This window comes from Martes martes (genome assembly GCF_963455335.1).
Source record: "Martes martes genome assembly, chromosome: 9".
Lineage (NCBI taxonomy): Eukaryota > Metazoa > Chordata > Mammalia > Carnivora > Mustelidae > Martes > Martes martes.
The window spans coordinates 46,531,771-46,603,370 of record NC_137896.1 but is presented as its reverse complement, the minus strand read 5'-3'; the positions used below and the strand labels follow the sequence as shown (position 1 = coordinate 46,603,370).

Genomic DNA, 71,600 nt, shown 5'->3' with positions numbered 1-71,600 from the left:
GCGTGAAGAGCATGGGGCAGTGTTTTTGCTCAGAGAGAAAAGCCATGTGTAGAGAGCTGTCTCGAGTGCACCAGTGTCTATGCAATAGGCACGGAGAGAAATTGTTCTGCATCCACGTGTGTAAGTGGGACAGCAGGAACCTCCACCCAGCTGAGGAGGGGATGCCTCTAAATTCTGAAACACCTCCTAATTAATCCCTCGAGGCAAACACGCTTCAAGGGGTAGGGCAGGTGTGATTATGCACCTCATGGTCATAGGTTCTATGTAGCATGTCCTCCCAAGGCCAAACCTCCTGCCACATGTTATGCAAGTGTGTGACGCTACTCCGTAAGTGACCAAATGGAGCTTCTGGCTTCGGGCTTACAGGATAGGGTTGGACAGAGAATGAATCTGTAAGCATCATGGACCTGCGTTTCTATTAACAGGGAAGCCGCCTTGCTGGCGGGCACTGGAGAGCACAGTCTGGCCTCCCACGGATGCCCCAGGGCTCTGCGTGGCCCCTTTCCTTCACTTGACGTAGGTTTCCATGCATTTGGAAATCTTTCATCAGACAGGATTTGAACAGGATTTGGAGACTGAGCCACGCAGTGGCAGCCAGGACTTTATCCCATTCAAGCTAATGTGTACTTGCCAAGAAAGAGAAGGATTAGTCTACAGATGTCACAACCGCCACATCACCCAGTGGTAGCAGATGTCCCCCCTCACCCAGCAGGGGTGGTGCTGGGCTCCACGCTCAGCTGGTGGCTCTGAGGAGCTTGAGAAGCTTAGAAACTAGATTCTGGACAAATTGGAGACTCAAAGTAAGCCAGGTATGGCTGGGTCTGTGGGGGTGCAGGAAGTATTCGAAATGGGAGTTCTGCAAACCTGCTCTGACATTTTGCAACACTGATGTTGCAAATCTGCCTGTCTGGATTCCTAAGTGGTTTTTTTGTTTTGTTTTGTTTTATTTTTTTCCTGAATTATTATTATCTGGTTAGATCGTAAAGAATGCAAGCAAGTCTTCTCAGTCCAACTCTGATGATTTTAGCTACTATAGAAAGAAATATCTGAGAACCCAAATGCAAGACGTGGCCAGCTCACCTGAGCAGAGATGCTGGTCTGGAGACTTGAGAGTGGGATGAGTGAGGTGGGAGTGAGACAGAGAGCTCACCCCCAATCCCGCCTTCTGCTGTTTTGCTAGAGCTCCTCCAGGGGACAAAGGGCCAGCATACAATACAGTGCCTCACCCACTTATACCACCTACACAACCTCAAGACCAAGGGGAAACTTTTCTTTTTTTTATAAATTAAATTTTTTTTATTTTATTTAAAATCAGTTAATTAACATACAGTGTATTATTATTTTCAGAGGTAGAGTTTCAGCAATTCAGTGATTCAATTGCTTATAACACCCAGTGCTCATTATATCATGTGCCCTCCTTAAGGTCCATCACCCCCTGGCTGCCTCCCCTCCAGCAATCCTCAGTTTGTTTCCTATGATTAAGAATCTCTGGGGCGTCTCCATGGTTTAGCTGTTAAGCATCTGCCTTCAGCTCAGATGTCGTTAAGCATCTGCCTTCAGCTCAGGGTCCTGGGACGGACGGAGCCCCACATCGGGATTCCTGCTCAGTGGGAAGCCTGCTTCTCCCTCTGCCATTCCCCTGCTTGTGTCCGCTCTCTCACTGTGTCTCACTCTGTCAAGTAAATTTTAAAAAAGAAAAATTTCTTATGGTTTATCTCCCTCTCTGACGTCATCTTATTTTATCTTTCTTTCCCTTCTCCTATGAATCTGTTTTGTTTCTTAAATTCTACATATGAGTGAAATCATATGATAACCATCTTTCTCTGACTGACTTATCTCACTTAGCGTAGTAGCTTCTAGGTCTATCCACATCATTGCAAATGGCAAGATTTCATTTTTGATGGCTGCATAGTATTCCATTGTGTATATGTACCCCCATCTTCTTTATCCATTCATCTGTTGAGGGACATCTGGGCTCTTTCCATAGTTTGGCTATTGTGGACATTGCTGCTATAAACATTCGGGTGCACGTGCCCCTTTGGATCAGTGCATTTGTATCTTTGGTGTAAATACCCAGTAGTGCGATTGCTGGGTCATAGGGTAGCTCTATTTTTTTTTTTTTTTTTTTAGGGTAGCTCTATTTTTAACTTCTTGAGGAACCTCCATACTTTTTTCCAGAGTAGCTGCACCAGCTTGCATTCCTACCAGCAGTATGAGAGGGTTTCCCTTTCTCTGCATAAGGGAAGCTTTTCTTTTAAAAGACAGAGGAAGGAAGACTCACTCTGCACCCCTGGGCCTTCCTGTAGAATGAGGGCCAGTGGCGGGGTGTTTATATTGATCTGAATCTCTACTGGATTCAACCTCAAACACCCTCCCTTTCCCAAATTAGACATTCCTTCCATTTATTCCCAAATTAGACATTCCTTCCATTTATCCCTTCCACATTGGAAATGTCCTCCCTCCTTCTCCTAGGGACAGACCTTGGCTCAGGATAATGTCCTTCCCACTCTTAGAATATGCTCAGGCTTTCCTTGGAATTCTCGGTGGGCTACTCTTCACACCCTCCTATAAACTGGTTTTCCTGCCTAGATAACGTATGGAAGGTTTGCTAGCAGAGTCAGCCCTCCCTGAGAGGCACTGTCAAATATCCAGGCAGCTGCTGCACTGTGCTCTGCTCAGAATGATCTCTGTGGTTCCCCCAGGGGCCCCTTGGCACTACCAGGTTGTGAGCAGAAGAATGGAAGGCTTAGCAGGCTGGGTTTGGGAGCTGCCCATGACCTTAGACAGGACCCTTGGGTGCTTCCTTGTTGTCTCCTCATCAGTACCCAGCAGGCCAACCAGAGTAAGTGAGAGTACCAAGGGGGAGCCACCAGGACAGCTTACTTATTCCCACAGGCCCCAGATGTAGGCATCCCCCAGCCCAGTGCCATTGCTGAAGGCTTGGGGAGCCGGTGCTGGCTGGGATGGGCACAGCATGGCTTGGACTCTGGGCTGGGGCATACAGCGCAGCTAGTGTCTAAAGAGGGCCCCAGTGAAGCACGCTGCCCAGAGTTTACCCCCTCTTGGGGCCCCTCCCATATGGAATCTGGGCTGTGTTCTGACTCAGTCTAATCAGGACAAGGTGGCCAAGGGGATGCTCTCAAGACCAGGCAGCTTGGAGCACTGGTTCTTGCGACTCCAAGCCACTGTGCTGGAGAGACCACAAAAGAGGCTGTGCCAGAGAGACCATGTGGAGAAGGCAGGCCTCTCTGAACTGGCCAGACCTGCACATGGTTCTGTCCCAGCCCCATGGACTACAGCTGCTGGAGACATCCCAGAGAGGCACCAGAAGTGTCCCACTGAGCACAGCCTCCCTCAAACCTGACACCTGGCAAAGTGACTGTTGTTCTAAGCCATTTAGGTCTGGTCTGGGGTGATCTGTTAAACAATAAGAGATCATCCAAATGGAGTCCAGGGGCTGCATCCACCTCACCTCTGCTGGTTACTGGCTGTGCAGCCTCTGTCACTTAGCCCTGTGAAGGCCGTGCTTCAGAATAAATGCAATATAGCAGCTATTGTCACTCATGTCCCCTAAGGAAAGGGCATTAGCACAGGTTAGGAGCACTTCCATCCCCACAAACTGGCTTTCCCTTATATGAACAGGCCTGGGAACTTAGGAGTCCAGTGGCCCCCCTTCTAAGGTCTTACCAGGAGCCTGAGGTGAAGGTGTCTTGTAAGGGAACCACACCCTTTCCCTTGTGCGGGGAAGCATTTCCTCATCCCTCAGGGGGAGGTCATGGCTTGTTTCACTGAGTGGTGGGCCCACAGTCAAGAGATGGGGTCTCCTTTCTCTTATACTGACACCCTCAGCCCATTCTGGGCCCATGGCGGGAGCATGGTTCCCCCAGGTAGAGCGAGCACGGGCCCAGGCCTGACTCACTGTCAATACGGTGCATTTTCTTAGAAGGCGAGGTTTCCTTGAGGACTTTCTTGTTGTATTTATAGTTTTTATTTCTTCAAATTATAGTAAAATAGGCATAATGTAAAACTCACCATCTTAATCATATTTACGTATACAGTTCAGCAGTATGTAGTTCCTCCATTTTATGGAATCAATCCCTAGAACTTTTCATTCTGCAACACTGACCTTTTGTCCCCACTAAACATGCCCCTTCCCCTTCCCTCCAGCTCCTGGACGCCATCCTTCTACTTACTGTCTCTGTGAACTGGACTGCTCTAAACCCTGCACAGAAGTCCAGGTAATCCAGTATCTGTCTTTTTGTGACTGGCTTATTTCATTCCACGCAACGTCCTCAAGGTTAGTTCCTTTGCAGCAGGTGTCAGAGTTTCTTTGTTTTTTAAGGCCAAATAACTTCCATTGTATGTATATACCAGATATTACCTATTTACTAATCTGTCCGTGGACATTTGGGTTGATTTTACCTTTCAGCTATTATGAATAATGCTGCTGTCAGTGTGGGTGTACAGATACCTCTTAGATCGTGATTCAGTTCTATAGATATATGCTAAAAAGTAGAATGAATATATATACATATATATATTCAGAAATATATAATTCCACTTTGAAATATATATTTTTATATATATATATATTTCAAAGTGGAATTATGAGGGCATGGGGTAATTTCATTTTCACTTTCTGAGGAACTGTTGTACTGTTTTGTACAGCAGCTGCACCATTTCACATTCCCACCATTTCACATTCCCACCAGCACGGCAGAAGTTCTAATTTCTCCAGATCTTCTCTATCATTGTCAAATTTATTTTCTTTAATAGTAGCTAACCTAGGGGTGCCTGGGTGGCTCAGTGGGTTAAAGCCCCTGCCTTCAGCTCAGGTCATGATCTCAGGGTCCTGGGATCGAGCCCCACATCAGGCTCTCTGCTCAGTGGGGAGCTTGCTTCCCCCTCTCTCTGCCTGCCTCTCTGCCTACTTGTGATCTCTGTCTGTCAAATAAATAAATAAAATCTTAAAAAAAATAGTAGCTAACCTAGTGGGTGTGAGGTAATATCTCATAGTTTTGATTTTCATTTGCCTAATGATTAGTGTTGCTGAGTGTCTTTTCATGTGCTTGTTGGCCATTTCTATGTCTTCTTTGGAGAAATGGCTATTCTCATTTTTTGCACATATTTTAATTGGTTTGCTGTTGTTATTATTGAGTTTCTTTATATAGTCTGGATATTAAAGCCTCATTAGATATAAGATTTGCAAATATTTTTTCTTACTCAGAAGCTTGTCTTTTCACTCTGCCGACTGTGTCTTTGATGTACAACTGTATTTAATTTTGACATAGTCTGATTTATCTGTGTTTGCTTTTGTTACTTATGCTTTTGATGTCATATCCAAGAAATCGTGCCCCGGTAGAATGTCATGAAGCATTTCCCTTGTGTTTTCTTCTAAGGGTTTTATAGTTTTAGATCTTTGATCCATTTGAAATGATATTTAATATGGTGTGAGGTAAAGGTCCAATTTCATTCCTCTGCATGTGGATACCCAGTTTTCCCACCACCATTTGTTGAAAAGACTGTCCTCTCCCCATTGAATGATTTCGAAATCCTTGCTGAAAATCATTTAACCATATGTATGAAGGTTGATTTCTGGGGTCTCGTCTCTATTCTGTTGGTCTACATGTCTGTCTTTATGCCAGTACCACACGATTTTGATTGCTGTAGCTTTGTAGTAGGTTTTAAAATCAGAAAATGTGAGACCTCCAACTTTGTTCTTTTTCCAGTTTGTTTTGGCTAATCAGAATACCTCGTTTCATATGAAATTTTGGATGGATTTTTCTATTTTTGCAAAAAAAAAATGCCATTAAGATTTTGATGGGGATTGCATTGCATATAGACCACGTTGGATGGTACTTACATCTTAACAATATTGCGTTCTGATCCATGAATACAAGATGTTTATCTATATCTGTGTCCTTTTATTTCTTTCAGCAGTGTTTTGTAGTTTTCAAAGTACAAGTCTTTCACCTCCTTGGCTAACTGTATTTCTAAGTATTTTATTCTCATTGATGCCACTGTAAATTGAATTATTTTCTTAATTTCCATTTTGGGTAATATATTCTGTGTGGATGGGCCTGGGGATGGGCATGGAGAATATGATCCAGCTATGCCTATGAGATCTTAGAACCCTGCCTTTGTAGAGCTAGAAAAGCCCCACACAACCTTAGTGTAGGACTCGGACTTTTCCAGAGAAGGGACTCACACCCAGAGATGTCACTTGCTCACAGAGAGCATCCATTGAGCTGTGCCCCAAGGAAAGGGCCCTGGCCCCAGTCCTCTCCACACCCTGCTCAGCATCTGGGCCTTCCAGCTAATGGTACTGAAAACTTAGTGTTCACACCTGCCAACGACTGCTGACATTGAATCTGCAGTGGAGCAATGATGTCTGTTTAAGGCAAATACAACAACAAGATGCTGGTGTTTTCTAAATCTTGGCCTCAGTTGGAATACGTTGAATTGATAGATAAGCAGACATTTTAAAAAGCCTTAGCTGAAATCATGGTGTGGCCCCATAGAAAGGAGCCCCATCCACTCCATCCACAAAGATGATGATGGTCGTGGACCTGGTGGCTTCACCCGGCACTCCTCCTGGGCTCTGAAGGGCCATGCTTTTGCTGTCATGAAAGTGTTCAGGATCCTCACACTGCCTGTGTCCTCCGAAGCCTTATCTCCAGGACACCCACTCTCTATTGTCATGTCCCTCCTTCTTTAAACTTCGCAGCCCCACAAAGAAGCCTCCAAGGGTAGGCTACGTGGGCATGCAGCCTGGTGAGTCTCGGCCCCAAGAGGCCTGATCTGCGACCACACTTCTGGAGCCAGGCCAGTGACCCGGCTCCACCCGTGACCTTCCCACTTCCTGGAATTGTCAGGAAAATCCCCAGGGAAATCTGAGGACAGCTGGGTCCCTTGGTGCTGCTGCTATGAACTGAGAAAAGGGAGAGGTCTGGCCTGACTGCCGGGCTCTCTGACCCCAGATCCCTGCCACTCACGGGGGCCAGTGGGGAGGGGGCCTAGGTTCTGTCTTTTTCTGCTGGTTGTGGTTTCCAGAGTGTGGAAGCAAGCCCAGGTCCTGCTGGTATAGACAGTTGTCATGTTCTTGGCCCCCAGCCCTCCAAAGAGGAACCTTTAGAGTGAGGACCTATATGCCTCATTAGAAAACCTACCCAACTTTTCAGTATGAAACCTAGAAATGGTGAAAGGAAGGAGGAAGGAAGGAAGGAAGGATAAAGGAAATATTTAAAGTCATCACATTTCAGCTCTTATTATGTGCCTGACATTGTGCATAGGACAGCATTCAACGGTCTCCCTGAATTATTATGATGTCTATGAGATTGCTATTCCTATGACCCCCATTTTACAGATGAGAAACTGAGGGACAAGGCAGCTGCACGTTCGGCTGGTCCTCTAATGTGTGCCAGTTCTGAGGCTCCCTGTTAGAGGACCTGCAGCCGGCCCTCCTCGGGGGTCCTGCCCCAGCTTCTCCCTTTCCCTCAGAATGGGGTCCAGGGGGTTCCAGACCGGGTCCAGGCTCAAAGCATAGGTACAGCTCCCCACAGTCTCAGAGCTGATGGAAGCTCATGCTCTGAAAGAAAAGTTTTCTGATCCTCTTGGAAAATGGGTTAGGAAGTACTTTTACTGGCAAGTGGGGACTAGGCCTTCCTTTCCTGGAAGTGCGTGGTGAGTCGTTGGTAAGTGCCATCCCCAAGGCAAAGTGCAAATGGGGGCAGGAAGGATGAACTGTGGTTTTAGCCCTGCATCTCTGTCTAGAGCTCTGTTTCTGCTATTGCCAAGGAAGGATGCACCAACGGACTCCAGGCCTGTCCCTTCCCTGGGAGACAACCGGGGGCCAAGCAGCTCCCTGAGGGATGAACGGGAGGACTGTGTCTCAGGCTGGACTCAGTCACATGGTGCCGGGACAGGACACACATCGAGCATGAGCTCTGTATGAGTTCCCCGGGAACTAGGTTCCAGGCAGAATCAATCCCTGCTGAACTGAGGCTAACTTGATGTATGGGCTGTTTCTCTTGGGTGTGGACAAAGCAGATAAGAGCCAGGAAATTAAATAGTGCATGATCCACACAATGAGAAAATAAACACCCATTGTGCTGACAATATAATGACAAGAAGCAGGGACTTACCAAGAAAAGGAAAGGGCCACGGTAGCATTATCTGTGCTTGCCAAAGAGGGCAGTCGGTTACTTGTCAGCTCCTGGTGATTCTCAGGAGGCCTGACCAGTCCTTTCATGTGTTGAAGGAATTGTTGGCCGTGTTGAGATTCTCAGATTATGAGAAGGCTCCCGAGGGTTAAGGTCAGTTTAAGCTCAAGGACGCCACGTCGGTCTGATGACTATGACAACTGTGCCCTGTAGCAGACACTAACTGCTTGTGTGGCTGAATCCTTCAATTGTGGAAGAAATTACCAATTTGCAGAGAAGTAGAAAATGGGGCTATTCTCTAGCGTGTTTTAGGAATGCCTAAAAGAGATCACTGTACCACCCTGCAATAGCACAAACACTGGACGCTCGCCTCTCCGTGCTGGTCAGGTTGCCAAACATCTGGATTCAGACTGGGGAATCGGTCTGAGCACCAACCAGCGAGCGGAGCCCCAGCACACACCACGTGGGGCATTCAACACACTATCTGTTGATTGACTCGACAGCACGACCTGTGAAGTCTGGGGCTCCCCAAACTGCATTTCTTGGAACATCAGGATCCTATAGGACATTAACGGTGTGACTTCCTTGTAAGTTTTCATCGTAAGAGAAAAAAATTGTAAGTTTTTTGGAGGATGATGGTATAACTAGATTTAGTGATGATGTGGGAAACAGAGGCAGAAGAAAAGTTATTAAATTTCCTTACTATCTAGAGCCCACTGACAAGTCCTTGAAACAGGCAGAGTGACATTCCTCTAGGGACTCAAATGCTTCCACCTTAACACTTTGCTAAGGGCAGAAGCCTAGCCTGACTGACCCCTACCCCCAACCAGGATCCTGTAAGTCTACTTTAAGGTACAAAAATTCCTTTGGAAACTTCCTTTATCTCTAAACACTCCAAGATTCGTGCTGACGATCATTCCCAAGCTTCTGGCCCACCGATATATATCTGAAAGTTCTCATGACAAAGGTTTTATTATCGGTAATAAATAACCTTTTTCCCAACAATAGCTAGCCCCTTAAGGTCCTGGAAACCTTGCTTCCAAAATTCCTAAGAGACTTATGCCATCCCTGACCCCCTCCCAACTTGCAAGTATATAATGGACCACTCCTCACAACCCGGGAGGCAGCAGCTCTTTCTGCCCATGGGTCCTGTCCCCGTGCTTTAATAAACCACCGTTTTGCACCAAAAATGTCTCAAGAATTCTTTCTTGGTCATCGACTCTGGACCTCACCCCACCGAACCTCACTTATATTCTAAAACTTCATCAGCGAGATGATCACTGAACAATGTATACAAATATTGAATCATTGTGTTGTATACCTGAAATTAATATAATGTTATGGGTCAATTACACTTCAATTTTAAAAAAGCATTATTTTATTTTTAATTTATTTATTTTTTTAAGATTTTATTTATTTATTTGACAGACAGAGATCACAAGTAGGCAGAGAGAGAGAGAGAGGAGGAAGCAGGCTCCCCGCTGAGCAGAGAGCCTGATGTGGGGCTCGATCCCAGGACCCTGAGATCATGACCTGAGCCAAAGGCAGAGGCTTTAACCCACTGAGCCACCCAGGCGCCCCTAAAAAAAAAAGCATTATTTTAAAGAAGGAAATGGTTCCACGGTCCATTGACTTTGGAAAACACTACTTTAATGTGAAACAGTTGTCTTGATTTAGGGATTGTTGGTGACTTTAATAGGATAATCTGTGTTTAATCAGCCCGTAGAGCATACAACTATGGGCAAGTTTATTTGAAAAATACTGAAACTTTAATTTTTTTTTTAATGGACTATCTATTGACTTGCCGTGGGAAATACATGATTCAAGGACAACATCTTGCCCAATCCTGCTGGAAAAGTGAAAGATAACTATTTCACACTTAGTTGTGCTATTGATAGGCCTCATTTATTTTATTGTCTTCAAACCCTTGTCAAGAAAATGCAGCCAAAGGAAATTCTGTCAGGATCCAGATCTTCTGACGTCTCTAACCCTGTCACATGTTGCTCAGAAAACAGAGCTCGGCCTACATTTTCCAAGCCTATGACGTAGGAAGCCTGGGACGTTGGGCCACCGGAAGACGGCCCTCTGAATTTTGTCCCCCATGCTGCTGTTCTTCTGGGGCTGTGGGGAAAGTGTGTGACAGAAAGGTGAAAACACTGAAGAAGCAAAAGGACCTGAGAAGCTGTGTGGAAGTTTTGGCAAACCATTTTGCCTTCCTGGTTTTTTTTTACTTCTGCTGATAACAACGTTTGCCCCTCCTCTGCATGCAAGCTGGAGGGCCTCCTTCCCTGAAGGGTGACCCACTGGATCCCACAGCAGCACCCATTCCATCCTCTAGGCCTGGTGCAAGTTTAGGGGTGAGCTTGACTCACAGAGGACCTGTGTCTCAGGCTGGGACCCCCTAATCTGCCCCTGAGACAAGTTTGCTTGGGAGTTGAGCCCCGGGGAGCAGGGATGTTTCCTTGGGAAGCGAAGGAATGAGTTGGGGGCATAAGAGAGTTCAGACATCTGCTTCCATGAGCAAAGCACCCCTGGGGCTCTGTCCTGCTGGACGTTAGTGCTGTTGCAGTGACAAGGCTGGGATGTTTGTCCCCAGGCCCTCATCTCTCCCTGGCTCAGGTCTCCTGCCTGGGATGTTAGCCTTCTGGGAGAGAAGGGCTCCTCAGGGAGCCCAGGGCTCTCTGCGTAAGGAGTGCTGAGGGGCTGCAGAGGGGGCCCAGGACAGGGAGGTGACACTCATCCTCTCCACCATTTTTAGGTCAGAGCTTCTTGATCACAGGTCACTCTGCCATTGGGACCCTGTGCAGCTTCCGCGTCACCTAAAACGCGGGCTGAGAAGCTTAATGGCGTCCAAACTCCTCTGACCCAGAGCTTCTGAGCCCCACGCTCTGTGCCCCACCTGCTTCCCCAATCCCACCCCAAGACCTTGCCCTGCTCAGAAAGACTGTGCTTCATCTCCTCAAAAATCCTGCCCACTGCCCCGCCCTCAGCAGCCCTCCCACAGAGCGGCCTAGAGAAGGGCCAGGCAGCATATTGGACCCTGAGTTATGTAAAAGTGTCTCCAGGGTGGACTGGATCTTGGCCTCCTTCTGCTTCCTGCTGTGCTCAGTGGCCTGTGCCTCGGGCTGAGAACGGTGTGCGGTGTGCGGGCGGGGAGTGGCTACCTCCAGATTCCGCACGAGGCCGCGAGTGGAGTCTGCCGAGGCCTGCCACACAGACTGTGCACCTATCCTCTGACACTGAGGCAGGAGATGTTAACTGCCCTTCAGGGGCCAGGATTCTGGCTCCCAGGTGAGCCCCTTCTACCCAGGCTGCAGAGCAACCCACAGTGCCTGATGTCTTGCCACCAGGCCACCGGAATCACCATTGCAACTTTGGTGTCTGCAGAGTGACACTGTTGGGTGGGATCTGTTTTTTCCCACTCTTTTTTTTTTTTTTTTTTTTTATCATTAATCTTATACTTCTTCACCTTACTATTTGCAGAAGTCCAGTATAAAAACACATAAACACAACATGATCTGGCTGGGTTGAGAAGGGGGCCCTGGCCTTGTTCACCTCCCCCAACCCCATTCCCAGCATATGCCCTGCAGGGGTCTGAGCAGCACAGCTGGAGACCCCGGGACCCCCCGCCTAATGGTCTAAGTCTGGTTCCTGAGGTGTGGTGTAAGGTCACATGCAGAGGAATCCCCTGAAGTAGATTACAAAGACCCCTTTCTGGTCGCCCCAATTTACCTTCAAATCAGATGGGATATGGGGGCAGGGATGGAACGCAGGAATCTGGGATTTTAACTGGAGACTGTGTCCATTTTTGGCCAAACCACTCTCTGAGAACCCCTCTCTCCGACCTCCTGGATGTGTTTTATAAAAGTAGGGAACGGAAATATCTCTGCTGGAGCTCAGTACACAGACACAATTGAAAGGGGTGAGGAGATTGTGGCCCGTCGGTGGCTTCTCTGCAGTCAGGGGACATGCTGACTGTGTCTTCTTTGGATGGCATAATGATGGGGACCCTGTGCTTGCAGGGTGACCACAAGCCATGGTTCTTGGTCTCCGTGAAGGGCCCTAGAAGGACCCCTTCTCCTTCCTTACCCCTATCTCCATCTTTCAAGCCCCGCTCTGTCCTCCAAGGTCACCCTTGTCACCTTCAGGGACATGTCCTAGGCAGGGGCAGGCAGTGGGCTCCTGGGACAGAGAGGGCCCTCCATGGCCCCTGGATGCTTGTTTGTGGGCCTGCTCCCCCTGAAACTTAGTGCTAATCAGTGCTACAAGGGGGTGTCCGGTCCTCATGCTTACCGCCACTCTCCCAAGGCCAGCACCCAGCACAGAGTGGGACTCTTGCTGGGGTCCTTCTCTGCAGCAAGTGTCAGGCAAGGGCACTCCACATCCTCAGCTTTCAGATTCCCATCAAGGTCATTACATGGGGAAAGGGCAGCCACCCTAGCATCCTCGATGAACCCTGCCCTTCCCCTGCAAGGGAGAGAGACAGTCGGTCGGCCAGATGGTGGTGGGTGAGTGTTCTTCCATCTGTCCTCCTGTCCTGATCAGCTCACTGAGAGAAGAGGGGAGAGAGGAGCCCCAGTGTTCATCCGCACCAGGGCCCGGCTTTTCTGAAGAGGAAATGCATCCCAGGCAGTGGCCTTAATCGATGGTACCAACATAGAGAAGTACATCTAAAGGTGGGGTCCACCTGGGCTTCCGAGTCTCTGCAGTCAAATGCTCACCCCGTGAGTCCTTATTGAGCAGTGCCAATTCAAAAGCTTGGCTGCTGGTGTTTGAATCCTGGCTCTGGTACTAATTAGCTGTATGATCTTGGTAAGTCACTTGATGTCTCTGTGCCTCACTTACTGAGTCTGTACAACAAGACTGGTAACAGAGGCTTCCTCGTGGGTTGCTAGGAGAACTGGAGGTGACATGTGTAAGATATACTCAGTGTCTGGTGCAAAGTAAGCACTGGTTAGCTTTTCGCCATTAGTACTATTATCACTATTCTAACCACTAATATCTGTCATGGGAAGGTGGGCATTGCTCTTTCTGTGTCTAGAGAAGAGTCTTTTATTTTTTTTTAAATTTTTTGTCAACTTTATGGAGAAATAATTTACAGCCAATAAATTACATCTACTTGAAGTGTACATTTCAAATGTAGCATTCAGGGAACTCGGATGGCCGTACACACCTGTGGCACCACCGGCCCCATCAGGATACTGAACATTTTCATCAACTCCGGAAGATCTCTGTGCCCCTTTGGAGACCAGACCCTGTCATTCCCAGACACAGATGACCCCTGAGCAGCATTTACGCCTTCGAGATTAGTCTTCATTCTATGCAAATGAATCACATGGGCACTTCTGCTCTGACCTTCTTCACTCTGTGTATGATTTTGAGACCCAAAGTGCTGTTGTGTGGGTCAGTGGTGCTATGGACTAAATGTCCCTCTCCCTCCCCACCCCATTCACATGTCGAAATCTCAACGCCCAGTATGACAGTTTTGGGAAGTGGACCTTTGGGAAGTGCTTAGGTTATGAGGTGGAGCCCTGACATTTGAACCCCCTTATTGCCTTGCAAAAGAGGGATTCCAGAGGGATTTCTAGCCCCTTCCACCTCCAGGGATACAAGGAGAAGCCTGTGACCTGGAAGAGGCTCCTCCTCCCGGACATGCTGGCAACTTGACCTCAGACTTCCAGCCTCTGGCACTGTGAGAAATAAGCTTCTTCTCTTTATAACCCTCCCTCTACCCCACCAAGTCTGGAATTTTGCTAGAGTAGCCCTAATGGACTGAAGTTTTGTTTTGTTTTGTTTTTAATTACTCGATTGTATTTTTTTTATTAACAGATTATGCAAGTTTTTTTTTTTTTTTTTACGATTGGGGTTGAATATTCAAGTTTGCTAAAGATAAGTGGTTTGTACGTTGTTATTCCCAAGTACAAACTGGAAGACACAGCAATATAGCACCATGCCCATCAGCATGGCTCAGACTGACAGATTGCCCATCCCAAGTGCTGCCAAGACCAGGGAGCAGGTCTCTCCTCCGTAGCTGTGCTGGATGTACAGACAGATGTCCAGCGTCTCTGGAACACCATTTGGGAGTGACACATACACCTTCCACCCCAGCCAAAGCCACTCAGACAGCTGCGGAAATGGATGAGTTCCTGACTTTATGATGCACGCAACTGGTGTTATTTAGTTTTTCTTGTGAAACTAACCACATGCGTCTCCAGCAACCACACAGCTCTTGCCACAGCACAGCCCTTGCCTGTTCTTTAGGATGCCTTGGCCACATGCCCAGCAGGGTGCTGTGTGGGCAGTGTACAACAGTGGCCCCTGGCCTATGCGTGCCAGATCCTGAAACTTACTAAGGGAACCACGTTATACATTATTTCCTTGTAGGGCTACACACAAGATATACAACTGAAATCAAGCACATCGGCTGTCTGTAAATATTCCAGTCCACCACAACCCCATCCAATTTTCCACAGCTTTATCACTGAAGACCAGTTCTGAAGATAAAGTTAATACAAATCAAATTAGATAACATTCAAATCTTTGGAATCTATCACAGAAACACAGATGAGTTTTCCCCACTGTAGCCTACAATGTCAAAAATCTTGCTCGTAATTTATAATTGGCAATGAATTCCCAACACTGAGGTCACTGTGGGTCACTCATCTAAGGACCACACTGTGATGTCTGGCAAGCTACCAAGGCATATCAGAACACATCGCATGCTCCTGAGATCCAGGGAGAGGTTGAGCTCCTGTCCCAACTCCAGGGCCCTCTCACCTCCTTGCTGCAGACCTTGGCCAAGACAACTTCTCTGTCTGGCTCTAAGTGGCTTCATCTATAAAATGATAAGGTAACACAAGAAATCCTACCTTACCAGAAGGCTTGTGAATACCCAGTGTGAATTATAGAAAACTGTGTCCTGGCCAGCTGTCCTGTCTCCCCCCATCAAGGAACCAGAGGTTCCTAGATGTGGTGGGTGCATTTCTGGCCAAATTCTACACTCCTCCCTGGACCCCCTCTGCCAGGTGACTTTGCTGGACCTTCCCACCCTGGGCAGTGACTGCCTTGACTCCTGACCTCTGGCGTGGCCATGAGATTGGCTTTGCCAGAGACGTGTTCATGAACATGATGTGACAGACAGCACAGGATGGACAAGTGCCCTTGGGTTTGGCCTCAGCCAGCCAGCTTGGAGCAGAGCCCTTGACCCTGTCAAAATACCTGAGCCCAGCTGATATTGGCTAATGCCCCCTGACCCTCAGACATTCAAGTTATAATAATATATGAGTGTTGGAGTCTTGGGAGGGTTTGTTACACAGAAATTGCTGACTGATACAACAGGGGTAGAAGACATTGCCATGCACAGCCATATTATGAGGGAGAAAATGAGCAGGGTCCTGAGTTTCTAAAGGGGAACATACTTACCATTGAGTTTAGAAATCATGGAGGAAGGATGTCTGGAGTTGCCCTTGAGGGCATGGAGGAGAGGTCATGGTGGGGAGCAGGACAGGGATGACAACCATTCTGCAGGCACATGGCTGGGGCACTTGTTTGCTCAGCCGAGAGGAAACAGAGGGGCCACAAGGGAGTGGAAGTTTTTACATCTCACAGTCTCTGAGTGCAGCCCTTCCAAGCCCTGCCTGCAGGGTGGCAGCCAGGGCCACTGGGACTGACATCCAGCACCACCACCCATGCTAAGCTGACCCCATCTCTGCTCACTTCCCTCATAAACAGACCCTTGCTTCCTGCAGGAAAGTTTGGCTTCTGGGATTTGGGGAAAGCTGCTCTTGTGTTTCTCCAACAGCTGGTCCTCCCATCCCCTTGACAGATGGAGAAGGGGCTCTAAGGAATTAGAGGGAAATCAGGAGCAGGTCCAGGAAGCTGAGAGAAGACAGCCTTCTGGCGAGGAGGGGGAGGCCGCAGCAGTTCACACTGGGACATGGAGTGAGAGGGCACAGAGCCCTAACTGGCTTGGGTGAGATCGGAAAGAAGTGGCAGGGTTTGGGGGTGTTGAGAAGAGAAGGGAGGAATTAGGAGCAGCATGTATAGATCATGTCAGAAGGTGGCCTGCCACGGTTCCAGGTGGTGGGACTCATATATTCAAGCCACAAATGTGTCCTGAGCCCAGGGACACGCGCTGAAAATGTGCCGTTGAGTTTGGTCACTCCTGCATGCTTACTTCTCCCTGTTCCATGGGAGGGGCTGGCAGAGCCTCTGGGAATCTCTTCCTTCCACAAGCAGTCACAAAGCATGGCAGCATGGCGGGGACCCTCCTAAGAGAGGCGATGTTGAAGAAATTGAATTCTGCCCACAAGAGGCTCACATTGGACCTGCCGGGAACCCTGAGACCACAAGGAACCCTGGGGCCTCTGGGCATAGCCCAGTGCCAGGGGCTTCTCTCAGTCAGCCCCCATCAGGCCATCTCCCCACAAACCAGTCCTAGGACAAGGGCTTGGGTGCAGGTAGCTTATTTGGGAGAGGGTCCCTGGTTGCACAGGTGAGGGAAGCCAGTCTGGGGAGGGAAGAGGTGGTGAAGATGTGTCAATTGGCAGGTTACTCCTGGGCTGGATGCCACAGGTCCCTCCACGGAACTGGGTTGGAGGCATCTCAGGGTCATCTCAGTGATGGGGAAGTCTCCACTGATCCCAGGCCCTTGTTTGAGTGTTGTCTGGGGGACTGAGCAAAGCCCCAAACAGAGGGGCTCAGAGGAGGCGGGCTCCTGCCTCCCTCCCAGGGGCTGGTGGACAGACTCACTGGGTGTGAGGAGAGACACAAAGGCAAGAGAAATGTAGCTTAAATTAAATCTCCTTACAGCTTACAGACAGCTGACAGATGCCTGAAATGTGCAGAACACAACCTCCCTCAAGGAACTCGTGTCTGCCTCAGTGCCTTAATGCTTACGTTTTATTAAAGACTGAAATAAACTTATCTTAATGGTAGCTCACCCCTCAAGGTCTCGAGAAAGCCTTGCTTCCAAATTCCTTAGAGACTTTGTGCTATCTGTAACCCCCACAAATGAAAAAGTAAGCAACCAGTCATTCCTTAGAGTCCTAGTACAACTCTTTCTGCCCGTGGGTCCTGTCGCTTGAGACGTCTTCATTCTAGGTTGGCAACAGACAGCAAGCAGAGAAAATAAGGCCTACATAGGATAGCAAAAGAGAGGGGGGGCAGAAGATGGGCTCCTCTGGGCAGGTGGTGAACCAGGCTGTGTCAGGAGGTGGTGGGGCAAGGTCGTGAGAGTTCTAAGAACTATGAGGAGACCTTGTGTGTTGTTGGAGTGGAGGGCAGGTGAGGTAGTAAAGGGACTTGGGGTGACCCAGGGAGGCCGTCAGAAAGACTTGGGATTCCGACCCAAGTGTGAGAGAAGCTGGGGAGTTTTGGCACAGAGCTGTGCCACTATTTGAGGTGTACTCTGGAAGGACCACTCTGAATGTTGCTGGGACACAAGCCACAGGGCAACGGGGAGTGGGGTGACCCATTAGGTGTCCATTGCCACCATCTTAGCCAGTGTGGGAGGTGGCCTGGGCAGGGCTGGTGGAGAGGAGTGGACATGAAGGGTGGAGGGACTGGGTGGTTTGGTGAATGGGCACGCCAGAGAGAGCAGCCCTGGGTGGGCTGGCAAAGCAAAAGATGAGTATGACCCTGGGGAGGTGTGACCGCCTTGAGGTATAGAGGGGGAAGCCAGCACTGCTTTGTCCCACATGAGTGTGTTGGGGGGGTCACGGGGAGCAGGTGGCTGGCCACTGGGTCACCAGTGTGCATGCAGGCACAGCTTCAGCTCTGGGGGGGTGGCGGTGGGACAATGGGCAGACGCCAAGACACCGTCATGCTGGGTGACACCCTCTCTCCTGACATGTTCACGGTGTGTGGAACACAGCACTTTGACAGATGGGCCTTCTGGGATCACATACCCAGCATGGAGACAGCTTTATTGTTTCAGGCACAGGAAGGAAGGGTGTGATCTTACTGAGGAGCCTGCCTGCTGACACCTGCCTTGTCCCCTCCTGCCTCACAGAGCTCCTTTTGGCCAAGACTGTGCAGATGTTGGTTTCACTTGAAGTTAAACATCTGACAGAGGCCTGTTCTTCTGAGGAGCAGACATCAAGATGGGATTTACAGTTATAGGTTAAATGGTGTCCCCCCGCCCCCTAAAAATTCACATGTTGGAGTCCTACCTTCTAGTACCTCAGAATGGAGTAGGGCTTCTAAAGAGGTAATAAATTAAAAGGAGGTCCTTGGGGTAGCCCCAAATCCAATATGACTAGTAGCTTTATAAAAAGGGGAAATTTGGACCCAGAGACTGGCACACACAGAGGGAAACGACGTGAAGACACAGAGGGATGGTGGCCACCTCAAGCCAAGGAGAGAGGCTGGGGACTGGTCCTCCTGTCACAGTCTTTGGGAAGAGCCCTTTCTGCCAACATATTGACCTTAGTCTTCCAGACTCTGGAGCTGTGAGCAAGTAAACATCTATCGCATAAGCTGTCCGCCTGTACTACTTTGCTGTGTCATTCCTCAGCAGCCCAATGCAGATGCAAGAGCTTTATCAGGAGAGACGACTATGAGGAGTACAGAGGAGGAAGCAGAGCAGCAGGGAGAGCGTTCAGACCTGACACGGTCTGACCCCGTGAAGGCCACAGAGTAGAGGGAGCCTGGGAAGGAAGGGCCTCAGACCCCAGGGTGGTAAGGTTCTGAAGGCCTCATTAGAGGTATGCCCAGACGTGAGTGGAACGCCCAGTCCTTGGCTGGGACCAGTGCTTGGGAAGCGTGACCTCAGCCGAGACCTGACGGTGGGTCCAGAAGGCAGCAGCTAAGCCGTGGGTCTGGCAGGCTGCCATGGCAGGAGATCCAAGGGGCCAATTCCCCCAAACAACTCAGTGTGCCTCTGCCATGCTACGACAAGGAGGCAGCCAAGGGCATGTCTGCCTGCCTAGGGGCAACGTGATCTTATGCCTGGGTCCCCGCCCTGCTCAGCCGTCTCCGATGTCCCCTGTGTGTAAGGAAGTAGGCTCATCTCCTCACCTGGGCACAAGGGAGCCCACAGTCTCACCTGTTCTCCTTCTTGACATAGAGGCATCCTCCCTCCTGCATCTCTACCCCGGCCGGCCACCTCCTTGTGACCACTACACCTGCTCATCCAATGCCTGTTTGCGCCCTGCTCAGACTTGTTATCTTGCTGGTAGCCCAGCTTCTGTGTCCCCACGCAGTCCCCCTTTATTGACCACTGCACATGTGAGCCCAGCCCCAGCTGCCTACCTTCTCTCAGTTTTCACAGTACCAGCTAGAGCGGGCCCCGTGGGCTGGCCATCCCTGCAGTGCTGCCACCTGACCAGACCACCAGGACGTGGGGGCAGCGGTGTGGGCTCACCTGGGGCAGGTCCTCACGGGTCTCAAGTGAGGCTCATGGACAACCTTTCCTGATCTCGGTCCTGAGGCCTTGAAATCCGATTTTACAATAATTCATCAATTCCAGAATTGTTTCTCCAGAGTAGCCTCATGGTCCATTCAATTTTCTCATATAGTAAACCGCTCTGAAACACAATGGCTTTACGTAGCTGCCATTTCATTATAGGCACTTCCTGTGGGTTGGTCAGGAAGCTACTGGGCTCTGCTGGGTGAGAGTTCTGTTCCTCGGGGATGCTGTTGGAGGTGTTCCACGGTGTTCCTGGGACCAGGTCAGCTCACATAAGCTTAGGGCACTTCAGTGTGTTTTGCTGGATGGCATGGGCTGGTGAGGGGGTGACTGGTGACCTGAGCACCTGGGTGAAGTTTCCCCTGGGGCTGCCATTTCAAGTAGCCTATTTCTACAAGTGCTCAGAGGTCTGAAAGCCAGTGTCCTGGGAAGCTCAGGCAAAGCCACCATCTTCCTAGGACCTCATCTTGGAAGTCCCCTAACATCACCTCAGCCATTCTCTTGGCTAAGCCAATCACCACGGCTAGCCAGGACACAAAGGGAGGGAAAGAGATCCCAGGGTGCGGTGACAAATAGGGAGCATTGAGATCTGCAGATGGAAGAGGTGAGGAAGGACATGCCTATATTCAGATGGATGCACCTGGATGTCCAGAGGAATCCCAGGGCCCCTGGGTCCTGGAGACTGGGACCCCAGATGACCCTGTGGATCAGTGCTGCCCACCACCCTGGCCTGCTGGCCTACACTATCATGTGGGAGAGCAATGGACATTCATTCTGGTAGACACGCTGGCCTTGTGAGTCTTATTTGAGCAGCTTGGCTTGCTCTTGAATCCACAAGGCAAGAACCGTAAGGAACTGATGCTTGGCAGGGCTGTGGAGAGTAAATTGGAAGAGAATGGGAATAAATAGCAGGAGGAGATGTTGTCTGGCTTCCCACCCTGCGTCCTGGGGTCTCATCCAAGTGTCTGTCACGTTACATTTGAAGCTAGGATTCTCACTTGGGTCATCAAAGTCTGCAGTTCCTCCCATTGGTGGAGGGAGGTTGGATGTTCAAATTCATGGAACGGAACTAGAAGACAGGCCCTGGCACATACTGAAAGTGCTATTTTGAGAATTTTGGCTTATTATCTCCATAGTTACTGCTAATTAGCCTCAGCATTCAGAGACTGTTCCAGCATCCAGAAGTTAAGGAGAGGAAGCTTCTGATGGAGGCCATGGGGTTGCATTTCAGCCTGTGTAGATCCGAGCTCTGTGGTCTAGGAGGGTCTCCCCGAGGGGTCGGGCCAGGTGATCTGACTGCACGCAACGTTGATGGTATTTTCCAAAAACTGATTCCAGCAACATTTCTGGTCCCCTGTGTTCCTCCAGGGACTCGTCCTATCACTGTCCATCATAAGCCAGAGCCCATGACCCTTCTTGCCCCACAAGTGGGCCTTTGTGCCCACCTCAGTGAAAAAAGTGTGGGAGAATGAAGTGGTGTTGCAAGACTTCCAAGACTATGTTGTGAAAGGGCATGAAAATTCTGTCTGTACCTGTTGGGTCACGTGCCTTGGGTGGCAGCCTTGAGTGACAGCCCTGGGTGACAGTAGGAAGTCTGTCACACTCCAACTCCAGAGACCACATGGAGGGATGTCCAAGGAGCCTGTGTTCATACAGCTCCCCCAGCCTAGCCTGGGCACTGGTGGATGATGCCCGCGGCCCAGCCCCCACCATAGCCCAGTGGAACAGACCAGAGGTCCCCACTGAGTGCCCAGACTTTATACTTGAATAAAGTGAATTAGTTGTTTATATATTGGACTTGGGGAGGTTTGTTAGCAAAGATACCTTACTGGGGGGAAAAAAAAAAAAAGACTTCCAGAGACACAATTGTGAATGGGTTTCTAATGTGCTAATTTAGAATGTTTTTTCCTAAAGCCAAATTTATACATACATAGCATGATGCATGATTTCAAGGACGATGGGGAAGTCTCTGGCATCAAAATATTATCTCTATCTGCCTTTGTTGATGCATTTATTATAAGTTACAGAGTTTTAGTCACCAGGCAGGGGCATTTTGTCTTATTTTGGTCCCAGTTCACCAAAACTATAGCAAGTCATTTACACTGTAGCATAACTGAGTGTGGAGATGATCTTTCCAAAGCAGAGGCTGTGGTGCCTGGAGAAGTGCTTGAAGAGTCTGGAGTTGTATGCAGTGCTAGGGGAGCTCAAGGATAGTGTGACAGACCTAAATATTGTTTTTGCCTTTCATAGGCTGACCCAGAGAATACCCCCGGTTTCATCAAAGCTGGGCCTCCTTTGATGGGAGAGCTGCTCTGAAACCTTCACTCAGCCTCCCTGGCTGTCCACGTCCACTCAGTGCCATCTGGGGCTCCCTGTTGCCCAGGGTCAAACCACATCTTTTCTGAAAAAGCTTCACATCTAGCAGGCTCAGGGATCACCCTTCCTGGGAACCCTGCTCTCTCTCCTCCTGCTCACCTTTTCCCATGGGTCTGCTCCCATATGAGTGTCTCTTCTTTGCTCTCCCCTTAAACTGGCAATGTATTTGTTTCAGACCTGCTTCTGATTTCTCAACTAAGCTGCCATTCACCCTATGTTCTGTACTCACCTGCCCCACCAACCTTCCTACCTAATGTGGCCTCAGGGTGCTAGGTATAGGTCTGCTCCAAGCCCTTTGCTGCCTGCTCTGCCCTCAGCCCATGACCCCACCAGAAGGGGAGCATCTGCTCCCAAACAGGCAGGCCCCGAGCCAGGGCAAAACCTGCTTCTACTCCACCATGTTGGCTGTGTTAGGACACAACACAATGGGACACAGGTGCAGCAAGAGAATATTCTTAAAATTGCAATCTGAGCAAGGCTCAGGCATGGTTAGAAGGTTCTAGTTGGAAGCCATGGGCTACGGCCTATGGTAAAGGCCCAACTGAAGTGTGGCTGGCAGGCATCGAGGCTCCCACACTGATGGGAAAGTCCCCTGATCTCCTCTGCCTCCCTTCCCTTCTCCCCACGGCTCTCTCCAGCCCAGTAAGGGCTCAGACCTTGTTCCAGACCTTGCTCCTGGGATGACACTCCTGGCCGACAGGTGATTATTTTTCATATGGACTCCCGGATATCAGCAAGGGTATGACCACAGAATACCAGATTCCCCAGTGGTAAGTCCCCTGGACTCACAGCAGCCTGCCAACCCCGCTCAGGCAGTGAAGGCATTGCAAGCCTTCAGTTATGGTTTCTGCAATATTCCCTAGGACCACCATTAAAATAATACTGTTCCCTTCAAAAGCCAATACGTAATGCAGTTATGCCCCCCCACCTTACCTCCTAGGGACATGGAAAGGAAGGCCAAACTCAAACAGGAAAATGCCTGTGGCAACATTATTGAGACCATGAAAGTCATGCCTGCCTGTGGACACTGGCCCACTCAATTCAATTGTGCATGTCCCCAGGGCAGGCGCCCCCATGGACTCACATGTCTACCAACCCTCCCAAATGTAATATGCTCACATAAGCCTAAGCCAAGTTCACCCCACCACTGGCATGCAGGTGTTCAAAATCGGCTGTGACCCCCCACTGCTGGGGAGAGAATGGCTATAAGAGCACATCAGCAAAGCTACAGAACATAAGTGGAAAGGGGATCTTTGCAGTTTTTGGAATCAGAGGATCGTCTGAGTCTGCTCCCTTATTTTGCAAGTGGGAAAACTAGCTCCAGAGAGGTCAAGTTGTCAGTTCGAAGTCACCAAACCCAGCATCCCTTGTTTGAGTCCTTGGCCCAGGCAGGAGGGATGACTAGACAAAGACTCACAAGGCCAACGCCCAAGCCAGAGCAGGAGACTTGGGGCCAATAAGTGAGTTATGGCTAAACAACAGCAAGGAAACTTGGAGTGGTCTGGCTCACCAGAAAACTCCCAGGCGTGTTCCACACCCTGCCTAGAGGCGGTCATCTGTGTCGACTCGTCCCTTCCCTACCTCACTTCTTCATGCCCCCTACCGCTGCCTCCTGGGGTCACCTCCACCTAACCCACAGACACCGGAATCCACAACAGGGGGAAGTGAACCCAAGCCATTTCCATCCGAAGCAAGGCTGAGGGCCCCATGGCTGGGGTCAGCGGCCCCCGATGCTTTCCTCTTCATTACGAGCTGCTTGGCCCATGTCAGGTAGCTATCAAGAGGGGGAGCTAGGGTTTGAAGCAGATCGTTGAGCCACGGAGCCCAATTTGCAATTCCAGAGAAACCATTTTCCTGGAATGCACATGTATACAAATAGAGAAAGCTGCTGAAGACTCACGGTGCCAGAGAAAGCAGGTGTGCGTGGGACCCAGGTGCAGAGCTGGCCACTGTGGGGGTGTGCACTGAGTCACCAGCTGACCTCTCCTGTGCACGGTCAGATGGCCCAGCAGCATGGCAGGATTTTGGAAATGATGGCAGCTGTTTGTTCAAGAAACCCCTTGCTTCTGTAAACTCTGGCCTCTCGATTAGCTCAGGCAAAAGGATTACATTGGAATCAGGAGACTGGAGCTGGATCCTGACCCACACTATCCATTTGCTGTGTGACCTTGGGAGGTTTGCTTGACCATGCTGAACCTTCACTGTTTTGTAAACTATACAGTCACCTTCAAGCATAATCAGAGGTCAAAGAAATCCAGGAGTGCTTCATGGAAGAGTCTCTCCTGGATTTAAAGCTGCAGTGTTTATGTGGGTACAAAGAAATGCTGTGGGCCTGACTGTAAATTATCCCATAGCCAAGATCATCACCTTAGGGAACTCAGAACCTTCACCCAGTTTGGGTTTTGGAGATTTATTCTGAGAGAAAACTTTTTTGGAGAAATGACCAGAAATTGCTCTCATACAACAGCAAATATATAGGCATTTTTCAAAGAAAACTGAGTTTTCTAGTCAAATTCTTAATATTGATATGTGACCTATTGAAGAATTATTTGATTTGGATGACCCTTTATTTTTGTTTGGAAATTAGCAGAGGTAAGTTGATATTTTTGGTTTGGCTTCACCCCCCTCACATTAAATATGATGTTCCTGAAGTGACATAACAGGTATGTGGGGGAAAGCTTGAGGTTAAAACTTCAAAAATACTAAGTAATCTAAAAGCCTAGATCAATGTCCCAGAGACTTCAGTCTTGGGTTCTGTTTCCTACAAGAATGTTTCTGCCTTGGGCTGGTTTTAGTGAAAAGGGGGAAGTAGGAATAGGAGTCAAGTCTGTTTGGTCTGGACGCTCCTGGGTGGCTCAGTCGGTTAAGCACCTGCCTTTGGATCAGGTCATGATCCTGGGGTCCTGGGATTGAGCCCTGAGTTGGGCTCCCTGCTCAGCGGGGAGTCTACTTCTCCCTCTTCCTCTGCCCCTCCCTCCACTCATTCTCTCTCTCTCCCTCAAATAAAGTTCTTTTTGTTTTGTTTTGTTTTTGTTTTTAAACTCTGGTCTGGAGGCTTCACTGCAGGTCAGAAATGTTAAGGCCCCTTGGAGCTGCATTTCCTTGGTGGTGCTCACACCGGACTGCTTTCTTGGAGGCAGAGAAGCCAGAGGCAGTCCTTCAGGTTACGTGATGCTTTCTTGCCAAGCGAGGGCTGTGTGGAGCTGCGGCCACTGCTGGCAGATGGAGGCTCCCAGTGATTCAAGCAGGAGAGAAGGGCATCCCCAGATTCATGAGAACATGCCCTGGGAGTCCTCTGTAGGCATGCTGCTAGTTGAGATTAAATTTTAGCAAGTGACAGTTCCTCTGGTGGCCTATCAATGTCATTAAATCAAACCATTTTGGCTTTTGAGTCTTGCTTGTAGCTTACTTATAAATGGTTTGGTTTTTATAGTTAGATAGTAATTAAAGCATACAGTGATGGTAGAAGTGCTTATTTAAGCACGTGGTGGGAAATATGACCTCCCAGAGCCACACATTATGGTGTGTATTTTAGTGGCTCAAAAAGAGCATGGCCTCTCAGATTAGAAGGAGAAGGAGGAGGAGGAGGAGGAGGGGAAGGGGAAGGGGAAGGAGAATAAGTGTTCTTGGTTTGGAGATTGAAGGACCCAGCACGGGAGCCATCAGCTGGCACTGGGGAAGGGTCCTCGCTGCAGGAACATGGCAGCTGGTGCTCTTGGCAGGTGGGAAAGGATGAGAGGCAGTGCCACACAAGGGAGCTCCCTTCCCTTGGCTTCCAGTACTCTGGACCAGGAGACATGGAGGCTCTCCTCAACCCAGGAACCAGAGAGAAGGTGTAGACCTTGGCACATCCGCTCCAAGGCAAAAATGGTGGTAAGTGGCTTCCAGAATAGTTTCTGGAATGGCAGAGGGGAGTGAGGAATGCTGGTTTGGAGCTGGAAGAAGCTCTACTGCTCACAGAGTGTGAATGTGGATGAGGAAGTTTCTTTCCCAGAGCAAGTCTTAGTTGTTTCATTTGTGCCATGGAGATTTAAACATGACAACAGCAAAGCTCACTGCTCAGCTGGTTGGAAGGAGGCTGTGCCGCCGCAGATGTAAGTGGGCTGTGGCACTTGGAACAGAGTAGGTGTTCAGAAAATGCCATTTGGTCCCCTGGTCCTGACCTGCTGGTGTGCAGCGGGACCCACTGGCTCTGCACAGCCTGAGGCTCCACCCTGAACTCTGGGAACCTCTTCATGGTGTCCCCTGCTTGCAAGTACTCTGATGTCATTAGGACAGAAGTGATGGAAGGAGGTTGAGGTAGGAGGAGAATGAAGTGCTCTGTGAGATGTCCAACTACAACCATTCTGGATTTTTAAAAACTGGAAGCCTGCTGCAGGCTGGAACACCCAGGCACGGTTTTTCTGAAGGCATCACAAGGGTGCTTTGCTTTCACAGCCTAACACAGCTCCCTGAGCAAATGATTCCATAGTCTCAATCCTGGCTCTTTCCTGGGATATCCCTCTGGCCTGGCTGCATGCCAGGTCCTGCTTCTCTTGGGGATCTTGGAAGCCATGTCTTCAAGTGACAGCATTCCAGCCACCAGCTGGTAGGGGAAATTTAACCAAGAGATTTTACTGTCTACCTTAAGTGGAATTATTCATATTTTTTGCAGAATCTTGAGGTTAAGGTGGCCAGTTCATCAGTCGACACTTACCAAACTCCTGCAGACAAGCTCCCGTCCTGGGGACTCGATATGGTGATAAGTGCTATGGAGAAAGAGCAGTGGACTGTGAGCAGGAGTGTGGGGTCTCGGGGTTCCTATGGATGATGTGGGGAAGGAAATTCCCTCTCCATAGGTGAAGGGAGTAAATGTCTGCATGTCTGAATGGCCATCCTTTAATGTTGGATGGCCCCGGGAGGGCCGCTGGGTCTGCAGCTGTCTTTGTCCTGTCTTTTTGTTGTATGGCTGGCTATAACTGGAGCCAACTGGGGTTAGTCTAACTCGAGACAGAGACTTTAAGGAATATTCCCAAGCAGCTGCCGAAACTACCTCTGTTTCAGGGACATTCCTTGCCTTCTCTGGCCTGACGTGGACTGCCTAGCCCCTCCCCCTTGCTGGCAGGAAAGCATGGCGTCTGCTCCTCTCTTGGAGCTGATGAGCTCTAGAACTGGGAACCCTTTCTCTGCATTCTGGTGGCACTTTGTTCTGTTCTTCAGTGTCGAGAAACAAGGAGAGCACCCCCTGGACCTAACACCCCACACTCCGGATCTTCCCACCCGCGTCTCAGGTAAACATTTGAAACAGACTGGGCCCAGGTGGAACGTAAATCGGTATTTGAACTAAGTTAAGTTTGTTGAGTTAATTAGGAGAAAAATTTGTGTTTTAATAACACACATTAATGGATGTTAAATTCTAGATTTAATTGTTTTTAAATGCTAGTTTACCTAAACTAGACAACTTGAGGTAAACTTCAGAGAAGTTGCACAATAGCTCATTTAAACAATCTTGCTTTTGCCAGTCAGTCAGCCCCAGATATAAGGAGCATTTCGGGAATTACAAACAGCCTTACTGAGTGCCCCAGCATTGGCCATCCCAGATGTTACCAAGCCCTTCCACTCGTATGTGGATAAAGAGGCAGGGATGGCCAAAGGAGTTGAAGGAGTTTTGACTCAGACTCTGAGGCCTTGGCAAAGGCCAGTAGCTTATCTTAGCAAGAAACTAGATCCAGTAGTGGTGGCTGGGTTCCTCCCCCTTGCCTCTGCATAATTTATGCCATGGCCTTCCTGGTCAAGGATGCAAGTAAATTGACTTTGGGTCAAAAATCTCATTTTGACCACCACTCACGCTATCAAGGGCCTTCTCCGGACTCCACCAGACCAGTGGATGACAGACACCTGAGTGACGGGCTATCAGGCCCTCCTTAACAATGACTGATCAGTCTGTACTCCAGTCACTGCAGGCATTACAGTCTGTCCAGCCCATGCAGAGATCCTAACTGCCCACACTGAGACAGAGACGGAGCTGGAACCACATCCTTACCAACCCGGGGACTTGGTTTGGATGCGCTGCCGCCAAGAGGAAAACTTGGAGCCTCGCTGGAAGGGACCCTACATCGTGATCCTGACCACTCCCACTGCTCTCAAGGTCAACGGGATTACTCCCTGGGTCCACTACACCCACCTCCAGCCAGCTGATCCACACGCTGTTCTCAAGGACTTCGTCCCAGAATGGAAGACCCAGCCGGACATGGACAATCCCCTAAAGCTAAGACTGCGCCTTTCTCACTTAACCCCCTAATGTTGCTTACTTTTGTCAAAGACAGAGTCAGTACAGTTCAGCTCATGGTACTCAGACAACAGTACCAACCGCCGGACCTTGTTGCGACCAGCCTGGACCCATGATTGGGTCCTTCTTTAGGTTTCTCTGAGAGGGGGAAATGTGGAGGCCGAGAAAAATCAAGGCCATCCCACCTCAGGTTCAGCCTTAGCATAACTACAATCATCTCAGACCCCTGTGCCCAAGGGCTGAACTTTCCTTACTTTACTTTAGGAAGCCCCACCCTACTTTAGTTCTAAAGACCCCCACCCTACTTTAGGAAGCCCCACCCTGCTTTGGTTCCAGAGACCCCCCACCCTGCTTTAGTAACAGGAACCCATAAATACCCCTGCCTTAACCAAGCTCCGGGTCCAAGTCCCTACTCCACTGCATCAAGTATACTTGGGCCCAAGCTTAAGCATGTCACCTCAGGGTCCAAGTTCCTACTCCGCTATGTCGGGTATACTTGGGCCCAAGCTTAAGCTTGTCAAATAAACCCTCATGTGATTGCATCGGTGCTTGGCTCCTTGGTGGTCTCTCAGACGCGAAAACTCGGGCACAACAATTTGGGTCAAGGTTGTTTTAAATAACTTCCGTGGCATTTAAATGAACTCCTTTGCCGTCTTCCCCCTCAGGCTGCGCTGTGAGGGCTGGTTATTACTGCAGAGACCTGGGTCTAGGGCAGTGCTGTTGGTTTAGCAGAGAAGAGCATCCGGGCTTGCTTTCCAGCAGCGGGCCTGGAACCACCAGAGGACATGCCATGATGACTAAGTGACTGGGGCCGATTGCCTGCCCCAAGCAAGTTCCTCCAAGGAACGAATGTGGAGAGCAGAGACTGCGGCTTCACTCAGCTTCCCTGGCCCACCCAGACCTCAGGAAAGGACAGTTTTTACTTAGCAGGTAGCCACACGGAGTCTGAACTGGCCGCTTTCCACGTCAAACCAATGTGCCCTAAAGGGAAAAATCATGTTTGTGGTGGGGGGCGGGAAGAAAATCCTGTTTCCCTTGAATGACTGAGGCCAAGGGAGGGGAGGGTGGGGACCGCCTGAGTCAGCCCTGCTTCCGCCTCCCTTCTTCTGCAAGCTGAACTTTCAAAGACCACTGAGGTCACAGTGAGTGTCATGAGACTTGTGAAATCTTGAGGTGCTTTAGGGAAATAAACAAAGAGGAATTCAAGGTCAGATATCTCAGGCAGCCCTGTCTGCTCCTGAGGCGTGGGTGGATATTTGCCTGAGGACCTGCGGCCGCGGTCACACGTGGTCGCTGAGCTGTGGCAGGGAGAACCCACCAAAGGAAGTCAGAAAAATGGAATTTTCAACTGCAGAAAAATGGGGTCTCAGCTCCCAGAACCATCCTTGTACTCCAGGCTTGTGCTAGGTGCAGAACAAACACTGAGGGCTTTCTAAGCAAAGAGCCCAAGTCGGGTGGGTGTCCACCGTTCTGCCTCTGTGCACCTAGGAGGGTCCGCAATGCTGACAACAAGCTGGAATGCAGGCCATGTTGCCCTGAACTGCTCGGGGTCTAGCGGCAGCAAGACACATCTCCAGTTACCAGGTCTCATTTTCTTTCCAGTTTAAAAATGTACGTTAATGCTGATTACAGAAAGTTGGAAAAGACAGAGAAGAACTTGGGACAAAAATGTCATCCATATGCCACCACCCTGAGAAGCTCACTGCCCACAGACGGGTGGATTTCCGTGCAATTTCAGGTCACTCTGCCAAGAAACTTCAACCTCGAATGTTAAAAGATAAACATGTCCCTCTATGTGCATAAGCTCTTTGTGAACACAATTTAATTTACGCATAATACATCATCATGCAGTTACATGATAGTTTACTTAACCAGAATATTGTTGTTGGGTTAAGACAACCAACACCCTATTATTTTTTTTATTTCAACAATGATTCCACAATATTAATGTAACACACTGGTTTGTAATTCAGATTATTCCCTTAGGATAGATTTCCTTGAAAGTGAATTATCTCTCAGGGCGCCTGGGTGGCTCAGTTGGTTGAGCGTCTGACTCTTGATTTCAGCTCAGGTCATGAGCTCAGGTCATGAGCTCGAGCCCCTTGTTGGGCTTCATACTGGGCGTGGACCCTGGTGAGATTCTCTCTTTCTCCCCCTCAGGCCCTCCCTCCCCTTCATGGCAATGCACATGCTAACTCTCTCTTAAAAACAAACAAACAAACTGATTATCTGTAGAAAAGTGATTTTAAGCATGTGCACATATCCCCAACCCACCCCCGCCCCCCACACACATCTTGGGTTCTAGTTTGGCTTCTGCTGCTAGCTGGATGTTTCAGCTTGGTCAAAGGATTCAATCTTTCTGGAGCTAATTTTTTGCCTTTGTGAAATGAGGGGTCAGAGCAAATGACCTCTAGGTTCCTTGCAGCTGGAGTGTGAAAATGATTGTTCACAAATGGTTGCATGGATATTTTCATGGTAGACTTTAATGACACACATAAGTTCTGCACCTATGTTCTTTGAGTATTTTCTGAATAGAATCTTTTATCCTAAATATTTTTTCACATGTGCCCCCAGTGCATTTGTTTATGAATTACAATTATGCATTACTGTCAAGTCAATATGAAGATTATTTCATGAACATTTGTTTTTGTCTTAGTTTTTTTTTTTTAAGATTTTATTTATTTATTTGAGAGATAGCATGAGGCAATGAGAGAGAGCATGAGCGAGGAGAAGGTCAGAGGGAGAAGCAGACTCCCCGTGGAGCTGGGAGCCCAATGCGGGACTCGATCCCAGGACTCCAGGATCATGACCTGAGCCGAAGGCAGTCGTCCAACCAACTGAGCCACCCAGGTGTCCCTGTCTTAGTTTTTAGATAGAAAATGACACAGTCACTAGCTTGGGCTTCCTGCTGGGTGGCCTCATTGCTGTTGACATCTTCCTGATTTCCCAAAGCGGTGCCCAGTGTTCCCTTTATTGAGTGTTGAGGGATGAGGGCTTGGGAAAGACAGTGACTTTACAATTATAACTGAAGAGCATGCGAACTAAAGCCCAATTCGGTCACACACTCTTGAGCATAAAGACCAACTTGGTCTGGTTCTGGCCTTTCCCAACCTGCCCTCCCCAGGCAGATCGTGAGGACAATCTCATATGACTGCCATCTGTGACTCTGCCCATCATGGTGTGGTGGCTTTCCAGCAGGCATGCTAGTTGCTGGAGGAGGGTAGGAATGACTGAAGATCATGTGATATTGCCTAGATCCCCCTTTTGTCCTCTTTTAACCCAATTTTTTCACCACAAGACCCTGAATTAAGGGGTCAGAAATGAAAGAGTTCTCCAAAATTTTCCAGATGCATCACTTCAAACCTGGAAGAGAAATTAACAGTTGAAGTAGAAGACGTGTATGGTTGTGGATTTGTATTAATTTACCAGCTACAGGGCAGGGAGCCCATGTTCCAGTAACATCCAGGAAAGGTGGGGGATTTCCATTCTCCAGGGATTTGGAGCAATCCCTCAAAACTCTGGACTCCAACTACCATGAAGTCCCTTGGCCCTCTTCTGACTGCCCACCTGTAACCAGCTCTGTGCACCAGCCTTGGCCACCTCCTTCCCTTTTAACACAACACAGCTTAAAACCTGTTTGTACCTTGCTACTGTTTGTACCTTGCTACAACGTCATGGAGTTAGAGCTAACTAACATCTTAACCTGGGTATCACTGAAGACAGGCTCTGAAAGCAAGTGAGCCTCTCCTAAGGTTTTAAAATCATCATCAGCTTGGTGATGACCTAGCATTCCTGCTTCCCAATCTAGTAATCTTACAGAAAGCAGATTCTTAACAAGTGATGTTTGATGAGAAGACAATTATGCAGAGTGAACGCCCTGGGATTGAGAATAGCACCGGTCCCCAGGGCCGGGGTGGGGGGGCACCGCATTCACACTGAGCCCCATAGCCCTGGCTAACACAGCCGCTTCTGCTCCAGAGACAATGATGAGGTTCCTAAGCCACAGGACACGTGTGGTTTGCAGTGTATCTGATGAGCTCTGTCCCCACTTGGTGCCACACTTTCTGTTTGTTTGCTTAGGTGGTCTGCAGGCAGCAGAACCCTAGGGACCCCGGCAAGGTCCAGCTGGCCCTCACAGACAAACTGAAAGACATGTATTGTGTTACTGTAAATAATCACTGACAGGCAAGGCCCACACAGTTTCCTGGTCCTTGAATCTAATTGAATGAGCAATCTGACAAGCTTCCTGCAATCCCTCTCTTTGTACCAGCAGAACACCCTAGGCTTCCATATTAGGCTCGAGCTGGAGGCTGTGAGCTGAAGGGCAGCTGACTTTCCCATTCTGATCTGCAGGGGATGAACTCCCGATGGCCTCACACGAAGATTCAATCTTTCCACACTTAGGGGTGTCTACCCCTGCCACCCAGCACTGAACAGGCTCAGCCCGTAAAGGTCCTCCTTCCGATTAAATTTCCAGAGCTGTGTGCCTCACTCATGCGAGCCAGAGCCCGCACCAGCTCCCACTTGCTTGTGAGAGTGGATTGTAAAGTCTGGGGGAATGGTGCAAACTGGTGGTTCAATACGGCCATTATTAAAAATCAACCATGTCAACATCAATAAATGAATTCTATTGGAACAAAGGTCACCATTGTTTCAGGGTCTGGTTATTTCTATAACAATGTGTGTTCTGCAGGTTATTGAGCACCTGTAGGGTGGGAACACTCTATAATAGTGTGTCCTCACCTACCTTACCTGCTCCCCGCTCTGTGTCTTCTGGAAGACAGAAATCAGCCACAGTGGAGGCAAATGCTGCAACTAAGTTGTTGTTGTTGTTGTTTCCCTGGAGAGGAGGTAGTTAGTCATTTACCAGGACCCCTGTGCAAGGATGTTCCCAGGTCATTACTATGCCTTACAGAGCCCTGCACAGTGCTAGGCCCTTGGAGGCCAGGCATTCCCCAACAACGTTCTGGAGAGAAGCTCCTCTGAGCCTTCTCTGAAATCTCTCACCTCAGGAGAACTTGCTGGGGGTCTCTGAGGGCAGGGCCAGGCCAAGATACTTGTAGATCTATCTCCGCCTATGTGGTGACCTGTGTGGTGACCCTTCCGCTTGCCCCCAGCCCTGCCTCCCTTCCCATGTTGCTGGGCTTCCTGCTCCGGAGTCATGGGCCAGGTGGCACGAAAGGCAAAGGGCCTAGAGTTCAAAGTCTGCCTCAGTCATGACCTTGATGCAGGCACCTGGTCTCCTCATTTGTTAATGGGACGATCTTAGGGCTCCCTTTCCAGGGTTATCATGAAACTAAAAATATGTAAAAATGAAACGATCAGAGTAGTGGTGACTGGACTTACAGTTGCCCTGGGCTGACACCCTGGTGCCCCTCAATGGTGCAGCCTCATCCTGAGTGGGCCTTACAGGGCTTCCAAGGCCATGACCAGGATGCTGGAGGTGTGTAAGCCTGGGGCTCTAGCCAGGTAGAGCACAACGCGAGGACATCCAAAGTACACCTCAGCAGGCCTGGATAATATCAGAGGTAAAAATTTTTGTTTGATCACAAAGCTGGGAGGGCGAAGTGTCAATCCAGATGTCCTATGGACATTCTTCTTGCGAGCCACAGGCCGACGGGGGCCAGCCCTCACCCCTCCAGGACTCTGGAGCCAAATCAACCCAGAGACCCTCATTCTGCATTCTTTCCCTGCCCTCCACCCCCACCCCGGGCCCTGGCCTCACCTCATAGCTGCCTGCCTCTGTGGCCATCCATCCAGGCCTCTGGTCATTTCTATCCATAAGGAGCTGACAGGTAATCGAGCACTTCAATCAGCACTCAGTTTCTAAAGCCGAGCAAACATAACATTTCCCAAACGCCTTCTTACTTCAACAAAAACGTGCTTCATGCTGAAGTGAGAGTCTGCAGAGACACACTGCCGTCTGACCGGCCGTTATCAGCCAGGACAACTGCATGACTCGGAAACCGAGGATTTCCAAGCAGGCTGGGAAGGGAGAGAAACATCTCACTGTCATCACGTAATTCCGCACAACAATCAGGAGTTGGTCTCTCCTCATTTTGTGTAATGAACGAGTTCTGGCGCCTTTGACCACGTAGATTTGTCTCTTCTCAACAAATCTGATTTCTCTGCTCATTTTCTATGTTGACATGTGGGAGAGAGTTTTTGTGGGAAGAAATGATTAGTCCCTTAAACTCTAGTCTTAAAGGACTGTGCCTTTGCCAATTTTTCCCTTGCAATTCTAACTTTTTATTTTGGACATTTTCAATCACATATAGAAGTCAAGGGAATAATTTAATAATAATCAGTAGCATATGACCTTCATGTGCCCTTCACCCAGCTTCAGTAACTGCACGGCCAATCCCATCTGGTCTGCACCCTGCCCATCAACTCCTAGGCAGGGCCATAGCTTGCCTACAAATATTTCAGGAAATATCTCTAGCAGATAAAGAAACTTTAAAAATATATAGTCTAATAGCAATAACATACCTTAAAAAAGGATAATCATCATCAAACATCCAATTAGGGTTCCTATTACCTTAATAGTCCTATGATTGATCTCTAGGACTTGTTTGAATCGGGACCCAAATAAAGTGCAAAATAGCAATTGGCTGATATGTCTCTTAAGCCTCCTCTACTCTATAGGTCTCCCCTTCTCCCACTTCCATCCCTGCCATTAAAGAAGCTAGTTATTTGTCTTTTAGAGCTTTCTACAGCCTGGATTGTGCTGACTGCATCTCCATGGTGTTTTTACCATGTCCTCCTACTCATGTGTATTGTCTTCACATTGATGGTTAGATCTAGAAGCTTGGTCAGTTTCAGGAACCGGTTTGTTGGTTGGTTGGTTGATTTGCAAAACCATGTCATGAGAGGTACGGAGTACTTCTCTCAGGAGGCACAGCCTGTCTCCTGGTCTCTCTTTTTTTGCTCTGTTAGCAACCATTGATGACCATTGCCCTTACTCGATGGGGGGACCGCCAAATCTTGGTATTTTAATTCTATTGTTATTATCTAGTCTATTAGCTGGAATATTTTCATAAAGAAAAAATTGGCATCATCCACTATTGTGTTGCCATAAGGTGAAGCTCTTCTAGGAAAGGCAAGACAAATGCTTTCTTCTGCCCTTTTATTCACCTTTTTTAAAATTTTCCTTCCTTCCTTCCTTCCTTCCTGTCTCCCTCTTCCACCTTCTCCACCTCCTCCTCCTGTTCGTTGTTGTTGTTATTGTTGTTTTTCTTCTTCTTCTTCTTCTTCTTCTGGAATTATTTCTCTAGAATTCTCCAAAGGTAGAAGTGTCCATTTCTATTGCTGAGCAACAAATGACCACAAACTTAACAGCTTACAGCAACCTGCTTTTAGTACCTCCCAGTTTCTGTGGGTCAGGAACTCAGAATATGTCCGAGCAGTGGGTCTTCTGCTTAGGGTCTCACCAGGCTGCAGTCAAGGGTTAGTTGGAGCTGCGGCCTCATCAGAAGCTTGGCTGGGCAAGTACCTGCCTCCTAGTTCACTCAAAATGTTAGCAGAACCCATTTCCTGGTGTGAGAAGACTGAGGACCTGGCTCCAGGGAGAGGTAACTGTTGGAGTCACCCTAAAGTCTGTCCACCAGTGTCTAATAATTTTGGTTTTCAGTTTGTGTTTAGTATCATCATGAATTTAGATACCTGAACATTTTTGGTGTTTCATTCCGTGCTTACTTCTTGACTAAAGAATTCATTGTTACCTGGGTGCAAACTTCTTCCTTTCAGCTTACTTCAAAAACAGATCCTGTCCTTGAAACTTGCCCCCCACCACATCTCTCTGGATGAGAGACACTGGAGACAGTGCTATCTCTGTGCATTTCCTTGGCATGGTTTGTGACCAGCTTCTATTAGAATCACTTAAAGTGCTGCTTAGAAGGGCAAGTGTCCAGACTCTGGCCCCCAAGAGTCAGCTCTTGTAAGTCTGAGGTGAAGGCCAGGCATCTGCTTCTTGCAGGAGCCACCCCATCATTCCGATACATGCTGATATTTGAGAACCTCTGACAGAATAATCCCCAGTGTGAACATTCCTAAAATGTTAGGCAGGAGGCTATGAAAAACATGTGACTGTTTTGTTGATACTTGTAACTTCAGCTCAACCAAAAAGACATGACCTTATCTAGACCTAGTAGAATACTTACCTAATCAATCTGTCCTTAGGAAGTTAACTCATGGGAGGTAGAACTAGTTTGCTATGAAACATCTTGGGGAGGAATGTGTCCGTTGTCACCTGGAGCCTTCTATCACACATAATGAAAGACTTGCTATAAGCAGAAGAAATACTTCCTGCTGAGATGCTAAGCATACTTTCTGCTAAGATGGGGGGACTGAATTCCACCAGCAGAGAAAATCTTCAGTGAAGTCGTTTTAGGAAAGAGAAGAACAAGCCCAGAACGAGCCATCCAATGGAGAAGGACCCGGGTTGCACTACAGACAGATGGACTCAAAGCCCGATTCACTCTGAGAACCTCTGTCGGGGTGGAGGGGTTGGCCAGACTCAGTCTGGTCATTCCTCTGGAAGCAGTCTGTAAAGCTTCATCATTTTATGGCATCATGATTAGGTATGCTATGGTTTCCAGCAGTCAAGAAGTAGCTTCAGCTGATTTGCAAGGGGCAATTTTCTCCTCGCCCTTCAGGATATCATTCTTCTTATTCACAAAGCGGTGCTATCTCAGAAAGTCTTGAAGTCACTGGGGAGGTCACAAGCCAACATGACTTCCAGAGTTGGTCGCACAGACTTGTGGGTAAAGCATTGCTAACATGGGCAGGGTCAACCAGCTTGGACCACAGTGACAGGCAGGGCACTGGGGCTTTTGAAAGCCCTGGAAGCCTCTCTGTGCTCCCTGTACTTACTGTTTGCACTCCCACATCTCCCAGTCTGCCCCTGAGATGTTGGGGCCTTAAAGAAAGAGCATAAGAGAGCCTGTTTACTGCAGGTTTAAATATTTAAAATTCCAAAGTCAAGCCAACCAGCTGTTGAATAAAATACAAGTTATCTTGCTATCTTGACAAATATACCTTCCTAATGGCCTAGAAGTCGTGGAAGTCTGAAGTTAGGGCTCTCAGAGTCCTCCACATTCCTGGTGGAACATGACAGCTCAGGGCAAAGCTCCTCCTGGCCCTCGGGCCACGGCCAACTCCCTGCTCCTCCTGCCTCACTGTCCTGCACTTCGAGGGGTCTCGTGAGGACGTGCATGATAATCCAGGTGCCTACGTGTGTAGACCCACCCCACGAACACCCTACAAACATCCAAGGCCACCTTTGGGGTCAGGTGCACACACTAAGGGTTGTTCCTTTCGCAAGAGAACAGACCAGTCAGAAAGAACCCACCCATCACTGGACACGTCAGGTATCCAGAGTGTGGTCTAGAGGCAGAGCTCACAGGTTCTGGGTGGATGCAGCCCTTACCTGTAGACTGTTTGCTCTTTGGGGAGACAGCCAAAGCATAGCCCTCTAATTTGTGGGGCCCGGGACATAAAGGTATAAGGATGAGCCTTATGAGCCTTACTTCTCAGAAATGAGTCAGGAAACAGGTTCCTACCAGGCTGGTCATCACTCAGCTTGGCTGAAGAAGTCAACCTTGTGAATAAGAACAGAACCTTTCATCGAGGCAATGTACCTCCAAGGTGTGAGGCCCATCATTCCTGCATGATCTGGAGCTTTTCTACAATTTCTTGTGCTAAAGTTCTTTGAGTTTCTTTCTCAAATAATCTCCCCTTTCATTATTCAGATTAAAGGATATAATGAGACACTCTTAGCACAATATCTGGCATTGAAGCTACAAACATCGGTAGCTTAAAAAAAAAGTAGAAGGTGAAGTCACCATCAAGGCAGAGGGGCAATGCTCAGGAAAGAGTCGGTCCCTGGAGAACCATCACCTGGCAGGAGCGGAAGACTGCTGAGGCAGACACATCTCCCAAACTTCTCTTTCTCCAGGCATGGGGCCACGTGTGCAGGTTGCCAAAAGGTCGTGCATGTCTTCATTTGTTAGGGAAAGGAAGCAGCAGAAAGGGCTGCCAGTATGTGACCCCTGTGGGAGCTGGAGACTTGTCTTGCTGGGGAACCTGGGAGTGGGCTGGTGCACACACCTCAGAGCTTTCCTGCTGGGGAGTCAAGCGAGCTGAGGTTATCACAGGCTGATGTCTTGGCACTTCCGGCCTGCCCGGAGCACAGAGGGCCCGGTGCATGAGGGTGGAAGTCAAGATGGAGTGAGGTGAGGGAAAGTCGGAGATCTGAGTGGGGGGCACTGGCAGCGTCAGCTATTCCACTGTATCCAGCCATCTGAGAAGAAACTTTCCCGTCTGGTAATGGAAAATATCTTTAACTCTCAGCTAGCCAAATGGTCTGTAAGTGGAACAACTTCCCTGCCCTTCTGTGATGTTTAGAGGCCCGCTGACAGGCTTGATGAGGGGAGAGAGGAGCACTTTCCTGCAATGTCCTCCTGGCTTAAGTCCCTGGGATATTTCCTGAGTGCTGAGAGAACACAGGGTATGTGAGCTGCAACCTCAGACTCTATCACTGGCTGGCCCTGAACCTCTCTGATTCTCAGTTCCTTAGTCACGAATGGGAGGAAAATACAGTTGACCTTTGAACAACATGGATTTGAACTGCATGGACACATTTGTAAGAGGATTTTTTTTTTTTTATAAAAACAGTGCAATACTGAAAATGCATTTTTTTCTTTGCAATTCTCTTAATATTTTCTTTCCTCTAGCTTACTTTAGTGTAAGAATATAGTATATGATATGTACAACATACAAAATATGTATTAATTGTTGTGTTATCAGTAAGGCTTCCAGTCAACAGTAGGCTATTAGCAGCTGTGTTTTGGGGAGTCAAAAGTTATACTTTTTTCAACTATGCAAGGCATCATTGCCCCTAACCCCTGTGCTATTCAGAGGTTAGCTGTAACGACTTCATACATTAGTTGTTGTTTAAGGAAATGGGAGCCCAAGAGAAACTTCCATTGGGGAAGTAGTTTGCCTCCATATGTACAAAGCTCACGCCCAGGAAGCTCAGTTCTTGACTCTGTCTCTCTCCCCAGCCCACTTCTCCAAAAGTTCTGCCGCATGCAATTCAGTGAATATCACGGGACCAAGTCTTGGAGGGGTGTGGTAGTAAAATTTGGCAAATAATGTTTGGGAGTCATGATAGACAAAATCAGAGATATCTGCATTTTAACACCCACAGCCTGTGAGTATCTTATGCTACATGACGAGGGGAGACTAGATTGCAGATGGGGTTAAGGTTGCTGGTCAAGTGATCTTGAGAAGGGGAGATATTTTGGATCATCTGGAGGGCCCAATGTGATCAACAAGTTCCTCGTAAGTGAGGGAAGAAGGTAGGAGGGTCAGAATGAGGCAGCAGGAGAAACACTCAAACCTCTGGCGTTGGCTGGGAACACAGAAGGGGGCATGAACCAACAGATACAGGAAGCCTCTGGAAACTGGGAAAGGCAAGGAGACAGTTGTCCCAGGAACCTCTAGGAGACACAGCCCTGCTTACAGCTGGATTTTAGCCTCATAAGTCCCATTTCAGACTTTTGACCTCCAGCACTGTAAGATAACATATCTGTGTTATCTTGAGTGACTAAATTAATGCTAATTTGTTACAGTAGCCATAGGGAGCTCATACAATGGTCTTTCCTTTAAAGATACCAGAATAATGGCAACTGAGTCCAGCTCCCCTCTTTAAAGCCAACCATAAACAATAAGAAAAATGAATATCAGAAATCTCCATCTTCAAAGAAACTAAAGTACAAAGAACACCAAAGCACAAGGTTGGAGGCTAAATCACCAGCTATCAGATTCAGTGAAAAACCATATGTGTATGTGTGTGTGTGTGTATGCTAAAAAAAGAAGTAAGCAAACACTGCTTTTTTTTTTTTTTTGAATAAAGAATGATGGCTACAATTAAAATAACATGAGTATTATCCAACTTATGCTGACTGCACATGTCTGTATGAATAGACACCTGAACAGATTATGAAGGGAAGGCCACTAAATGATTAATAGTGTCATCTCAGAGGGATGCAACATGGCATGATTTTTACTTAATTTTTAAAAAAATTTTACTTCATTCTTCATTTTGAAATATTATCCGCAATTTTTACATACCAAAAACAAACAAACAAACAACAAAACTATTTTTATAACAAGGAATTAAAAAGGGAAGCACAAACCACAAAACTAGAAATGAGATGAAGAACTAACACGAAAACCAGATGAAAATAAAGTCATTTTGAGGGTATATTTTGTTTAAAACCATCTAAGAAAAACAGAATGGATGTTACCTGGAAACATTCAGTATTTCCCAGATAAGGAAACATCCTTGTGACTGTGGAAGAAACAGAGTGTTTAAATAGACAAGTTACCATGGAACAATTGAGAATGTTAACTGAAAGTCTGTACCTCCCCCACCAAGGTCCAGATAATTTTTATGAAATATGATGAAATCCTCAAATTGAAGTAATGGATAATTCCAATGCCACTTCAAATGTTCAAGGTCAATAAAAAGAGAAAGCCACATAATTTTTTTTTCAGCACATATGATGCTAATTCCTGGGAAAATTAAAAAAATAAGCAAATAAACTAATCCTTTTATGATTGTTAATGGAAACATCATAAGTGAAATGCTAGCAGATACAGTCCAGGAATACATTAAAGAAACAAGAAACCCCCACCATGCAGGGATATTCTGTGGAATGCAAGCCTGGGCCAAGTTAGGAGGTCAATCATCATGCATACAACTTGGTGTCTGCCTCAGCGGAGCCCGAGGTGGGGGTTCTTACCCAGGTGCTTTACCAGGGGAGCTCTTGGGAGGAGGCTATGAGGGGGAGGAGCGGGGGGGAGACACAGAGTGAATAGGAGTTTCCTCTTGAGTTCAGCTTTGGTCTGATCCGCAGGAGGTTCTGAAGGGTGATTTGCACCCCTCCGTCAGCTGGCAGATGAGAACACCCAGCTTGAATGCAGATCTCAAGTTGGGGGCTCAGGAGTGAGGGCTCCACCCGTACCTCCTACCCAGTCAAAAGAGAAAAGACATAGAGTCATTTCCACAGAGGTCAGCAAGGCATTTGATGAAATTCAACAAATTTCTAATTTTAAAAATCAGCTGAATAGGAATAAATATTTGCTTCCACAACATGGTAAAACTGTTGGTGGTAAAAATGCATGCTTCATGGTGAAATGCTGAACATTCCCATAAAAGCATCAAACAAAGATGTCAACTAATGTCCCATCATAGAACATATTCTTGAGGTGCTGTTTAGTGCAATTAACCATAGGAGAATTCAAAAATACGAGAGGAGGTGAATGAATATGTTTGCAGACAGAATGTATTACGTATGAAAGAACAAAGAGAACTGAAAAATTATTCTAAATAATGGGCAGTTCAGTCAAATGCCTGGCTACAAATTTAATTTGCAAAAATCAATGACTATATAAAAACCAAAACCACTCAGACAATAAAATGGTAAAAAATTCCATTTATGATAACAGTAAAAAAAAATAAGAAACACTGAAGAAGAGAAAGTATTCCTTTTGACAAAAACATAAAACACCAAGGAGAGAGGAAAAAAAAAATAGGGCTATGACTACATGGAAAGACATTCTCCCTTCAGGGATTGAAAATTCTCACATGATCAACTTGAGACTCTTCTCCAATTGATCTATATACGTATGGCTATCTGAATAAAAATAGAAAAATAGTTTAGTTTCAACTAGAAAAGCTGGGTTTTGTCTATATGGAGTTCCTACAAAAAGGGAAGAGTGAGGGAAATAAAAGGATCAAGAGGAGATTCAGGCGCATAAAATTCAGATGTAAGTGTCACAGACAAGAGTGGTGAGCAATGCGGTGGTTTGATGTATGAGTAGACACAGGAGTCGGTGAAGAGAACCGAGTGCAGGCGAAGGGATATCTGGCTAATACCAGAACTTCACTTACAATAAAACAGCATTTCAAATAAATACAGCAGAAAGATTTGGTCAGTGAATGAAATTAGGGAAGTAGATAACCATCTGGAATAACATTAAATGAAATCTCCTAACCTTCCTTATCCACCAAAATATACTTCAGATGCGGGGGAAAAAAAAAAAAAGAAATGTTAAATATAAAGTCAAACCGTTTAATACTGGAACAGGCAAGCATCCTTTCATAGGTATAGGATGGGAAAAGCTCTGTGAAACTTAAAACACAAATTCAGAAACCATCAAAAACATAGGTAAAAAATTTAATTAGATAAAAATAGAGTTCTCTGGAAATTAAAAAAAGATACTATAAATGAAGTCAAAGGCAAATGGCAAACTGAGAAAGAAAATCACACATGTACACACCCCCCCCCTCACAAAGGGTTAACTTTAGAGATACGTATTACATTTCAGTAAAAAAAAAACTTCACCAAAATCTTAATAGGAAAACAAACTCCCTCCATCGATGCTCCCCACCCCCACCAAGAAAGCAATTTGCAGGGTCTGGTTAGTGGCATGAGCTATGAAGAAATTATTAAACACACAGACTTGAGAAAAAGTGCTGGAGCTGTAGGAACTGATAAGGGACAATCTCCAAGACATGTTTCTAAGTGACAAAGTGTGTGCACGACAGGACTGCACATATATGGCTATGTTTATATTTGAAGACAAAACCATGGAAGGATGTACTGGGAAATCTCCCTACTGGGAGTCTCTGGGAGGAAGCCTGGAGCTCTGGAAGAGGAAGGACACTAATTTCATTGTATTCTTGTAAATACGGCTGGAATTTCAAATCACATACATACGTTCATATCCAATTTTTTAAACTTGGTAATTTTTCAGAAAGTCTCTGGGAAACACTTGGCCACCGCCGGCAGTTGCCTCAAGTTGCCCACAGGACCCACGCTGTCAGAGGGAGGCTCCCAGATGAGCCCAGTGTGACTTGGTGAGGCCAAAGGAGGCCCTCCCCTCACACCGGAGCCATGCTGGCAGGGACCTCTGGAAGGGCCCTCCAGATCTCTGTCCTCTGGGCCACGTCAGAGCAAGCTCACAGGAAACCGAGTCACTGGTTCCTCTCCACAGACCCAGCCTTGGGGCGGCTTCTGGAAATCCTGCCATGTGCATTAGCCTTCCTGTGGGTGAGAAGGCAGACTTCTTGGGTCCCGGGCAGGTGAGCAGCTTCCAGAAAGGCGAGAACATGGCAGGAATAGCCCCTAGGAGGTGAAGGACTCACAGTGGACACACAGGACAGCTGGCTAGCTGCGTCCTGAGTAGGAGGCTGCGTCCTGCACATCAGAGCACCAGCCCCACTCTCAGGACTGAGGTCTGGTGTCTGCCCAGGACCTCGCTCTGTTCTTCCCCCCACAACCTGGAGGGCGCAGTGCCCTGGTCAGGCACCTGAGTGAAAAGAATGTAAGTTAGTCTATCTGCTTCCACCCTCGTTTTTACTCCAAAGGTGGGGCCTTGCTTCCAAATCTGTAGATGTTGTTTCTTGTCCTTGAAGAAGACAGGTGTCTAAGCACAGCTCTTTACCCTGTCAAAACCACACTGTCTTTAAAACCTAGCTCAGATGTAAGGACCCCAAGACTTTTCTTGTCACGTCTCCTTCCTATCTTCTCCCGGACTCTAGCTATATTGAAGTCAAGGGTAGGAGGAGGGCCTCTGGGGAGTTTTAAAGACATATGGCTCAGGCATAAGTATAAGCAGGGCTGGTCCCCAGCAAAATGAGGAAGGACTCAAAAGGTGTGCCACTTACCTGTCTTCTACCTTCTGCTGGGAGGACAGGCCATCGAGAACCACAGGGAGTGTGGTGGAATCTCATCAAAAATGCTGGGCAAAAGAAGCCAGAGACAGAAGAGCACAGCGCGTCATGATTCCATAGATGAAATTGCCCAAACTGATCATCTACACTGTCAGGGTCAAGAGAGATCACTCTTGAGGATGACAGTGTTTGAAAGGGTGCTGGGGATCCAAGGCCATGGGGATGTTCTTTTTCTTGACCTGGGGCTGGGTTTGGTGAACGAGTCCAGCTGCTGAAAACCCATCAGGCGGCTGAGATATGATATGTGCTCTCTCCTACAGGTAAATTATGCTTCAAGAAGAGGTGATATTGTGCAAAGGAAGTTACCCATTCTACCTTCTCAGGAAGCATCTCACCCATTCCATTCCCCACCCACCACTGCAAAACTCACCCAGCACTCCTCTGAGTGGGGGCTGGCACCGTGGATAGGAAAAACGGTGCTGATGTCATAGGCTTTCCTTGTTATTTTAGCTCGCCTTTCATTATTTTTTGTTCTTGCTTTAAATGAGCTCTTTTTTTTTTTTTAAACTTCCTTCCTGGCATTTGAGTCATTTCCCAAGGTTTTTGTCTGCTTCAGATAAGGAACTTAATACCCAAGATGGATTGTAAGTTCTACACTTTGTTTCTCCAGGGGCCTTCTACCCAGATATAGGCATGAGTTTGGGAAAAAATCAGGTAGGAAATCAACAAATGGAGCTTGCTGCAGGGCAGGATTCTGTGTACGATCCACTTCACTGAATCTCCTGGTATAGACAAAGAATCGTGCTGTGTAGAGAGGAAAGCTTACTTTGCATGACATGAAGGATCCTGTGATTCAGAGAAGGCACTTTCAATCTGTCCCCCAGTTTCCAGTAATCCCGAGGGAGACATGAGTGTTTGGAGCTCCCAGCCGGCGAGGGCTAGACCTGGGAGTCCTGGGTTTCTTGCCCCAGTGGTGTCTTCCTTTCCTGATCCAGAATCCCAGTATCAGCCTGGGCAGAAGTCAGCATGAATGAATATACCCTCTGGCCCGATGAGAAAAATCTCATGAGCTGGCATAATGGAGAAAATGAGACAGTTTCTCCTTTACCATTGTTTGCTGATGGATGAAACAACACACTGCATTCCTGGCTTTTCCCCACCCTATTCTAAGCATTCCTGAGAGTGTGGGATGTCCAAGCTGACTTTCATTTTCCCTTCCCTGGTCCCCTGACCCTTGTCTGGCTATCTACCGTCCCAGACTTACCCTCCTGTAAGAGAGGTCCACTCCTGAGCTTGTTAAGAGTTACCCACGCCCCACTGGTGGTGGATACGTTGTTGTGAATTGCAAAAATGTCCTATAGATGTAAGAGGTCGGTATGGTGCCGGTCAGCAAACCATGGCCTGTGGACCAAATCCTGCCTACTGCCTGTTTTCATAAATAAAGTTTTATTGGAACACAGCCATGCCCATTTGCTTACCTATTATAAACTGCTTTCAAGCTACAAAGAAAGACAGAGCTAAGCAGTTGTAACAGACTCTGCATAGCCTGCAAAGCTAAACATTTTCATTCTCTGGCCTTTTATAAGAAACATTGGTGACTCCTGGTATTATGATAATAGCTGAATTATTTGTCTCTGTATTAACATTTTTTAAAGATTTTATTTATTTATTTGACACAGAAAAAGACAGCAAGAGCGGGAATACAAGCAGGGGGAGTGGGGGAGGGAGAACAGGCTTCCCACTGAGCAGGGAGCCCAACATGAGGCTTGATCCCAGAACCCTGGGATCATGACTTGAGCCGAAGGCAGACGCTTAGTGACTGAGCCACCAGGCACCCCTTGTGTTAACATTTTAACAGAACCTCATGGAGATAATGGCTGCAGAGTTGTGGCTTTTGGGCAGAAAGTTGGGGCATCCTCATTGAGTAACGGAGATGACACTGCTCACTGGTCCTTCAGTGGCCCTCGCAGACAAGTTTGATGGCTTCCTGCACTTCCCATGCATGGGGCTGGTCCCCTTCCTTCCCAAGGCCTGTAGCTTTGGGGCACCAGGGGACTAACTCTGGCCTTGGTTCGGAGACAGGGGTGGATGCCGGCAGGCCTACGTGAATGGGTTTGTCTTCCCTACACCCAATAGGTGATGGAGCAACGTCCTCTGGGTTTTATGTGTGTGTGAAGAAACTGGTGACCAAGACTGTCTCCTTAAAACAAACAAACAAACAAACAACAACAACAACAAACTTTTTATTTTGAGACCCTTGTGTATTGACATACAATTTGCAAGAAATAGCACAGAGAAGCCCCACGTTCCTTTTACTCAGTCTTCCCAACAGAAACGTCTTGGAGAACTATAATGCAATATGGCAACTGGGAAACTGATAGCGATATAGTCAAGACACAGAGCTTTTCCATGCCCACAAGGACACCTCCCTGTCCAAAATTTTGTCTCTTGTTGCTAAAATTTCATCATTTCAAAATTATTGTATATACGGAGCTATACTGCATGTGACCTTGGGGACTGGCTTTTCTCCATCAGCATTATTCTCTAGAGGTTGACATGTGTGCCAATAGTTCTTACCTTGCTATTGCTGAGCTGTATCATGGTACTGATGGACCATGGTTTATTTAACCATGTACTAGTCAAAGGACATTTGGGTTCCTACTGGTTTGGGACTATTATGAATAAATCTGCTATAGACATCCATGTACAGGTTATTGTGTGAACATGGAATTAATACAGCAGAGTCTCAGAGAGGTTGGACTCAGACAGGTAGAAGGGCTCTGGCTGTGGGTGTCCTTTTTAATAGTTGCCATACACCTGTGGGTCATCAGGTCAAAATGGATAATAAACCACACTGGATGGATATTCCTTCTGCCAGCCTCAAGTCGATGTTAGAATTTTGCCTTCTCCGTAACTCCTGGACCCATCATCACTCCTGGTGCCATCATTAAAATTTGTCCCTCCATCACTCCTGGTCCCACCACCTTTCCTGTTACCATCTATCCAGTCCCCTCAGCCATTCTGGTCACATCCTCATTCTTGGTCCCATTGTCCCTCCTGACCTTACTATTAATCCTACTCCCATCTTCACTCCTGGCTCCTCTATCATCCCTGGTCCCATCATGATCCCTGGTCCCATCATTGCTACTGGTCCCCTCAACCCTTCCAGTTCCATCATCCCTCCTGGCTCCACCATCAATCCTAGTCCTGTTACTAATCTTGGCTCTTCTACGATTCCTGGGTGCATCAACACCCCTGGTTCCCAATCACTCCTGGTCCCACCATCACTCCTGGTTCTACCATCAATCCCAGCTCCATCATCACTCCTGGTTCCTCCATTGTTCCTGGGTACATTATCACTCTTGTTTCCACCATCACTCCTGGTTTGTCCATCATTCCTGGGTGCATTATCATGTCTGGTCCCATCATCACCCTTGATCGCACCATCACTCTTGGTCCCACTTTCACTCCTGGCTCAGCTGTCATTCCTGGATTCATCATTGGTCCTGGTCTCACCATTACTTCTGGACCCATCATCACTCCTCATCTCATAATCAACTGTGGTCCCACCATCACTCATGGCCTCACTATCACTTCCAAGTCTTCTTCATTTCTGGGTACATCATTGCCCCAGATCCCATTATCACTCCTTGTCCCATCATCACCCCTGGTCTCACCATCACTCCTGCTCCCATCATCATTCCTGGGTCCTCTGTCATTCTTAGTTTCGCTATCATTCTTGATTCCGCCATCACTCCTGGCTCCTTGGTCACGCTTGGGTGCATCATCACAACTTGGCTGTGTCATCACTTTTAGCTCCTTCATCAGTCTTGGATTCTTCATTGTTTCTGTCTCCTGGCTCCTCCATCATTACTCCTGGCCCCTCCATCACTCCTCCAAGTTGGTCTTGGGTGCAGCATTCCAGCTCAGAGAGGACTGCTATTACTCATCTCGACATGTGATCTTGGGAGGACCTCCCTTGCAGGTGAGTAAGAGGATTAGTGAGACAAAGTATAAGAAAGCCCTTTGAACTCCCAGTTATCATAGGTGTGTGCTCCGCTCAGATGTTCTGCGGCTCAAATGATGTCCTGCCTCCCAAAAGGCTCTGTGCATGCCAGTGTACACACACATATCCAGGTAAATGTTAGCTGGTAGTAAGGACATTTCCACTGGAGTGCAGTTATGTTTATGTTTTTTTTTCTGAAGGGGAAACCACAGCTCTGTTCAGCGAGTGTCTGTTGAATACTCGGGCTCTGCCAGCCTTGTGTTTCTCAGTGCTGTGTGTGTGTGTGTGTGTGTGTGTGTGTGTGCATGTGAAAGGGAGAGAGAGAGGAAGAAGGAGAGAGAGTGAGGACTCCCAGCCCAGGCCTCACCCAGTGAGTCTGATTTACTTGGCCCAGCCTGGGGCCTAGCACTGCAGTTTGTCACACTCCCACAGTGATTCTCATGTATGACTGAAAATGAGCATCATGCCCAGTATCCCCATAGGGGCCAGAAGAGGTGGTGCTTGGCAGTTTCCAGTACCCACTCTTCCTCCCGGTGCAGGTTCACTGGCAGCCTTAGGTATGCACTTCGTCTTTGCCCCGCCCTTCCTGCTCTTGATGGTAAGAATATTCAAGCTGGACACTTCACATCAGAGGGACTTTGCTCCAAATGAGGATGTTTAAAGGATGATGAAAACTGAGCATGACCAGATTGCTTTCTTCTTGCTGTTCCCTCTTCTGCACCTGTTCTAATCATCACCTTTGTGTTGATGTTATGCCTTTAAAATCACTTCATAGTGCGTTTCAGACAGGGAATTTCATGTTCTACACAAAGACACCAAAGAGAAGGAATGTCAAGAAGGAACACTTGAGTGGAGGGCCTTGAAAATAATATCTCAGTGTCAACCCTACTTGAGAAATCTAAGAACCCTATTGTGAACAAGAGAAGGAAAGCACAATGGGATCTGTGGTGTGTCCTCTGGGATTCACAGGCCCATGCCCACAGGATGGTGGAGATGGAGAAAGGGGCTTGACACAAACAGAAGGGGCTTGTCGAGCAATGGAGAAGACCACTGTAGGGCAGGCACGAATTCTCTTTCATTCCTTTTCACGAGCAGAGGAACTGCAAGCAGAAGGGACCAGGGGTCAGCCCAGCAATTCCTCCTCCTTTGTTTTTAAATTTGAACATACCTCTTTCTGAACTCTAACTACCTCAGACAAGTTGGCAGTGTGCATCCTAAATGTCCATTGGATTTCCCAGCTGAACAGGCCTTCCCCTGCTTAATCCCCCTTCCCTCCACACTCACCCTGGGGATTCGTCAGTTCATTCAGCAAAAAGTTACTGACCGCCTACTCCTCGTAGCAGGCACCAGGAACCAGCGATGACAAGAAAGACAAGTTTCCAGCTCTTACGGGTCCGTAGGTACTGGAGGGAGGTACTGTGTCCCACATGCCTCCGTGAAGCTACAAATGTACAAAGTTTCAGAAGAGGTGCAGTGTGGGGAGGCTTGCCCTGAGAGCGAATAACAAGGAGTTTGGATCTACTCTGGGGAGATGGGCACAGGTTCACCAATACCTAAAGAGGTTAAAAGGGTTAACTAGTTAACCAGTTTACATGCACTTAGACATGTCTATATGTGTATCAGAGTACATATATGTGTGTAGGAGTGTGTGTGCATGTGTGTTTATAGACATGCATATATTATGAACAGGCATGTGTATATATGTGTGCACAAGAGTGGGTGTGTGTGTAAGCATGTATAGGTGTGTGTGCATGTGTGTGAGAGAGAGAGTGTGTGTGTGTATGTGTGTAAGCAGGCCAGTGCACATAGCTTGCAAATGCCCTGCAGGAGGACCCTGCAGCCCATAGGGCTGCATCTAGAAAATGCAGAGATGGGAACAGAAAGGAGAAAAATATCAGACCTAAACAGGCCATGTTGGGAGTTTGATTTTTCTCCCAAAAGCAGTGGGACACCTCGGCAGCATTTTGTTGTGGCATATGTGTGTGGCAGGGGAAGAAAGGACCAGGTGTACATTTTAAAGTGATTTCTCCTTCTAGTATGAGAGTGGGAGGCAGGAACCAAACCACCATCCCACCAGGAACCCAGTGCATAAGTCCCCATGAGTGGTGGTGGATCTGCAGCACAGGAAGGGACTGATCAATTTGGGCTCGATGACATCTATAAGAAGTTGGGGAAGGTGGGAGTTAAGGATGTTCCCTGCATGTCTTGGTTGGGACAGGCAGAAAGCGAACATGACTTTGGTTTTGGAGCTTTGGAGCAGTCCAGGTGAGAAGTAGGTAGCTGGGTCAGTAATGGGGATGTCTGGGGTAGGTCGAGGTCATGTAGGGTACAGCGAAAGACAGAGGTACAGGGACTCAGGAGGACAGCCACCAGGGGAAGAATCTTACAGGATATGGACTACCTGGTGTCCTCAACAAGAGGATTCCAGAAAGAGAATCAGAAGGTCGAGTAACTGAGGACTGACATGGGTCTGTGGCCCGACCTTTGTGAGAGCAGCTTCAAGACATCAAAGAAGCGGAAAAGAGAGAAGTGAGAAAGGTGGGAAGGCAGAGGTGACATTCACCACTGTGAGGAGCATGGCGGGGGCAGGAGGCAAGAATGGCATTGGCTAGGGCGGTGATGCCCTGTCCTGCAGGCACATTCTCACAGCGAGTCCCAGGCAGGTGCAAGGACCTGGTGAAACCAGCCTTGACTGCTGCTGACTCAGCCTTCAGCCGAGCAGGGCGTTCCATGGAGCTAAGACATCTGCTACCGCTCTGTGCCTTTATGAATCAGTTTGCAGCATTACAGGGAGAAGAAATCAACAGTCAACCTCAATCAGAGCAGGTTACCTGCATCCTTTATGACCCTACATTGATCTCTCGAATAATGCAGTTTCCTAGTAAAGCAAATTACGTCATTCTGCACCCCTACCACCTCTAACTTGAAAAAAAAGTTGAGTTGAATGGAAATGCATTTGTTTCATTGAATTCTACGGAAGCAGCTGGTTTTGTAATGCGACAACTGAACTCCTGCAAAGCAGTCACCACTGAAAATTATCATTTGTCTGGGGGGTTCCGAGATGAATCGCTAACACACCAAAGTCACTTCTGCCTTTTCAACACAAGAGCTAAAAGAAACGGCACACGCTTGCTGAATTCCCCCTCAGGTGAGGTGCTGGTCGCGCCTGGGCATTCCAGACTTAACTTTTTTAGGAAATCAGGAGGTACCGGCCCGGCTTTGTGTGATGTGACATCATCCTGTTTCATCTCAGACAGGCTCCAATCCTGCTTCCAGGGTAGATCTGAGGCGGCTTCTGCATGTTGGAACCCGCAGCAGCCTGGTGTCTCAGTGTCTCACCTTCCTCCCTGCCACCCACTTCATTCCCCTGTGAAACTGGAAAGTGATAGCAGGTGCGGGCACCAGGACTCCGGCCAGCTCAGGCCTGTGTGCCATGGCCCCCTCTGTGCCATCCACTGCTCCTTGTTGTCGCTGGAGCCCAAGATGCGGGCAGGCTGTTGGAGCACGGACAATTAGACCACAGCCGGTCTTTCCAAACGTGTCCTTGCCGGTAGTTCCATGCACCATTCGGATTATCTACGGGTATAAAGAGCCACCTCCCTCACCGTCAGCCCCTGGCAAGGGAGGGCCTACTTTCCCTGAGAAGTAGCCTAGTGAGAAGACTTTTCTCTCTTCCAGTGTGGGTGGGGGAATAGCCTGACCCCTTGAACTGTTGTGTGGGGATGTGCTGTGGCAAACAGACCCAGGAAGAACTTGAAAGTCTTCCGGGTCAGCTCTTGTCCCACAGGCTAAAATCCTTAGGACTCAAAAATCTGGAATTTGTTCAAACAATCAAAAATGCTAATCATTCCATTTAAGAAGTCTCAGGTGGGGTGATTTCAGGGTTGGCTCATGCGGCAATTCAGTGATGGCTTTGAGGTCCCAGGTTCCTTGTCATCTCTTGTTTTCCACTTTCCTAAGCATGCCTGCTTGTTCTGACCCCAGGAGCTTTGTAAACCAGCACTGAGACAATCATTCAAGAGGACAGGATGACTGTTTTCACATCTCCATTCGAGGCAAGCTCCTGGAACGCTCCCTCACACTGCACGGGCAGCCCGTGTCACGTGTCTGCCTGGATTCGGGTGTTGGCCAGGGGGATGGGCATGTCACCATCAGCTTGGACCTGTCCAGGTTTACCCACTAGACAGAGGAATCCCCTAGCATCTTCTGAAGCTTCCTGCACAAAGATACACAACTGAGTTCCTCTCTGTTAAAGTAGGAGAGAACATCTGTTAGAGAGGGATCAAGGAGTCACACGATGAGTAGAAGGACTTCCCACACCCTACTTCACAGAGCGAGAAGGACACACAGAATTCTGGATAGACCCCAGGTAATTTCAGCTGAAGAATGATCCCGGGTTTAGGTGGAAGGCAGGTGGGCTGCCGGGATGGAACTTAGTGGAGCTGAGGTCCCAGGACTACCGGAACCAGCACAGCAGCACCTGTGAGCCTGGTGTGGCCGCTGACTGCCCTGTCGGCAGGAGGCCAACATTGCCACACACCCTGATTTTTCAGGAGCAGCCAGAAATCCAAATCTTTATGCAAAATCATACAATTCTTAAATATTGAGCATTAAATCAAAATTTTAAAAACGTTGAGTGGCTGTAACAAAAAATGTCCGAGAGCTGGACCTAGCCTGGGACCCACAGTTCTCATTCTGGTAAAGTGGCTCACGTACAGAGGTTGTCATGAGGCTTTGGCATGACTAACACTGAATAGCACAGCACTGTTATATTCTCCTGGGCCTGGGTATCCGGCCACTTTCCAACTTTTATCTTCTAGAAAGAACTAGGAAAAGGAGATGTGATACACCAGGATGCTCATCGGAAATAGGCTGGGATGGGTCCTGCCAACAGGAAAGTTTCCCTTGCCATGTTGGAGAAAGGTAGGGCGTGGACCATGTGATTCATAGTTTCAGATGGAAACTAGACACAGTCCAGAACGTTTATGGGAAAAGCAACAGGGTGATGAAACTTCGCTATTGGTGAAATGAAATTAGACAGATGAGCGCAAGCATGGGCAGTTTACTACTGCCACGCTGGAGGACCTCTGCACACTGTGGGCCATCTCTACTTTGATCCCTGTCAGTTTTAACAGGATTTGGTGCTGGTATTGGGGTATCAACCAGGCCTTCTTGTCCAGGACAACGCAGTCATGAATGGAATGCCTGATTAATAAGGACTTTTCTCTCTCATCGTGCCCTGGGTACCCACAGGCACCCACAGCATCACCGTGTCACCAACCGCAGTGGCCAGCACCTTCCTGTGTTACCTGGAGGCACCCCCTGGCCACTGGGGCCATGGGACCGCCATGTCCCTACCCTGTCCTGTTTGCCCTGTTTTCCTCTCCCTATACCCATCCCCTTCCCAAGCAGACACGGAGGGAAACAAAGCAGCTTGTAAAAAGGTCAGTTTCTCGTTATGTTTTTTAAAAAGAGATAAAAAAAAACAAAAAAAAAACAAAACCCTGGTTTATTTTCGGGATGACTTAATAGGACTAAGTCCACTCAGCTGTTTTTTATGAGATGTGAAAACAGGAGTCTTCTTCATCTGTCTGCCCAGTAAATGCCATGACAGAGGTGACGAGTGTCAACCAATTGTTGGGCCTGTCTTGTTTGCCTCCTCCTAGTCTGCCCTCTCCTGCCCTCACCTCCTCCCACAGTGTGGGAAAGGGTCAGAGTGTCACAGTGGCTTTGCATAGATGGAAAGTTAATGGCACAGGAGAGTTGAGTCAGTCCCCTGAGGTCACAGAGCTTGGACCAGGCAGCAGAGGAGAATTCACAGGGTACCTTTACTACAACGGGGGCTCTGACCTCTCCCCTCATACATGAGGAGGACGGGGAGGAGATCACACTTCCGTGAAATAGTCTGGTTTAGTCAGGAAGACCAAATTCTAGGAAGTCCCCAGGGCGTTCAGGGAGCTCCATCAACCCTGGCTGAAGAGTCCAACACACTGTGCTAGACTGGCGGATCTGAATGCAGCACAGCCGACAGGAGGCTCCCGGCTCACCTCCCCGGGAGAGGTGCGGGAATTACTATTATTCCTGGCTCCGGAAGCCAGGGTGCGGAGGGGCAGTCCGCCGGAGCCCCCTGCCGCCTCCTCTCTCTCCACCCCAGCAGGCAGGGCCCGAGCCTTTGAAGCCAGAGTGCCGTTGCACAGAAGAAGCCCCCAGCACACTTATGGAGGCGGCAGGGCCCAGGGGGTCACACGCCGCTGTGGACCCACAGCGGCGTGTGACCCCAGTGGCAGGGGCGACAATGGATTGGTGGGAGGCGCGCCACCGCGGGATCATGGAGGGTGGAAACCTCTGGACGCTGCCATCCCACAGCAGGCAGGGAGAGCCGCAGGACACATGCTGGGATCTCAGGGCACAGGGCTGCCTTTGGAAGCACACACACGGCCCCAGTGCCCTACATGCATCCGCTCAGGTTCCCGGGTTAGGGACACCTCTAGCCACCCCTTCCACCATCTCTGCTCGGGGCAGCTCCCCTCCCGCTGCACCCCCAGGGGCCTTCCCTGGGTCCGGTGGGGTGCTATGGAGCATGGCGCTACCGCTGGCATGTGTGTGGAGGCTACTCTCAGAACCAACTAGAGCAGAGATAATCCTAAATCTGTCACACGGGGCATGGGAGCCTCTATCCACATGTCTGATAATGGCAACTGTTGGTGAAGCACTGACTGCCGAAAGCTTTACTACGTCATCTCATTTAATGCACATGCTTCCACATTAGGAAACTGAGGCCCAGGTGATGAAGTTCTAGAACCTGGGTGAGGTTCGGTGGGCTGAGGTCCGGAGCCGATGACCAAGAAAGAATTCTTGAGACATCTTTGGTGCAAAATGGTGGTTTATTAAAGCACGGGGACAGGACCCGTGGGCAGGAAGAGCTGCTGCCTGGGGTTGTGAGGGATGGCAGGTTATGTACCCTGTGGTTGGGGGAAGGTGAGAGAAAGGGAGGTTTCGATGGAGCTTTCATATGCTAAAGGAGGCCTCCAAGGCGCAGGGATACCAGAGGCTTGATCAGTGTTGTCTTTTGGCAAGCCATTAACATCAAGATAGTTGGGAGATTCCTGGTGGAATGTCATAATCCTGCTATCAAGCGTCTTTGTTAGTGAGATTTAGGTATAGAAGAAACTTAACTTCACTTACATTTCTTTCTACCCCAGCCTCCTTCAGTTTTGTTCATGGAGGGGAGGGTGACATTAAGGCTTGAGGAACTGAGTCATTTTGCCTCTGGAAATTGTGCTATTGATAATGTAACTTCTTTGTTAAACCAAGGGAGACTCCTGTCTTGTGGGATTGTGATCTCAGCAAGTTAACTATTTGTTTTGGCAGTCAGGGGTACCTGAGGAATGCCACACACATCACCGAGGGGAGCGGATGGAGAGGGGGTGCAAGGTGCCAGCTTTTGCTTTGTCCTCAGTCAGCCTCCCGCTCCCTCATCACAGGGAGGACAGATACTTGCAAAGTCACATATCTAGGAAGTGTCATATTTGCTAGCAATCACAGCGACAGAAGGTGGAAATTATTATTCCTGGTTGTGCTAAATCGCTTGAGTTTGAAGATGCCAGTGGCAACCAGGCAGCAGCTCTGACCTAGGAATATGGGGTCCCACTATTTTGCGTGCTCCTGGAACAGGGCAGACGGTTCCTCTGCAGCCCAGGCTTCCGGCTGCAGAGGACAGTCTAGCACCCATCTGCCAGGTCCTGGGCATGGGCCTGGACCTCCCTGGTACCTGTCCAGTTCTCAATGGATGCTTGAGTCATTTGCTTCTCTAGATCTAGTCTGTCCTTCTAGGAAACCCCAAGATTCCCCACTCAGCTTCCTGAAGGCAATAAAATTCTATCTATTCAACCTACATGACCTCCTTTCAAGCAACCGTTGTGTTACTGTTCTCATTTCATGGAGAATCAAAACTTGGCAAGTAAGGCCAAATAGATCATCTGTATTTCCATAAAATTATATTGTCTAGATAGGGCCAAATTGTTATGACAGCTTATTGGAACCACCGAGAATGCTGCAAATGCCGAACGGACCCCGCAAATCACCCAGCTCAGCCACGGAAGCATGATTTACAACCTTCTATTTCATGCACAGAGCTGTTGCTAGAGAAGAAAAATATAAGAGAGACCCTGCCGAAAAGCACTATTCCTCTTTGTGATTTATCTTTTTCCAAATGCTGACAAGCGGCCTTTGCTTCTCAAAGCCAGTTGCCAGGAGGTAAACACCAGTTAACCTTAAAAACAACATGCAGCCCAGTCAAGTTTTCTATAAATATTGTGCATGATAAATTACGTTAGGAGACTATTTACAAAGCGTGGAAACATCAATAATGCTCTAAAGAAGAATGTTTAATCAGCCAAGGAGCAAAACAAGTCTTGAAGGCAGGGGAGTCTTTGAAAAAGAAAATCTCCAAGTCTCCGCCAAATGCAATTGGGTGTTTTTGTCCTTTTCAGCTTTTCTTCCGTGGGGATGGGTGTGGAGGTGTGGTGCCTGGTTTTTCTGTTTCCTTGCAATTCCAGTAACAGGGACTCTAACCTCTTGAGGGTCCGTTCTGCCTCAGACCCCAAAGGAAGTGCATACAGCCATTGTCTCCTTAAAGTTAATGCTCACAACATGATGGCATTGTGACTCTTATTTTCCCCGTTTCACAGACGAGGAAACCAACATCGCTGGAGGTTAGGTGCGTCCAACCCCAAACCAGCAAATGCCCAAACAGAAGCTTTAACTCCAGCTGTAGCGGGAGAGTCTGGGTGATCTCAGCTCCTCAGCTTCCCAGTCTGATGGTAGTTCACCTCCTGCCAGACGCTGTTCTCGGCTGGAGGTGAGAATTCCCTGAATCTCCACAAAGCCCCCAGGACCTGAAGTTGCCTTGTCTCCCACTGCAGCTGAGGAAACAGTCACAGATTGTTGTGCTACACAACGAGGAACAGAGTGACTCAGCAGCTTGCGTGAAGTCACACAGCTACTAACTGACAGAGTGGGATTTGAACGGAGGGCGGAAGTGTGCTATCTCTTCAAAGCAAAAAACATTGGAGGATCTATAAGCCACCCCCTTGCTCATCTCAACAAGTGCTCTTCTTAATGCCCATCACCCAGTTATCCCATCCCCCCACCCACCTCCCTCCAGTAACCCTCAGTTTGTTTCCTACAGTTAATTCAGAGTCTGTTATGGTTTGCCTCCCTCTCTGTTTTTATCTTATTTTTCCTTCCCTTCCCCAATGTTCTTCTGTTTTGTTTCTTAGATCCCACATAAGAGTGAAATCACACGGCATTTGTCTTTCTCTGACTGACTTATTTTGCTTAGCATAATACACTTTAACTCCACCCACATTGTTGCAAATGGCAAGATTTCAATCTTTTTTAAAAATTTTTATTTATTTATTTATTTATTTATTTATTTATATTTATTTGACACAGAGAGAGAGAGAGAGAGATATCACAAGTAGGCAGACAGGCAGGCAGAGAGAGAGTTGGGGGGGGGGGAAGCAGGCTCCCACTGAGCCAAGAGCCTGATGCGGGGGTTGATCCCAGAACCCTGAGATCATGACCTGAGCCGAAGGCAGAGGCTTAACCCACTGAACCACCCAGGTGCTCCCATTCTTTTTGATTGTTGAGGACTATTCCATTATATATATATACACCACATCTTCTTTATCCATTTATTAGTCGATGGATATTAGGGCTCTTTCCATAATGTGACTATTGTTGATAGTGCTGCTTTAAACATTGGGTTGCATGTGACCCTTGGAATCAATATTTTTGTACCCATTGGATTAATACCTAGTAGTACAGTTGCTGAATTGCAGGATAGCTCTATTTTCAACTTTTTGAGGAATCTCCATGCTGTTTTCCAGAGTGGCTGCAGCAGTTTGCATTCCCACCAACAGTGTAGGAGGGTTCCCCTTTCTCGGTATCCTCACCAACATCTGTTGCTTCCTGACTTGTTAATTTTAGCCATTCTGACAGGTGGTTTCTTACTGTGGTTTTGATTTGTATTTTCCTAATACCAAGCAATGTTCAACATTTTTTCATACGTCTGTTGGCCATTTGGATGTTTTCTTTGGAAAAGCGTCTATTCATGTCTTTTGCCCATTTCTTGACTGGATTTTTTTTTGTTGTTGTTTTTTTGGGTCTTAAGTTTGTTAAGTTCTTTACAGATTTTGGATGCTAACCCTTTATCTGATGAGACATTTGCGAATACCTTCTTCCATTCCGTAGATTGCATTTTAGGTTTGTTGGCTGTTTCCTTTGCTGTGCAGAAGCTTTTTACCTTGATGAAGTTCCAATAGTTTGTTTTTGCTTTTGTTTCCCTTGCATCTGGTGACATGTCTAGTAAGAAGTTGCTAGGGCTGAAGTCAAGAGACTGTTGCCTATGTTCTCTTCCAGGATTTTGATGGATTCCTGTCTTACATTTAGGTCTTTCACCCATTTTGAATTTGCTTTTGTGTATAGAGTAAGAAAGTGTTCCATTTTCATTCTTCTGCATGTGGCTGTCATTTTCCCAGCATCATTTGTTGAAGAGATTATCTTTTTCCATTGGCTCTTCTTTCCTGCTTCATGGATGATTAATTGACCATAGAGTTGAGGGTCCATTTCTAGGTTGTCTATTCTGTTCCACTGATCTATGTGTCTCTTTGGGGCCAGTACCATACTGTCTGGATAATTACAGCTTCATAATATGGCTTGAAGTCCGAAATTGTGATGCTTTCCACTTTGCTTTTCTTGTTCAACATTATTTTGCCTATTTGGAGTGTCTTCTAATTCCATACAAATTTTAGCTCTGTCTGTGAAAAATGCTGGCATTATTTTGATAGGGATTATATCAGATGTGTAGATTGCTTTGTGCAGTACAGATATTTTAACAATATTTGTTCTTTTGTATGAGGTAAATTTTTAGACAATTTAAAAAGAGAGCTCAGTACTCATTGATAAATAAGTACAGAATAAAAGTAGACAGTTTGGGGTCATGGCTCAGGGCTTACACCATGCTAATAGGATTATGATTGTTCTAGAACATTTAATGTGGCTTGCACTCAAAAATCTGCCAAGGAAAGCTCTCTGGTCTCCCCACTACAGATTCCTATTTTTTAACTATCAATCTTCAAAGAGGTTTGATAAAATCTACGTTCTTTTTTTAAGACTTTATTTATTTATTTGACAGACAGAGATCACAAGTAGGCAGAGAGGCAAGCAGAGAGGGAGGGGGAAGAAGGCTCCCTGCTGAGCAGAGAGCCCGATGTGGGGCTCGATCCCAGGACCCTGAGATCATGACCTGAGCAGAAGGCAGAGGCTTAACCCACTGAGCCACCCAGGTGTCCCAATAAAATCTACATTCTAAGTAAAGGGTGGTAACTTGTCATCTGTGGAGGAATTCAGTACGTGAGGCTCAGAATTTTCTTCAAGTCAACATCCAGACAATCCTCAATACTTTGTGAACTTGGCTAAATCCCATCTGGTAAAAGTAAGCTCTCCTTCTTCTGCTGCACTCACAAGGCGCTGGGCTCCCACCCCCCACCCCCACCCCCCAAATGCTTGTGCCACTTCCTTACAGGTGAAAGAGGACAGCAGGACACTTGGAGCTAGAGACCTCTGGCCATGGGGTCCCAGGAGAGTTAACTCAGCCAAGCTCAGCAGGCAGTAACTGAAGGATTAAGGATTAGAGTGGAAGTCAGAAGTTGTGAGGCACAAAGGGAGGGGAGATAATCACTGCACTGTATTTAACAGTCATTGCGTCACTATGAGGCGAACTGCACCCATGTGGTTTAGACAGATGATTTGGTTCCTTGTACCACACAGTGAGGGCCGCAATGGTCTCTGTCCCTGCTTTCTCTCTGATCTCCTTCTTCCCAGTTCCAGAAGAGAGAAGGATATGTAATTACATGAGTTCTCTGTTGTTGACACTAGATTAAGAAAGGCATCTGGAAGCTCCGGTTCCCATGTCCTTCTTTACAGATGAGGGGAGCAAGAGCAAGCCTTAGCTAACCGGGTTACTGGAGATAAGGAAGTGGACTTCACAAAGTTAAGAGCTGGGAGCTTCTTGCACTGTACATGGTCTGTCTCACAGCCAGTGTTTTACAACATTCCCTGGGTTAATGAATGAATAAACTGAGCACATGTCCTTGCTTCACTTTCTTCTTTATGATGTCAACACTTGACTAAGTGAAGAAGAATTGATTCGGAAGTTCCCATGTGAAGGATGAAGAACTGCCAGCAAAAGAATACCCGGACAAAGATCTGGGTGTCAGACTGGCTCATAAGCTGTAAGTCACTCATTCAGCCCATGTCCTTAAGCACCAACCAAGCAGGATGCTGGGTGAATGCTGCACAATCACAACAGTTAATCGAGGAATTACACAGACAGGAGTCTAAATCAGGAGGAAGAGTCTCTGCTATGAGTGTATGCCAGGCTGTAGTGCAACTCAAGGTTCAATCATTATCAGACCGATTTTATAAAATGATAAGAAGTTGCCTGCCTATAACTAAAACTTTAGAAACATAGCTTCTTTGCCCAGGAAGAAGTCAACACTGACCCTCTCGCCAAGACTAAATATTCACCAAGCTACAGTGGCCTGCACCCAGGGACTCCAGCCCTTTCACGCCCCCTTAAACCTGGCTACTTCCCACGTTTCCCAAGTTGGTAAATTCAGAGTCCTAAAGAGGCAGGGGGATCCTGGGTCCCAAGAGGCAGACTCCCTCCAATTGTCCTCTGGTCCAGGCCCCATTTCTCCACCTCCAGTAGACACAGCCTTCCAGGATCCGCAACCCTTGGTAGTATAAGCAGAGAGCGATGAAATCGTTCTGGATACCTCCCATGTCCTCTGCTCATACTCCACCAATGCCAAGAACAGCCTGTTCTGGACCCGTATCATTTCCTGAATCTGCTGTCCCTAATCCAGGGGATCAGCCCAGCTCGAGTCACTGTCATTTGTGCCTGCAAATCTGCAGTTGCCTGCTGAGTGGCTCCCCCATACCACTGGGATCCGTTAGCTTACTCTCCAATTCTCTACACGCAGTCTCAGCAGGTTGGTCTCTGGGTGTTCCCCATGGATTTTAGAACAAAACCCCAAATCTTCATTGTTGGGACTCACAGAGTTCCTCTTTCCCTGGGTGCTCCCTCCCCTTTTTCAGGTTCCAGTCTCATGGCCCATCCTTCCTACGTTTGTAAATGTCACAACCCTCACACGACAGGGCCTCTGTCTGTGCTATTCCCTCATATGGAAATCATTCCCCTTCTTAACTATTCCTCCTTTAGATCCCAGCTTCATTGGCCTTCTCCACCAGAGGAGCCAGTCCTACTGCCTACATCCCAAACAGGGCAGTACCTCTGCTGACACTTTCAACTTCTCCTTGTGGTACCTGTCGTAGCTACAGCTGGTCAACATGTCCAAATCTGTCCCCTCTAACAGACTTCAAGGGTCATGAAGGCAGGAGTCCCTCCTTTAATCCCAATGTCTAGCCCAGTGCATGGTGGTGGCTTAAATAACATTGACTGGCTGGCTGGCTGGCTGGCTGGCTGATTGACTGGTTGGATGAATGGGTGGATGGATAAATGCATGGATAGATAGGTGAGTGGGTGGGTAGATGGACGGGTAGATGGATGGATGGGTGGTTGGATGGATAGGTGAGTGGTTAGATGGATGGGTTGATGGGTGGACGGATGGGTGGGTAGATGGATGGATGGATGGATGGATGGATGGATGGATGGATACATGTATGGATGGTTAGGTGAGTGGGTGGTTAGATGGCACCAAAGAACACAGGGGGATCCTAAGGGTCTGAGACAGGATTTCTGGACTATCTCAAATATCTTATTAAAATAAGAACATAAGGGACATCTCTGAAGGGTCTCCAACTAGAGTCTGAGATGGGCACCTTATGCTTTGGCGAGGCTGAAAGCCAGTGAGTTCATAACCCCCATGACACCCTAACTGAAATCTCAATGGAGGGCCAATGTAGCAGACATGTGTGCCGTGCCCAGAGCATCTCGGTAGCTTCCAGCCATTCCCCTCCTGAGTGCTCCTTCTGGTGAATGAGGTTCTCACTATCAATCCAGAGTGCCAAGAATTTGTTGCTTCCAGTGAGGAGGGGAGCTGTAAGAGAGCTGCCACAGCCCCATCTCCTTGGCTCAGAAAACTGATGAGGTCACTGAGTGTTCCTGGGTACCATATTCCAGGAGACCCAGTATCGTCTGCATGCTCAGGCATCCTCTGTTTCCCCCACCCCCTATTCCTGTCTGACTTCTCCTCTCAGATAAATGACGTGTCCCAAATCTTTGTCTCAGGGTCTACTTCTGGGGGAAGACAGCCCCGATGAGTAACACATCTGCGACTTCAGGAAAAGCACACTTTGCTTCAAGGGCCTTTGATAAGCTGCTGGGAGGAAGGGGCCTGCTGTGGCCGGGATTCTCAGAACTCTGGCCCTTCCTACTAACCCTGAGCCGGGGGAGGCAGGAAAGCAAGTCCAGGGCCATGAGGCCAGAAACATTTTCCTCTTGTTTTTCTGTTGCTTTTTGTGACACTGCCACCTCACAACACAGTATTTGTACTATGAAACCCTGAAAACTGCCAAATTTCATCCCATTTGGGTTAATGTTCTTTAGGAGCTTGGCATTGTGTGAGACAATCAGTCATTCCCACGGCCCAGTTCCTATTTAAAAACTGCCCATCTATTTAAAGTTCACGATGAGGGGATAAAAGAAAAAAGACTTCCAAAGCCAAAGGGAACATGAGATAGGCAGAAGAAAAATCCAGTTTGCTTCTAAAAAAGGCTGAAAATTATAACCATCCATGGCCTCATGTCTTAAGTCTGAGAATTTTTTTTTTCTCTTCTGGTTGTTTGCAAACCAAAGTGGAATTTTATTATGGGTTACTAAGTGAGCCTTTTCAAGTTCCTAGTCTCCAAAAGTCTCCACTCACTCTGTAGCATGCCATTTAAGTTCTTCCTGCAGATGGGAAAGACAAGGGAGCCCAAATAAAGCAGCAGGCGTCCCTGAGCTGGAACCGCCTGCCCCCCATGCTGCCGCATTTCCCCAGCGATTAGCCAGAGAGCCAACGCAGCCGTCTGACCTCTTCTATGAACAACAAAACGGTGATGAAGGCAACAGGAGTCAGAAAACTATTCACTGCAGGAAGCCCCAGTATCCGGTAAGAAATAAGAAGTACAACAGTACAGGATGCGCCTTGGGTCAGGGGAATGTGAAAAGCCCTCAGTCTTTGTGTTCTTCCCTGTGCCAGAGCGTCTGCGCCCAAGCCCTCAGTTCTCCTTGGAGCTCAGCTGCGCCTGCTGCTGTCACTGCAGGGCCACCAGCCTCCTGCCAAGAGGGACACGGGGCCATGATGGCCACCTCCGCCAGGCTGCTGCCGCTGCTGCCACTGCTGCTGCTTCTGGGCCAGCCCCAGGCCGTGGCCCAGGCTCCCAGGGAAGCCGTGGTGTGTGCGGGGAATGCCTGTTACACGGCCCACTGGGGCAAGCTGAGTGCGGCGGAGGCCCAGCTTCACTGCAGCAAGAACGGGGGCAACCTGGCCACCGTGAGGAGTGAGGAGGAGGCCCGGCACATCCAACGCGCCCTCACCCAGCTCCTGGAGTCGGAGGCGATCCTGGCAGCTCGGATCGGCAAGTTCTGGATAGGGCTCCAGCGCGAGAAGGGCAAGTGCTTAGACCCCAGCCTGCCGCTAAAAGGCTTCAGCTGGCTGGGCGGCGGGGAGGACACATCTTACACCAACTGGAACAAGGAGGTCAGGAGCTCTTGCATTTCCAAGCGCTGTGTGTCCCTGCTGCTGCAACTGTCCCAGCCGTCCCATGCCAGCCATCTCTCCAAGTGGTCCGAGGGCCCCTGCGGGAGCCCGAACTCTCCAGGAAGCAGCGTCGAGGGCTTCGTGTGCAAGTTCAGTTTCAAAGGCATGTGCCAGCCTCTGGCTCTGGGGGGTCCAGGCCGGGTGGACTACACGACCCCATTCAAGGCCACCAGCTCTTCCCTGGAGGCTGTGCCCTTTGGCTCCGCAGCTACCGTGGTCTGCGGGGCGGGGGAACACGGTCAGGAGGATTACTTCGTGTGCAGGGAGAAGGCCCCTGATGTGTTTGACTGGGGCAGCTCAGGCCCCCTCTGCATCAGCACCCAGTATGGCTGCAGCTTCAACAACGGGGGCTGCCAGCAGGACTGCTTCGAGGGGGGCGACGGCTCCTTCCGCTGCGGCTGCCGGCCGGGCTTCCGGCTGCTAGACGACCTGGTGACCTGTACCTCCCGGAACCCTTGCAGCTCCAACCCGTGCAGAGGCTCAGCCACCTGTGTGCCGGCATCCCAAGGGGAGAACTACACCTGCCGCTGCCCCCTAGGCTACCAGCTGGATTCAAGTCAGCGGGACTGCGTGGACCTGGACGAGTGCCAGGACTCACCCTGCCCGCAGGAGTGTGTCAACGCCCCTGGGAGCTTCCGCTGTGAGTGCTGGGTGGGCTATGAGCCCGGCGAGTCAGGATGTCAGGATGTGGACGAGTGTGCCACCGGCCACACGCCCTGCGCCCAGGACTGCACCAACACAGACGGCTCCTTCTACTGCTCCTGCGAGAAGGGCTATGTTCTGGCTGGGGAGGATGGCACCCAGTGCCAGGACGTGGACGAGTGTGCAGACACGGAGCACGGCCTCTGTGACGGCTTGTGTCTCAACACGCAGGGGTCCTTCCGCTGCGGCTGCCTGCCAGGCTGGGAGCTGGGCCCCGACGGGGTCTCCTGCACGCCGGGACCCACCTCCCTGGCACCACCGCTGGGGCCTCCCCAGGGAGAGGATGCAGGAGATAGAGAGGGGAGACTTGTGTCTGCCACCATGTCCAGGCCCACCGGGGACCCTGAGGGCACCTCCAAGGAGGCACCCACCACAAAGGGACCCTCCCTCCCACGCAACAACTTTGTCACCCCAACTGCACCTGACATGCTGGCTCCCAGTAGGCCTCCTGGTGTCTGGATGGAGCCCAGCACCCATCACCCCATGGCCACCCCTGGCCTGGGGGAGAATACAGATGAGGATTTCATGGCAGAACAAAGCGAAGAGGGCACGGACGGACAAAAGCTGCTGCTGTTCTACATACTGGGCACGGTGGTGGCCATCCTACTCTTACTGGCTCTGGCTCTAGGGCTACTGGTCTATCGCAAGCGGAGAGCAAAGAGGGAGGAGGAGAAGGAGAAAAAGCCCCAGAATGCAGCCGACAGCTACTCCTGGGCTCCAGAGCGAGCTGAGAGCAGGGCTTTGGAGAATCAGTACAGGTAAAGGAGGCCTCAGGTCACCCAGAGGGGGCGGGAGGGTGGGCAGGTGTGGGTAGGTGGGAGGGCAAGGATTGGCACACAAAACAGGCAGAGTACAAGGGACAGGCATTGTCCAGGCTGTTGGCCCAGAGGTGATCCTGAAGGGCTGTTGCCCTGCCTGGGGTGTAGAGTACGTGGGTCTCTCTCAGGGTCTAGATGTGCTTGGCGGGTCACAGCAGCTTCCAATGCCGTCGTGGTTGTTTTCTGTAGTCCGACGCCAGGGACGGACTGCTGAAGGTGAGATGGCCCCAGAGACACTGACAATCAGCCACCACCATCCTCTGACCTTTACGCACCCCGTCAGAAGTGGGGGACTCACATCCTTCCAAAAGACTGGACTGGAATCTTAGCAAATGGTTGTGAACATTCTTAAAAGCCTGACCGCTTGGAATATACAGGTATTTTCTACATGTGTGTGGTATTCCTGAAGTGGGACCACTGGGTTAGGATGTCATTTTGGGAATTTTGTGAATATTAACAATTCTTACTCACTTATCTTGTCAAATTCAAATGTGATTGATTGCATGGCTCCCACTGATTCTGGATCAGGGGTTTACAAGTCAGGTGCTAATGGGGCTCCTTTTGAACTGCTTTTCTGCTCACTGGAATCATCTAAGAAGAAAAGGTGGTCTGCTAATGCTAATTAGGATTGTAATGATTTGTTCCTCTTGGTAGAACAGAGACTAAATCGATTGTTTAATTACATAGTACATAAGAAGTATTTTTTTGCTTTTGTTTTTGTTTTGTTTTTGTCAAAAGGAACATATTCAGAACTGGAAACATTTCTTTACAGTTGAGTTCATGCATTTTCCCATCACAAGCCCTGCGGGGTTTTATAGTTGGAGTCCCACAGAAGGACCAGAGTACACTGATCTGCTTAGGTAGCAAGAATGCTGGAAGTTTTGAAATTGCATTTCCTAGTTCTTAGTGTCTCTAACAGTCTTGGGTTTATTTGCAAGTGAAGTCTGGAAAGTGTGGGAGGAGTATGAAATGTTTTCGAGAGCAAGTACTCCAAAGCGCCTGAGCGAGAAGCCTGGGGTTTATTTCACAAGTACTTGAATCAATCCATCTAAATGCACTTGTGCTAACACACACTTACTGTTGATGAGGTGACCACGCACAAGGCGAAAAGCTGGAGACATCTTGTCTCTGGGAGAGTTCAGCCCCCAGACACCTTCCGGGCCACTTGCCTTCCCTAAATGCTGCTCTGGATTTAAATGCTTTGATCATAGATGGATGAAGCCCTGAGAAGCCTCTCATTCTGATTACTAAGACTGTGTGAGGGGGATGAGATGCTGAGCTTTGAATGGTGGCATCTTAAGGCATTTTAACATAGCTCACAGCTGGTATTGCTTCGTGAGAACATGATCCTGACTTGTGGCTGTAGCTTGCATGTCAGGGACTGGGCAAGCAGGACACTGTCTTCTTTCTGCTTGAAGAAAGTCTGACACATTTTTCTCTATTTCTTAAAAAAGCAGGGGAGATGGGAGGGATAGAGGAAAAGAGAATAGCTCAAAATTTGCAACCATAGAAACCACTCGGAGCAGTTTTAATTTATTTTTAAATGCTTGCTTGCAAAGATTTCCCTTCCCAGTGTAGTGGTGGAGAGTAATTTCTCCCCACGCAGCTCTGCCTGGGTCACTGGAAAGCTCCTCAGGGATTCACCAGTGGTCAGAGCTGTTAAAAACTGCCTGATGAGCACTGGGAGACCTCAGGTGGCCTGCAGGCTTGTTGCTGTCACCTTGTAGAGCAGAACGGGACTGTGTTTCCTTCTAGGGATTTCAAAATCTGCCTCTAAGAACCAGGGTGCTCTATTGTTTCTATTTTTGCCTTAAAAACACATCTGTCCCAGAGGCGGACACCTGGGGCAGGAAGAGCTGCCAGGTGCATGGCCCTCAGAGTTGAGTAAATATCCTTTAGCTAATTTTGAAATGTAGATGCTATATTTCAGGATTTTTGTTTTGTTTTGTTTTGTTGTTGTTCTGAGAAAATGGGTAAGTGAAGGAGTAGGTGTAAGGAAAGAAGAAGCTTCTGGAGGACTTAACAAGGTATTTGGAACTTGTGCTTTTTAAAGACATCTGATATTATTTAGATTTCAGTTGAAATATTGGTGCTTAACACCCAAGGAGACAAAGGTTGTATCCACTGCGCATAGGACCCTGTGTGGGAATCAATTATGCCACTATACAGATGACTTTAAAGAGTTAGCTGGATGTGTTACTGACAATATCTGCACTTACGTGAAATAAATGCAAATTCAACAGCTTTACCTCCAGGCTTTTACAATTCTACCTTGTCGCTGGAAGGAAGGAGGCATTCCTAGTCTAGGCCTCCCCTAAGCCCCTCTCTGGACCTGTGGGACCTTTACTGGCTGAGGTCCCCAAGTGTGCCCTCTCATTTTTAGAGTTGGATTTCTTCTCCGTTGCAGCCCCAATTCTGATTTCCATGTTCAAATCCCTCTATGGGTAAGAAAATCTATCCCCGACAACATGGAGACCACAGATCCCCACCGCGAAATACGCAAGGGAGGAAATGGGCTGGTAAATAATTTCTCAATATCCTCCAGCAGAATCTGCCCCTTCCTGGATAGATGTACCCTGCCTTGTCTCCTGGCCGCTCCTACCAGTGGCTAAGATCCCGGAACTAGATGACCTTAGGCAGTGAATCTGATGAAAACCTCTGGCCTCGGACAAATGCTATTGTCCTATTGGATACCTCTGTCATTTTGTCTGAGGGATGTGAATCCCTGTTTGGGGAGATGGGGGCCCACAGCAGTGGATAAACAAATGCCCATTGTCCATGTGGCCATTAACTTACTGGTCATTGACCCACAGTCTTTATCCAGAAGCTCCCAGGTGCATGGGCCATGACGCAGCATGGGAAATGGAAGGGACGGGGCATGGGAGAGGTGGGCTCTGTCAGGGGCAGACTCCTCCAACTGTGTCCCCAGGCTGGGCAGGCACTGTTCTGTCCCTGAGCTGTCGAGCAGCAGAAAGCCCAGGACGATGGGGAAAGGGAGACGGCTTCACCTGGCAACAAGCTCAAAGATAATGGAGACTTTTGTCCAAATAGAATTCCCCATACTTCAATAATTCTAGGATGCTCTTGGAAAAACTATATTCAGAACAAACTCACCCCGTCCCCTCACTCTGTCTCCCAAGGTAGATCATTTAAGGGGAGGAGGTCCCCTAAAACATGCAGGCCACTAGGCTCCTTCCTGAATTTCAGGGATGCTCCCTCCTCTTTTTTCTTGTTCATGTGCACATGTGGTACAGGACAAGCTCCATCTGAGGACTGTATAAAGCAAAGGTGGGAAAGCTATCTGAAAAAGCCTTGGGGATGGTGGACCTGGTGGGGTCTTTTGTAGGGTGCACCCACCGCTGCTCAGCATTGTGACCTCGAAGCTGGTGACCCTTTGGTTCATCCACATGCCCAATTATCACAACCTTTGACATCTGGCACTGCGTAGCCGCATGGTGTTCTCCCGGCAGCCTAAAGTGGGTGACTCAAGAGGCTTCTGTCTTAAGGACAGGAGGGGTGCAGGCTAATATCCTCCCTGTGATTAGGCAAAAAGGTAGAATAAAAAGTTAAACACGTATGCGGGTGTGTTTATGTACATGGTACAGGAAAAACTAAGTTGGAAATAAACCTTCTCCCTGAAACACACGCGTGCTCGTTGCTATTCTTACATGCCATTCAGGAGCTCCAGTTTGAATACATCCTGATGGGACCTGGAGTTTTATCACCAAACAACTTTTGGAGAATATGGATGTGATCATTAGCTCATTTTATTCCAACCCTCTTTCCCACAGACATTCCCGTGAAAACGAAGAGAACAGAGGCGAGATTTGGCCCCAAAAAAGTACTACATTCAAAATAATGCAGTTTTTAAAGGCAAATATAGGACAGCCTTTTCCTATTATTTTTCTCCTTAGCTTCTCCATTGTCTGAATCGGGAAAACAGGAAAGCATGGCTTTCTAGCAGCTGCAAAATGGTGTAATGTCCCCTCCATATTTCCATCACCTTAAACAATAGATTTAGCATGGGAATCTGAGATATGATCCCTGAAAACATCTGTCCCTGTCTGGCTGCAAAAGCTACTGCTTATGTCTGTAGGGTTTGTGGCGTTTGTCAACCAAAAAAAAAAAAAAAAAAAAAAAAAAAATTAAAAAAAAGCTGATAATCAAAATTCTCCATGTGTTCTGTAACCAAATACCATATTCCGTTCCAGATTCCCGAAACTAATACTTGCTGAAGTGCTTTAAAAAAAAAAAAAAAAAGAATTGTGTTTTGACCTGTTCTCAGAGATCATGCCCATCCATTTTAGGAAGAAACTCTGTAAATTCTTTCTTACATTGTTCCTCTTATCTGCAAGGGGGCAAGCATTTCCTTTCTGCAGATTTTGCCCTCTGTTCTTCTGGGCTGGGTTCTTTACGCATATTTGGCTGAAGCTTGAATTATGTCGTTCACAAGGCCTTGTTCTGTGATACTTGATGCGATCGCAAATGTCAGTCATCGCTGCACAAACACTAGATGAGAATGTTCGTATTTTTAAATCTGTGTATTCGAAATGCGGTGCACTAATTCTGCCACTGTGGGACTTCTCTGTGGGGCTTCTTTCTGCCCTGGGTGCGACTGTTTCCCAGGGTGGGGAGGACAGGCTTGGCCGCTGCGTCGGTCTGAGAACTCTGAGAAACCAGGGGCATCTCGGGTCCGCCTCAATGAGTAGCCTGCTTGTTGTCCTTTGTGTTTTATGTCACATGCATAACCTAATAAACTCTGGAATGCATTTGTTGTCAACTTGTTTTAATACATTTCATAACAACTCAAAATACAAGGCAGAACTTGAATTCATGGTCATTAAACATATCCGTTTCTCTCTTCAAAGAGTAGCTTTAAAAAAGTACCTTGCCTGCCCCACTTCTGCATCTTTACCTAACGGGTCATGACACTAACTCCAGGGCACCTAGGGTGGGGCGAGGGACAAGGACGTTCAGAGGGACTGGGCTGCACTGTGTCCTGTGTCTCGGCTGCTGAACCCAGCCAGGCTGGCCTCGATGGTTCCGGATTTTGTCTTCTGATCCGAGTCTACTCCTCCATGCCTCTCTGCCCATTTAGTTTCCTGCATCATTTTAATTGCATGGGGGACACCTGGTGCGGGATTAAACATGCCCAGTTGGTGTGATGTGGAAACACCACTCTGTAATTATCACAGGAGCATTTGCCACCACTTTGTCAGCAAAGCCTTTTCTGTTTGTTTAGCTAATTGCACAGGCAGACCAGATCCCTCCCTGCTTGGCTGCTGAGTCTCTCTCTGCCCGAGAGCAGGGGGCAGCAGGTGGTCGAATCGGAGTCGGTCTGCCTCTCAGACTGCCTGCCTGGTGAGAACAGGGCCTGGGTAGGAAGCGGTGCTCTGCTGCCATGCTAAGGGACAAGACACTTCTGATAACCATTCATTGCTTAGGGTTAAATAAAGTTGATCCTTTTAGCAGTCCAATCACTAATGAGACACATTTGGAAATTCTGTCTTAATATGAACAACCACAGCTGGCTCCAACCCTCGCCCCCCCACCACAATGTTTGCATCCTTCTCTTTCATATTGGAAAACCTGAGGCCGGTGTTTCCTAATTCAGGAAAAGCCCATGAACAAAAGTGCCAAATTTAAATTCCTCTTGGCGACTTTTGCTATCTGCTAACTAAAATAACAAATATTAGATACATCTTTCAAATATGAATCTTGTACAAAGAAATTCAATGCATACACAGTTCTATTTATTGCACAATACAAAGCCCATTTGCAAGAGATGACATGTAGATTAAAACGCAAGACTAGCATGCCGTGGAGTTTAACACGAACCAAACGAACATATCAAGTTCTCAGCTGACTAAATGTACTCAGTAAAAGGAGATAGGGCACAGACAATAAACCCGCAAACTCAAAGCCTCAATGAACCCTTCACAGCTTCCAGAGAACACCCACGTCATCCCTTGTGGAGGAAACGACTGACAGGTAAGTGGTGCAAAGGTGGCAAAGTGCAGCAAAGGAACGAAAGAGCAGGATAACCCACGAGGTGGGCAACTAGCCCCGGGGAGCCTGACTTGACAGAATGTTCTTCACGAGGCCACACACCCACAGGTCCTCACGTGAGCCTCCCAGCACCCAAATTGCAGCACTGTGAGCCACTTCCCCACCCTGAAATCTTTGTGCTGGGTTCTTCTGTGAAGTCTGTCACCATTGACTTGGATGTTGATCTTCTCCTATGGTTGAAACTGGTCCATAGGATTCAACTCTATGGTAG

General features: G+C 48.2%; 1 protein-coding gene across 2 annotated transcripts; it reads left to right on the top strand.

The window, feature by feature from the left end:
- The first annotated feature begins 63,176 nt into the window (after positions 1-63,176).
- Positions 63,177-70,082, top strand: CD93 (CD93 molecule). 2 transcript variants are annotated; one of them, XM_080812610.1, is made up of 3 exons: positions 63,193-65,260; positions 65,510-65,697; positions 69,112-69,563. In XM_080812610.1, the coding sequence occupies exons 1-2, from the start codon at positions 63,339-63,341 to the stop codon at positions 65,532-65,534; spliced, it is 1,947 nt and encodes a 648-aa protein (XP_080668736.1). In that variant the 5' UTR covers positions 63,193-63,338; the 3' UTR covers positions 65,535-65,697; positions 69,112-69,563. The 2 variants fall into 2 exon arrangements, with proteins under 2 accessions (XP_080668735.1, XP_080668736.1); XM_080812609.1 differs by lacking the exon at positions 65,510-65,697 and having other exon boundaries at positions 63,177-65,260; positions 69,112-70,082.
- Positions 70,083-71,600: the final 1,518 nt, after the last annotated feature.

Excerpts from the sequence above, each read along its gene's own strand:
- CD93 (XM_080812609.1), top strand. The coding sequence starts at position 63,339 with ATGATGGCCACCTCCGCCAGGCTGCTGCCGCTGCTGCCACTGCTGCTG. Across the intron at positions 65,261-69,111 it reads GCTTTGGAGAATCAGTACAG|ACATTCCCGTGAAAACGAAG; the intron begins GTAAAGGAGGCC and ends TCTTTCCCACAG.